The sequence below is a fragment of the Diabrotica undecimpunctata genome, chromosome 9 (assembly GCF_040954645.1).
Source record: "Diabrotica undecimpunctata isolate CICGRU chromosome 9, icDiaUnde3, whole genome shotgun sequence".
In the NCBI taxonomy this organism is placed as follows: Eukaryota; Metazoa; Arthropoda; class Insecta; order Coleoptera; family Chrysomelidae; genus Diabrotica; species Diabrotica undecimpunctata.
In genome coordinates, this window is record NC_092811.1 from 123,902,732 (window position 1) to 123,974,820 (window position 72,089).

Below are 72,089 nucleotides of genomic sequence, written 5' to 3' on the forward strand. Positions count from 1 at the left end.
TAAAATATTCTGCCTAACGTCGAATGTTAAACAAAGTAATGTGCACTTACTCGCTTTACATAGTTCTGTTGTGTCCGTCCAAAGCGGTAGTTAAATTCTGTTTAAAATTTTTGTAATAGAATGGATATCCTACTTTTATGTCAGGGTACATAGTTTTAAAAAGATCGTACATAATTTTTATGTTCAGGTTTGAACAAAGATATTCGACTTCTTGCGTAGAATAATGACTTTTTTTAAGGGAAAGCATTGAATGTGGTCCATTATTTAAGCAACAGTGTTGGCTGGAATGGTTTTCCTGTTATTCTGCTGCCCTCTCTTATCTTCAGGAGTTTTTCCCAAAAGTAGTAAATTTTGTAAGCGATTAATTTTGATTGATGTTACGTCATGGAAGCTTTCAAACGCGTTCTTGCAGATCATTATTTTACGTTCTCCCAAATGAACGTTATAAACAAATGAACTGGCTCTCTCTTTAAATTATATTTTCCTCACAGTATAGATAACAACTGTTGTTGTCTATACTGTGTTTTCCTCTTGTTCTCTAATTTTCTTGGTCTTCGATTTTTTTATAGGAATGGCCTCGATTAAACTCTGTAGGTAAATATCTTGTTCGTTTTTTTTGTATTGAAGGAATATATTTTCTTCAAAATCTCCTGACGCTGTTTTTCCATAATTTTATCCCAGCATTTCATCTTGGAGCTAAAATATAACCTAATTTAACATAACTTGCCTATCTATATTAGTTACAACTATTTACCTGCACGGTGTTCCTGTTTTATTGCCTTTGTAATTAGCATACTCTGCTCCAGAAAGTATTGCATTTTTAATTCTATTGACTTTGTACTCATCACTCATCATTTGTTACTAAAATACGAATGTAAAGCAACAATAATGCTTTAGCAACGACAGAGGACAAACAAACAAAAGTTAGGTTAGAGGTGATATGTATTCTGTCAAATTGGTAGATGAATGTTTATTTGTGAAACATATTAAATCGGCGACTTAATATCTTTCATAAATAAACTGAATGAAATACGATCTGTTAGACCTCTAAACAAGAAAATGAAACAATGAATGTATCTACATTGTTATAAAAATGTGAAAGGTGTAAGATGAAAGGCAATGACGCAGAAGTAATTCTAGAATTCAAGCTAGTGAAATGAAATTTTTTAGAAAAGTGAAAGGTATTACCAGATTTGATAGACAGATAAACGGAGAAGTTCAAAAGAACAAAATGGATACAACATATAAATAAAATGGATGAAAATTGATTGCAAATAGCGAAAAAAGTAGAACTGTATGATGTTTTTTTGAGAAAAGGAGTAAGATCAATGCCGGATCAATAAACTACCTAATTTTTGGAATGAAAAATAAGAGAAGATATTAAGTATTATACAATGCGAGTGCATAATGAGAAAATAGCTTATCATTTAGACGCCGAAATATAAAATTAGTCAACTTTAAAAATGTATATTTTTAAATAATTCATAAAAAGAGTAAAACGTCAATGGTCACGGGAAATAGTTTTATGTTTTCTTTACCTAGTAACTCTTTTACATTTTAGCAGAATTATTTCGCCCATGTCTTTCCCACTAGTTTATTCTTTTGAAAGAAAATTATTGCTCCATTTCCTTTAAAAATTATAAAAATCCCGATACCCCAACCCGATTGCATTTGCATTGATTTTTGACGATTCATTTCGAGATTCACATCGTTTCTTCATCAGGTGCGAGCCCAAGGAGTTCAAAACTTGGAATCCCCACGCAGTTAATCATGCTCATAATGAAAACCAGCTTGCGGTAGGTATCAACAACACCGCTATTCCACACATACTATAAATTGCCGGCTTCCAAACATTATCAACTCATTCAAAACGAGAATACGCGACAAAAATATCCTTGAGCATTTCAAGTGGTACCGCGAGGACATCTCACACAAGTTGCAGAATATTCACTAGAAATAATCTCTGAATTTAGTAATTCACACAGTATTTTCAAGATGTGTAATTTAAAAGTGATAATAGTTTTTGTTTTGGTGGCGGTTGGAGCAATATGCATTGGCGCAAATATGGATGAAGTTAGTGAACACATTAAAAGGGTTTCTCTAAGCAAATATCCTTGTCACGATCCTCAACCCAAAGTGATGTACCTGAGGGAAATTATTGGAGACGACCTGTGGGAGGAAAAGTACAAAATGGACATGAGAGATGTAAGTAAAATTAATATATTTGTTTAAAACCGCAAGGGAAAGGATATAGATTGAATATGGTATAAATTGTTCATTTTTTTCATAAGCAAAAGCATTAATATTTATTTAGTTTATTCTCGCTGTTTTCTAGTAATTTTTATTTTAATATTATTGATCACGTGTTTGTTCTTCCATATGACATTCACTTACTTTGCTTTTTTTTAATGTAATATTCATAAGTAAGCGATCACGTGCCACTTAATATTTACTATATGCATTTTAACTATTTAAAAGAGATCGTTAAGTTCATTTTTTTATATTCTTTGAATTCTTAATTGCGAAGTATCGAGTTGTGATTTTTTTTTGAATGTTTACATGTTTACCAAAATGAAATAGTTCTTGGTTTTTTCAGTATTTAAAAAAAATTAAAATAATCTAGTTTAATTGCAAAATAAAATAACACACAGATTTGTAAACTTATTCTAATATCTAATGGCATTAAACTTTCGGTATTTCGATGAATAGCCACATCCTCAATTTTTTTAAATTGCAAAGTTTGTCATGTGACATTTTCTTTGAAAGGTTGTCAGAATTTGATTTCAAAAAAATATTACAATAATAATTTTGCTTATTTATTAACCGATTAAATAGTAAAAATTTTTAATTTAATTTTAAATAGTAAAAACTATTACAATAATAAATTTTAATGAGAAAACTCAATTTTAGTGTTCAAAATGTTGTCCATTCATCAGTTGAGCCAATAGTATAACCTATTTTTGTTTCTTCTTCAACAATCCTAACATTTCTCTAGTTAAGTTGTTACATTCTTGTATAAATAACTCTCTGACGTAGATGATCAATGTTTTGTGGATTTGTCTATTATATCTTGAACTTAAGACAACCCAACATGAAAAAATCTAATGGGATAAGATCCAGTGATCTCGGTGGTCATTCTATGGGTCCACGTCGTTCAATACATCGTCCGGGAAAATCACAGGTATATCGCAATTTAAACTTTTATTACTAATATTGACTATTAGGCTCACAAGATAATTATCTTGTATATTTAACTTTTCCGAAAATTGTGTATGACCTTCAAGAAACAAACGAGGTTTTGTGTCAGCCAGTACCTGGCATTCTTACGGTGAACGTGGCCATTTAAATGAAGTGTATAGTGTAATATAGTTTTGAAACAAGATTTTGACAACCTTTTAAAAAAATTGTTACATGACCCCTTTGATATTTAAAAAAAAATGTAGATGTGACTGTCAGCTAATGTGGGTTCATAGAAATATCGAAACTTTGATTAATACCATTAAATATTAGAACAAGTTTAAAAATCGACGTGTCTGAGTGATTTTGTTTTATCTTTAAAATACCCGAGTTAACAGGGGAAACGACTTCATCCCCTCACTTTATATCTATATATACAGAGTATGTAAAGTGTAATTTCCTTGGTTTGAAGATCTTTGTCTTGATTGGTGACCACTACCTCCTCTCTGGCCTTTAAAAATCTTACCTCTGGTACTTCCTCTCATTTGACCACTTCTTCTGTATCCTTTATTAAATCCTCTCATGGGTGCTCTCTTATTTTATGTCTATGCATTTACTCTATAATCCTTTTGCATATGCCCTGACTTGTGACATCTGTAACAAACTACGGTTTTCATTAAAAAACTGCTGGTTTTTCATATTTTGTAGTACTGGATGGAGATCTATTCTTTTTTTGCCAATTCAATTGTTAACTCTTTTGGTTTTAAATTTACTATAATTGCAATAACTGTTTCGAAGAATGGTGGCATTGAGAGTAGTAAGTTACATACTAAATCTTCCTCCCTGATTTTCACTCCTGTTGTCTTCAATTGTCTTGTTACATCATCGAACTTACTAAAAAATTGCTCCGGATCATTGACCTCTTTTAATTTCATAGATATTAATTTCTTTGCAAAGCATGCCACATATTATAAGCTGTTGGTTTATCTTAAATAACCTCTAATTGATTGTCATCTATACGACTTTTGTGACTCTTCTGTATAATTATTGTCATTGAACTCCGTAGTAATCCATTGTTCAACTTCTTTTTCTTTCAAAATAACTTTAATTCTTTATTTCTTTGCAGAATAACTGGCCCCATTCAGAAGATCAATATTAAATGTATTCTTTGCTGCACTTGAAATATTTTATTTCTATAGTTTTCTGGGCCCATAACCTGTCGGATTGTAGAATAAAACTCTCAAACTCTTTGTTCCTTAGCTTTATTTTAAACTCAATATGAATACACACTACTTAGACTACATTTCTACCATGCTTCGGCACAATAACCTATACATCTTAACCTCTACTTCTAACAATCTGTCATTCTGATTCACTCAATGACACAGAACATCACAAAAATGATTACGGGAGTATTACACTTTACAGAGTAGACCAAAAGTGGGAAAACACTTAATTGTCTCTTAACTGGATGGACCGATTTATACCAAAACAGGGATCCATCTATCTTGCCTATGAAGATTAGAAATTTGATGTTTGTAGCGTTGCCACATTTACCATTTTTCTGATATCATTAGTCACTTTGGCTTTTTAAATACAATATACTCTGTATATTGTACCTTTATTGAAATTTCCACTTCAATACCAGTTCAACAGTGTACAATATTTTCGGTTTTGTGTATTCAGAAATATTTAAAAAAAATAAAACCAGGGCCTAGAATGCATCTATTACATTTCTCCATGTTTTTTTAGAAATTAATATGGATTCATCGATAATTCTTGGCCTTAGCTCTGCAACACTTACTGGATAAGTTTAATAAATTCTACTTTTCAAGTATCCTCATTAAAAATAATCTTTAGGATTCAAATCGGGCGAACAAGGAGGACATTTAATACTAAATGTCTAATGAAAAATGTCTGATCTAAATAACGCCGAACATGTACACCAAAATGATCTAGAGCGTCGTCCGTCTGGAGGTCCAAGGCTGAATCCATATTTTATTAAAACTGGACATAATTATCGCGTCTTAGATTTCCTTCTAGGATTCGAAATGTGGGTCTATAGAAGAGTTCTATGCGTGTCCTGGACCAAACACGGAACTAACCTATCAATTCTGGGAGAGCTTTGTATAAAAGACAGGGTATTCAAAAAACGAAACCAACAATACCTAGTTTATTTCGGCCACACAGCTAGAAGACCAGACCAGAAGAAGATGGGCAGACCAAATGAAGGCTCTGGTGAGAAAATCCCTACATAAAGCCGTTCGTGTGGCACAAGATCGCAGCCAATGGAGACAGCAAGCTAATAATGTTTAAAGTGTCACCACGTCACGAAAAGGGCTCAAGGAATGAGGAGGAGGAGATTTTCTTCTACAAAAACGGCCTAATTAACTCAGTAGCCACTTTGTGGTCTTTAAGTATGATTTTCACGTATCCAGTCTGAATTTACTTCACTCCATTACCTTTAAATTTGGCAATTTAGATTCACACATAGTGTAAATATTGCTTCGTCGGAAAAATATATTATGTTGTCGAAGTTCTCTTCATCGTCTAATACTCGTCTAGTTTCCTCAAAACACTTTACAATTTTTTGTAAAGTCCTTATGGATAGGGTAATGGTTTGGGAAAGTATTGTCGAACATGTTAACTACTTCACTTTAGGATTTTCTATTGTCGTAGCTCCTCATCAGTAAAGCAGTAATTCGCCCTTTTTCAATAAAAATCATCTTTATTATCTTCTTCTTCTTCTGGTTTCTATCCGTTTCGGATGTTGGAAATCATATTGGCAATCATGACCTTGCTCGCTGCGGCTCGAAACAGCTCCGTTGAGGTTTTCTTAAACCATGTTCTTAAATTCCGCAACCATGATATTCTCCTTCTACCGGATCCTCACTTACCTTTGACTTTACCTTGTAATATAGACTGCAGCAGGGAGTAACGGTGCTAATTTCTCAATCTTTATTATAGAGCTTTTAAAAATACATAAAACAAATATCAGTTTTTTATTTAATACAATTTATTTTACAAAACTTTTTAATAAACTTCAAGCTATTGTTAGTTTTGTGAATTATTGTTAAAATCATAGCATTCTATATTGACTGAATTTACTCAATTCGGACCATCTATGTTTTTATGGTAGAAAATTACAAGAGCTTTTTTTCTGAAGCCGTTTGTTGTTGTAGCCAGTCAAGAGTAAGTTTGTTAAATGTAGCCATTTCACTTCAAAAAAATATTTAAATACTTAACAACACTGCAGTGAATTTAACGTCGGGAGCTCGGTCTCTTCCGCTTGACGGTCAGGGAAAAAATGAAATTTGTACATTAATATAAATTTTTTTAATAATTAGATGGCTTTGGTAAAGACCAATAATTACTAAGACAATTTTTTTTAACTATAATAATTTATTTAAACTTAATTGAAAACTCACCCTTCTTCACGATTACAATGCTTAAAGTATTGGTAAAAAGTTAATCTGTGAGCAAATTTTTCTTTTTCTTATTTATTTTAACTTTTTTATTTTTTTTTTATTTTTTTTGCTTTTTTTTTTCTTTTCCTTTTTAGTTTTACAAAGAAATTTACAATTTCATTTTGCACCTCTTGGTCAAAGAACTCCAAGACCAACTCTTTGGTCTGTGTCGTTTTAATTGACAAGAACCACGTGTTCAAGTCGAGCAAGGAATCATTTTGCTTTTTAAGTATTAATACCATCCTAGTATTGGAATTTGGACATGACATGCCATGACATATAAAATTTGGTCAACGCGCAGAAAGCCTTTTCTTTTACCATATTTGCCTTTGTGTCTATTTTACGTATTTAATTTTTAAGTCATTTCTTAACTCTAATTTCATTTATTCATGATATCTTTGCTGTTTGATTCTCTTGTAAATGTCCCTATACCATGTTCCATCCCTTTTCTAGTATCAAAAAAGGTCATCATTTGATAATATCACCTGAGTTATTAAAAACGAATCTTCAAGTTTTTTGACTTCAATAACAAACAAACTTATCTCATGTTTAAGAAAATTATAATACTATTGTCAAAACAAATTTTATTGAAGATAAAACTGTCAAGATGCTCGAGATAAACAGATCAGTTATTTGCGTGTTATCGTAGAATTATAAAAATAAGATTATAAAATCGCAAATTGGTTTCTTAGAAATTTGAAATATTATAAAGCAAAACAATTGTATATTTTTCTGTAGGTACTAATATAGCCTAGAGTACATTTTATACGAATTGAACGATTTTGGAGATGAGGTTAGGTAGCGGCATCATGAATGGAATACAGTCGAATCCGCTTATTGGAATAGCCTTCGTGGCCAAAAAAAATATTCCTATAACCGGGATATTCTAATAACTGATCATTGGTGCCTAGTTGAAATAAGTTGACCGAATAACGTATGGTCCTAAAGTTTTGGGAAAAATTTCAAAAGCATATAACTCTGACCACAATAATCTTATATTTTTATTAAATTATTCAATAATTTAACTTAACTATCCTTATTATAAATCAAAATTCAAATGACAGACAAGCGACCATTATTTTCGATTTGCCTAATAATTCCCCTGACACGTTGCATCATCCTTTGGACGACCTCGGCGTCAATTTGTCTAATTTTTGTATATATGCGGCGTCTTAACTGTTCCTGATTTTGTACTTCCCATCCGTTATTATAGACTTTCCGACTTAATATTGCCCAGAACTCTTCAATTGGACGAGCCTGAGGTAGGTTGAGGGGATTGTCTGCTTTCGGTACAAAGGTAAAGTAAAGTTTTGACTTGTTGACGAAATGCACTCGCCTTAACGCGCGGCAACATCTCGGAATTCTCTCTAATGGATCCTCTGTGTATTTTGGAGCTTTCCTTCTTTTCCGGTAGATAATATTGTTACTGGATAGGGTCCTGTATACTGTAGTCTTTCCAACATGAAATCTTCTGGCCAGTTTTCGCTGTGAGACCCCAATTTTGTTCTTAGCTGCTTCAATCAGTCTTGCCTCTCTTATATGGTTCAAAATCCGCGGTCGGCCACTTTTACGCAAGTTAACACATGGTATCCCTTCTTCACATTCTCTGATTGTGCGATAAATTGTCAATTTGCTTATGTTTTGATCTCTATAAATATTAACAATATCTCGTTTCGACATTCGCCCAAACATATTATAAACACCTCGACGAATATCAATTTTATAAGACATTTTGCAGAGCACAAACCAAAATATTCTGCTTTGTTTATTAAATGTCAATAACTGATGACATTTCAATTCCATGGCCTTCTTTGTTAAATGCATTTTGCTTCTTAATCAGACCAGGTGAAATTTTTCCCAAAACTTTAGGACCATACGTTATACCTAATAATAGTACTTACATACTATGCAGGTATTCAATTACATTAACTTTTTCTTTTAAAGTAAGGTCCTTTCTCCTTGAATTTAACAATGCCATGATTCACTTGCAAATAAGTAGGTATCTGGGTGAATTTTAAATTAACTGTTTCTAAAAATGTAGATATTAACAGGAAACGAAGTGGGTGGGCAATAGAAATTTTTAGAGAATCTAAAAAGTGCTTTATGAACTGTGGATGTTTCAGAGAAGTATCGAATTGGTACTCATAACAGATAGCTGACAGACCCGAATAAAGCAGACATCATTTGAATTTTTAGGAAATTGTACATAAAAAGTTCTTCGTTTATCTGAAAAATATTCGATTAAGAAGTATTATTTCATTAAAATGTATTCCAATAAACGGATAAATTTATTAAGGAGCAAATGGAAACGTTTTGAGACCTCAAATTTCTATTCCTTAAACCAGGATATTTCTAAAACCGCTATTCTAATAAGCGGGTTCGACTGTATTAACAACATACCAACAGTCAGGTGAAAAAAGCTACATAGATTTTGCAAATAGTGGCGTAGTTTTTCGTACAATTATATTTCCATTTGATGATCTGATGATAATGAGTTTCACGTCCATAATTCACTATCGGTCGGATGATGGTCTTGAATATTCATATCTCAGTTATTTGATCTTCTCTGCGAGGAGTTGTATTCTATGATTAAGTATACTGGTACCTAAATATTTTATATCCACAACACAGCAATATGATTTCCCTATAGTTTTGACAAAGGAGTTTATCGTCCTTTTTATGGATTGTGCAGATGATACTCTTATTCCACTGTTCTGAAACTATTTTCTTGTGGCATTTTAAATTAATTTATATTTAAATGGGAATAAGCCACAATTAAAGGTTAAAATACGTTTATTGACGTTTCAATTTCCACTTCGGAAATCGTTCTCAAAATACAAACATTAGTAAATTAAATATTGTTGAGTTGCGTTCCTGGGACGACTTTACTTATAAGATAGTTCATTCGATTACATGAAATCAACTTTAACTTGAGAATATCCGTCAGAAAAGATCATAACATGTAATTCGTCTTTAAAAAGACAAATACATGCCATGATGACAGTAAAATTCTCCTGTTAGTGATTCCATAGTAAATTATGAGGGAAAAACCAGGAAAAAAACCTCATAATACTATCCCGACATGGTAAGTATTTGATCGTGCATTTAGTTTACCTTCAATAAACACCAAATTCCGATTTTATATGTTTGTTATTTAAAAAACATAAATGATGTATTCTCTACATGTTACTGACTTACCAATACTGCTATTTTCCTTTTAATAACTTCCTCTTTCAATATGGGTAACCAGATCCTACTACATTCTGCCGAGGAATTCGCGACACAATTGGTCTCATTTAGCATGATTAGAGCCGCTTCTTTGATTTTTCTCTTTTTACCATCCGTTTCTTTTAGGACTATATTTGAATCATTCCATTGAACCCTATGTTGATTATCCCATGCGTGTTTACAGATTTGAGATCTATCAAATTCTCTATTTTTAATATAGGATTGATGTTCACTTATTCTAACATTTAATGGTCTTGATGTTTCACCTAAATAAAACTGATCGCATTCACAAGGTATTTTATAAATGCAATTCTTTGTCCTTTCTTGTTCATTGTTAGGTTTGGTTTTGGACAAAATAGATCTCAACGTGTTTGTTGTTTTGAATGTTGTTGAAATGTTGAATTTATTTCCTATCCTTTTAAGCTTTTCCGATAATCCTTTTATGTATGGTATTGTTATTTTCCTCGTATTATTCCTTGCATATGCTGTAGGATCTCGTTCTAAGTTGTTTTGTTCTATTCGATCGATTGTTGAAAAAACTTATTTATAAACGATAAAGGATAATCATTTTTTAATAAAACAGATGTTAACAAATGTTTTTCCTCCAAGAACGAATTTTCGTGAGAACAAGTAATTTTGGCTCTATCGTATAAGGATTTAATAATTCCCTTTTTAATATTAATATTGTGATTTGATTAGAAGAATTTTTCACTAAGTAACAAAAAACAAAATTTAATTTTAAATTAAATTTTTTTAATTTACTAATGTTTGTATTTTAAGAACGATTTCCGAAGTGGAAATTGAAACGTCAATAAACGTATTTTAACCTTTAATTGTGGCTTATTCTTATTCCACTCTTTTGACATCTTCTTTTGTCACCATATTAGTCAATTTTATTAATCTTTGTAATGATAAGAAATAGCTAAAGACTAAATTAAACATTAATAGTTGACCATAGCGTATTAAAAAACACAGAACTAGAAGAAGAAAATTTTAATAGCTTTCTTTATTTCATTTTACAATACACTAACAAAATTATAATTTTCAATAATATATCAATTAGAAGGAAACTAATAAATGGGAGGAAAATACAAACTTAAAATTTCTGTAGAATTCCCATCAATTATATATAGATTGGGAAGTTTCTACAACTGGTTTTACTATATTAGCTGATATAAATGAAAACCACACAATGAGATTATCTATATTTAAACATCGATCTTGTTTTAATGTAAAATAGGTAATAAAATAAAAATCAGCAACTACTTGTATTGTTATTGAAAAGTAATATAAATTTAATGATAAAAACAATATAAAAACATATTGTAAACAAAGTCATTTTAATTTAAACATAAAACCCACATCAACAATAGGTTATTAATAATAACCTATTGTTGATATCACCTTGCAAATATCACATTGCGGACAATCAAGTAGGATATGTTTAAGGGTCAGTGTATCAGAGCAACTGGAGCAGATTGGTAGTGGTTCTTTTGTTATTATATCATCATCATCCTTTGGCTCTACACTCTATGTGAGTCTTGGCCGCGTTTACTATTTCCCTCCATTGTTGTCGGTCCTGAGCAGCTATTTCCCATTGCTGTATTCACATTTTGCGTAGATCACTGGCTACTGCGTCCATCCATCTCTTTCTTGGGCGGCTAAATGATCTTCTGCCATCGGGCCTTTCCCAGAACGTGGCGTTCAGGAGTCTTTCGTCACTCGATCTTAGTACGTGGCCCGCTCATCTTATTCGGTTTGCTTTAATGTAGCGTACTATGTTTTCATCTCCATTTACTGTCTGGAGTTCATCATTGTGTCTTCTTCTTCATTCTTCTGTTGTCTCTTCTCTGCAAGGCCCATAGATAGTCCGCAGTATCTTTCTTTCCAGTACCAGTAATTTTGTCGTTTCCCGCTGGTTCAGAGTCCATGTCTCGCTTCCATACGTTATTGTGGGACGAATTATTGTCTTGTACACTCTTATTTTTGCTGGTATTGAGAGTATTGTTGATTTAAGTACGGTTATTATTGAGTAATATGCCCTGTTTTGTGCAATGATCCTGACTGCCACGTCCTTTTCATATTTATTTTCCGATGTTATGATCGCTTCTAGGTACTTGAATTCTTTGACGACTTTAAAGTTGTATTAATTGATTGTTACGTTTTTTCTAACCCTTGATCTTGGGTTCTTCGTAACGACCATGTACCTGGTCTTGTCCTCGTTCACCTTCAGATCAACTTCCTTGGCTCCGTTGTCGAATAGGGTGAAAACTTCTTTTGCATCTCTGGTGGATTGTGCAATTGTGTCTACGTCATCCGAAAACGCCAATAGTATTTTTAATACTTGGGCGGCAAATCCGTTTGTCAGTTGTGGTTGAGCTTTCCTTACCGCATGTTCCAGTGCAAAATGTAATAGCAGGGGACTGTGCTCACCTGTGCTAATCGTACCAACTTTCCAGGTACTCCCATTTTTACCATGGTCTCCCACAATGCTTCTCTGCTAACAGAATCGTAAGCTTGTTTAAAGTCCACGAGGATTTGGTGTATCGCGGTTGAATTCCCAGTTTTTTTCCAACACCTGGCGTAGAACGACTATCTGGTCTAGGGTCGACCTTCCTGGTCTGAGTCCGCTTTGGTAGTCGCCTATTATTTCTATATACGAAATTCAAAAGATATACAGTCGTCGAAATAAGTCAGGCAACAAATTTGCATTGAGAGTAAAAATGCAGCGTAAAAATAAATGTATTCAAAGAAATTACAAAAGGGATTTGAAAAAGGGTTACTGTAAGTGTTTAAATTGATGCCGATCTTGATCAATGCCTTTACTGCAACGTTTCGCAACGGAGAGGCAGGTCCGGCGAAGCACGTTAAGCTGCCCACGATGATTTTCAAATTCTTCTTCAATTGCAGTTAGGAGGTAGGGAACGAGTGACCTACTCGATGACCACGTGCTATCATGACACCGACACAATTGTCTGAAGCACGAACATGCTTCGTTTTAATCTTTTTCGATTACAAGATGTAAAAGTTCTAATATAACCATCTTCAAATCAAAAGAAATATTTATTTGTAATTATTCTTGCATATCTTTCAATTTTGAAGCTGTTGTCGGAATTGTTTGTAAGTTTCGGCTGTGATATGATGCATTATCCATTAAAATGACAGCGTTTTTTGGTAATTTTTGCAAGATATTACTAAACCAATTTTCAAAACCAGATGCATTCAGTTCTTAGTGGTAATCTTCTACCTTTCTTCCATCAAAAAGTAAAAGTCCTTCATTACTAAAATCCTTCATTACTCTGATTTGGTATGTAAAACTATGAGACATTTTCCTTTCCCTGGTGGGTTTTTCAAAACAGTAGACCACCCTTCAATTAATGCCTGTCTAAGGTTTTTTTATTTCAACGTCTACCCACACTTTATCTTTGGGGTGACTGTCACTGCCAAATCTTAAAATTTGTCAGATAACTTATTCTGTTTAATCTCAAAAAATGGCGCCATATGCTAGCAAAAAACTAAAAGCAAAAATTTTAACGAAATTACGAGTAGAAGATGGATGGTCACTATCTGCCTTAGCGAACCATTTTAACGTAAGCAGAACAACAGTTTTTAATATTAATAAAAGATGGAGAGAACAAGAAACTCTGGAAAGAACGCAAGGTTCTGGAATACCAAAAATATCTACCGCTCATGAAGATCGTACGCTTTTGGAGAGATTAGAAGAGAATCATTTTAAAGATGCGAAAATTGCAAGAATTATGTCACAGTTTCCGGGAAGAAAGACAACAACTTGGCGCAGAATGAAAGCATCGCGTCTTAGGTACCGAACTGCAGTAAAAAACAAGCTCTTACACCACAACAGAAGCAATCAAGACTTATATTTGCTTTAAACCATCAGCTACAAAATCAAGATTTTTGGGACAGGGACATTTTGGTAATATTTATAGATGAGAAAATTTTTCAATCTTCTAAAAAGAGCAAAATTGGGGTGTATAGACAAGATACTAACAGACTTAAACCTCTATATGTTGATAGATATCGAGCAGCTGGTCATTTTAGCGTTAATTTATGGGGATGGATTTCATCTAGAGAAATGAGAATGGTATGGCGTATTGATGACAGGTTTGTTGGACAGACTTATCTGAATATTCTAAAAAACCACATGTTTCTAAATGTAGAACAGTTGTATCCAGAAAATAATTTTATCCTCCAACAAGATAATTGTTCTGTTCACACTGCAAATATAATAAACCAGTGGCTTCAGAATAACAACATCGAAACCTTAACATAGCCCAGCTATAGTCCAGATTTAAACCCAATCGAGAATGTGTGAGGGGTTATTATAAAACGTTTGTATCGTCGTAATTTTATACCTCAAAACGCTGAGGAGCTGTGGCAAGGTATACAACAGGTTTGGGAAGAGTTTTCTGAAGAACACAATTTCATATTTTCTTTCACGCAGATGGACCGAAGACTAAAAGCTGTTATTAATACTGATGAAGATATTACAAAATATTAATTTTATTTTGACATACCTAAATTTAGTATAGTTTTGGTCTTCCAGACCCTCTCTTTTTTTTGAAAGTTTCTTGTTCCCTCTATTTTTTATTAATAGAAAAACTTTGGTTCTGCTTATGTTAAAGTGTTTTCTGCCTCTGATAGTGTCCTGTTATCTTTTAATTTCGTTACAATTCTTGCTTTAATATATTCTTGAGTTAAGTCGTTTGTTTTATTCCTTAATAATAATATAAATAATAACATCAACCCTATTTTATGTAAAAACTATCATTTATATACTCTTTATCAAATGCAGGAATACAAACTAATATCAAAATTTAGACCTTAATTTATGAATTAACATATGTAATCAATTGGTTGTTGTTTGTTTGTTTATTTTATTATTTGTCTTTCATAATAATGTAATCTAATGTCAGACGATTATTGATACGATTAGGAGTTTCTTGGCTTTTGGTCCACTCTGTAGAAATATAAATGGCCAAAATCCTATACACTAATAATTCTTGTTATTAATTATTGTTAATTTTGTTACAGATACGTCCTTTCCACACAGTCCTTCACAGATGCGAAAGTTCCGGGTGTTGCCCGAAGTACAATCAAAGATGCAAGCCGAGTGCTACCGAAACTGTAACACTGAACTATTTGGTGATAACCAAACAAAAGTTCGTAGAGTTCCAAGCAGAAAATCATACTTCTTGTGCATGTGAAGTCATCAGCGATGAACTTATAAAATAAATAGTATTATAAGTGCATAAGTTAGCAGTTAAGTGTAATCGGTATCTCGCTTGTGATAATGACATATCTGTGATATTATTGTATATATAAATTATTTATTTTAATTTTTGTAACATTGCGTTTTTGTCAATAAAAGGGCAATCGACTGTAGTTTTTGTTTTTTTTTTTTACTTTAGTCACCAGGTTTTTTTGGCGGCTTTTTATCAATTTTAGTTTTATCATCATAATTAGCTCGACAATCTTTGTAGATCTTGACTTGCTCGCAGAGAAGTCGTCACTCCTGTCTACTAGGAATTTCCCTTTATCATCTGACCCTCAGAATCTCAAAGTCTTTTTCCACATCATCGATCCATCTTGTACGCGGCCGTCCTTTACTTTTTCTGTCCTCTGTGTTTGACAATGTCAATCTTTTTGTGTATTTATTAACTTTATTGCTTTTCGATTTTTTAGACTGAAACTGAAAGAAAACTTAGATGTTTTTGAGAGAAAAATCCTGAGCAGGATCTTTGTGCCTTATCACGACATTAATAGCAACCAATACCGAATGAGAACAAATGCTGAGGTCAAGCAGATGTATAGAGCGAGCGATATAGTCCAAGAGATTAAATCCCAACGTCTTAGATGGGCTGGCCATGTCCATAGACTCCCTAATAACCGCCTTGTCAAGTTAACATGGGAGGAAGCCCCCACAGGAAAAAGGCCCGTAGGACCTCCACAAATGCGAAGAGAGACAATATATGGTCAGATCTAAGAACAATGGGGCTGTCCACTGACCTAACTATTATGGACGACCGTTCAAGTTGGAATCAAGTTGTGCAGTCAGTCAAAACCCACCCAGGGTTGTAGTGCTGCAAGAAGAAGAAGAAGAAGATTTTTTAGACTTCGTATTGCATCTTCGACTTCCTGTACTGTTATTTCATCGTCTCCATCGTATTCCACTTCATATGTTGTTGTAATAGTGTTCGTAAATTGCGGTCTTGTTTCAGTCAGAACTTTTGAGTATTGTTCGATCCAAGATCTTTCTTCTCTTAAATCTATCCTACTCCCTTCTGTTCTGTTTGTTCTTAGGTTTTTTATCGTTTTCCATATTTCTCTTTATCTTGTTAACCCTAGAATATATTCGTTAAGCTCTTTGCATTTACTTTCCCAGGAAACATTTTTTGCTTTAGTTGCTAGATTTTTTACTTCTCTTTTTGATCTTGCGTATGTTCGTCTATTATCTGGGTTGTTTATTTGCAGCCACTTCGGATATGCTTATTTCTTGTTGTGTACTGCATTAGCGATGTCATTTTTCCACCACAATGAAGTATCTTTTTTGTTCCTTTGGATCGTGCCGAGTGCTTCATTGACTTTATTTAATATCTCATGGTAGGTATTCTGGGCCGAAGAGTAGATCAGGTTTGTTAATTTTTGGCTAAGCCGTAACTTCTATAAAAATGATGTTGAGTCGTTTTCTTCTTCTTTATTTACCATGTCTTTTCAGAACGTTGGTTACCATCATAGCTATATAAATTTTATTCACTGCCACCCCAAATAGCATGTTTGTATCAACACCATACCAATCTCGCAAGTTCTTCAACCATGAGGTTTTTTTCGTCCTGGACTGCGTTTGCCTGCTATTTTTCCTTGCATGATATTTTGTAGCAACCTATATTTAGGACCTCTCATTACATGTCCGAAATACTCCAGCTTTCTCTGCTTGATCCTTTTATGATCTCAGTAGTCTTGCTGAGACGTTCTACTATTGTGGAGTTTCGAATCGTCTCCACCCAGGAAACTTTTAAAATTCTTCTATAGCTCCACATTTCGAAAGCGTCAAGGCAATTTAGATCGATTTTATTCACAGTCCAAGACTCGACACTATAAAATAAGACCAAGAACACGTAGCAGCGAAGTAGGCGGATCCTCAATGCCAATTTTAGGTCTCTGTTACATAACACCTTGGACATCCTTCTAAAAGCAGCTCTAGCCTGCTCTATCCTAGATCTAATTTCGCCGTGACTTTCTGCGTTACAATTTAATTGCTGTCCAAGGTAAACGATTTTATCAACTTGCTCAGCTCAAGTTGGGTATTATTTACACATATAGACGGTTTTATATGCTGTTGTTTACTTATTACGAGTATTTTGGTTTTCCGTATGTTCAGATCCAGACCTGCCTCCCTACAACTCTCAACGACACTATCAAGTAGTGTTTGTAGATCTTCTTGACTAGAAGCTAGGAGTACTGTATTGTCCGCATATCGCAAATTATTGATGACTTCACCGTTCACAAATATTTCTATTTGTTTTTCAGAACGTGCTATTCTGAAAATTCTTTCGGAGTAAACGTTGAAAAGCAGGGGTGACAAGAGGCATTCCTGCCGTACTCCTCTTTTAATATTAAGAGCCTGTGATTTCACACCATCTACTAAAACTGATGTTGTTTGATTCCAATATAAATTTGCAATTATTCGAACATCTCTGCCGTCCAAGCCAATGTCTTTTAGAGCTTCGATCAATATAGAGTGCTTAACACGATCAAATGCCCTTTGGAAGTCAATAAAACAACAGTATATGTCTACAGATATATCTCGACATCTTTGTGCAAGTACTTTCATTCCAAACAGTGCCTCTTTTGTTCCAAACCCGTTACGGAAACCAAACTGTGTGTCATCAAGGTATTCCTCGCATTTATTGTAGATACGACCATTTATTACCTTCAGAAAAATTTTCAATAAGTGGTTTAACAACCTGATGGTTCTATAATCAGCACAGGTTTCTGCTGTTGTCTTTTTAGGTAGAGCTATAAACAGTGAATTAGACCAACCATTAGGTAGTTGTCCGCTGGTATAAATGGTATTAAAACGAAGTTATAGCCTCTAAAACATGGCTATCATTTATAAGCTTGTATATTTCAGTTGGAATTCCATCAGGACCAGTCGCTCTGCCATCTTTTGATGATTGTATGGTTTTTATAACCTTAGAGCGTGTTATTAGGGGTCCGTCGCAGTTAGTAATATCGGGAGGTCAACTACACCTATCGTCTTCGAATAGATTCGTGACGTAATTTTCCCATTCTTTAAGTTTGTCCTCTACTTCAAATATTACTTTACCATGTTCATCCTGTAGCAATGCAGTTTGTTTCTTATTGAAGATACCAGCCGCTTCTTTCACTTTTTTATACATGTTAAACGTGTCGTATCTGTTTTCAAGTTCTTCAATGTCATGACACTGTTTGGCTAGATGTTGACTCTTTGCTTCTTGTATTTTACTTCAAATTTCTTTTTGTATGCTGTTATAAAGTGTTTCGTTGTTTTTCGCTAGTCGCCGTTGTTCCATCAAATCCAATATGTCATCTGTCATCCAAGCCTGCTTTTTGAGCTTGAATCGTTTTGCAGTGCATCAATATTGTATTTGGGTGGATTATTTCCAGTGGTTTTGATTGTGCTGCTCTTTACAAAGTGAAGAGCAGCACAATTGTTCATGTGAAGTTATAGTTTTAATTTGGATTATCTGTTTGAGAGATTTAAGCAACCAACATATATTTGATTTTTTCCTCCTTTACACCAAGTCTTAGTTCACTTGCTGTGATCGTAAACTTTGCAAAACTTGCTGCCCAATATAAAGAGATCATCTAAGATTGCGAGAATTTGTGTCGATCTTTTAAAAAAAGTTGCGTTCAATCATAGATTTATTCGATTGAGTTCTTTTTAAGGCAATATTAAAGATGAGGCCCCAAGAAACACCATCACCAATATTATTCAGGGCGACTTTATTGCAAAAATCGGCAAGGAAAAAGTAGCTGATAGGTACACGTAATGACAGGGGTAACTGTCCTTGTACAATTTTACCAAAAACAAGAATATGTATTATCAAACACCTGGTTTAAACTACCTCCCAGGCTAATCTATTAATGGAAATCACGTCAATACAATAATCAAAAGATTTTAAGGAATCAAATTGATTTTGCTTTAATTAATCATAGATTTAAGTCAAGTAGGTATACAGAGTGTATAATGCCAGAAAACCCTCTTCAGGAAACATGTCGAATTATGAAACAAACGGAACAGTACCCTAGGTGGGTAGAGTTACTAACTTGGAATCCCACACCGGGAAACCGGTCCGCCTCAAGGATTTTGGGGGAGGCAAATATTCGACAAAAATAAATGTAGGAACTTATAACATCAGATCCATGAACAAAGACACTAAAATCCATGAACTAGGACTGCTATACTATAAAGGTAATGAAGAAAATACCGACAATGGAGTAGGATTTATAATAAATAAAAAAGTAGTTAAACACATACATTCTACCAAGGGTATATCAGATAGAGTAGCATACACGACGCTTAAATTAAAAAGAACGTCCTTAAAAATCATACAGGTGAACGCTTCAACAAGTACCTACAGCGATAAAGATATTGAACATTTCTACAAAGACATAACAACAGCTATGGAAGAAAAGAAATCAAAATTAACGCTAATAATCGGGGACTTCAATGCCAAAATATATAAAGAAGAAGAACCTATATAAAGAAGAAGACAAAGTAGGACACCATGGATACGACAAAAGAAATGATAGAGGACACACATTGATGAATTACTTTGAGGAGAAGCAACTACATATATGCAATGAATACATTCTTTAAGAAAAAACCCCAAAGAAAATGGACATGGATTAGTCCCAATGGTAAAACTAAAAACGAAATTGATTATATACTTTCAACGCAAAAATCCATGGTTAAAGATGTAACAGCCCTAAATCGCTTCTCAACTGGTAGGGATCATAGACTAGTCCGAGCCAAGCTGATCATTGACAGTAGATTTGAAACAAGAAAGAAAATGGAAAATAATCAGAAATTAGACATGGAAAAACTAAAACAAGAAAAAACAGTCACTCGAAAGTGACAGCAGAGCCAGAACCAGCTCTGACCCCTCAGAAGGCATTCTTTATCCACCAGGAAGACGATATGAGTAGTGTGGAAGATTATATGCGTCTTCAGGACAAGGTAAGATCAATTCTGTGAAAAGGGAAACATACGAAGGTGACAGACTTTTTTGGTAATGTAGGCTAAATATATTTTATAGTAGCATATTATTGTTTATTGTAGTCATTTTTTATACTGTATTGCTTATATTATTCTTTAATAAATCTATGTGATGTACAATACAGTGTTAGTTCATTTATATTCGTTTTGATAAATTGTTTAAATTAAATTCGGTTATTTAGTATTATTATATTATTATATTTTATATATTCAGTATTATTATTATTACAGTACCGAATTTTGTCGCTCTCTGTATAACGATTTTTCCTTTTAACGATGAAAATTCCCGGTCCCTTGCATATCGTTATAGAGAGAGAGAGAGAGGACTGTAGTTATTAAGTTAGTAAATAGATATTAGGAAATTAATTATACATATGACACCGCAATTGTTGCGCAAAAGAAGTTTTATTTTAAGTTACAGACAAGACTAACACTAAAACAATAAGTACCTACTACTAATCAAAATATTCAAAACAAGACCTGGAAAAACACAAGTGATCTCTATTCACCTTAGTAACAGAGAAGCATCTAGAAAATTGAACATTGTGGTAAAACACTTGAACGTTGTGCTTCTTCTAAATGTCAATAAATAATTGATGTATCCTAACAGTAACACCACAAAATGCGTTGCAGTGGGCGCCTTTGATTCCTCTTATTCCTTTTTTCATCTTTGGTATGGATGTTTATAAGTAACACAATTATTTTATTATAAGTGTAAAAAATAGATCACCAAACGGTAACATTAAATCCTGATATAAAGTATTTGTAGGACAATAGTTATTATAACCAACTTTTTATATTCTTGCTATACTATAGGAGGATGTGCGATATGTAATTATTTTTTAAAGTACCACTCAGAGATGGACTTAGTGGTCTAAAGAATGATTCATGAATTTACACAGAAATAGAAATTGCATCTATTAATCACATTCGGTTAAAAAAACAAGGTAATTTATATTAATTAATTCCGGACACGAGCATAGTCAAGATAAAAAAAATAAATTATGGGAAACCTAAAAATATGATTAATGATATAAGTATTATATATTTTACTACTATGTACGTTAGTATTATAATAAATCGATTATTATAATTATTGATTAATGAAATGCTTGACAGAGAAATACAGTTAGCCCTATAGTTTTTGAAGTTATACTTCTATACGCACGGTCGGCGTTGGAAATTTGCACGGGAGTGAATCTGTGAAACCCTTACATATGTAAGATAATGAGTAAGAGAGATACATAAGATATATTTTCTTTCTCTTCCTCTCTCGAGAATAAAAATGTCCCTTTTGTATATATCTTTAATATTATAAAATATATTATATTATATATAATATTATATAATATATAATATAATATATATATTAATATTATTATTTATGTGATATGTTTTGTATTATTTATTAAATGTTCATAATTATTTTAGGCTTTTGTATTTCAAAAAATAATCACTGTATGACAGACAACTGTCAATTTTAAAATCCTTTAGGGGGGGTTGGTCCTCCTAGTGTTAAGATGGTAATAAGTAAGAGAGATGATTCAGATATAGAATGTAATATAAATTTAGACAAAACATTTGTAGGAAATAATGATAATTCGGAGACCACTAATCAACATGAGAGTAAAAAAGACAAAAAACAGTATTCTTATCAGTATACCGACACTGGCCCATTTGAGGTCTATATGGAATCAAAAAACAATAACGTTGGAAATTATAGTTTTTTAAAGCTAGCAAAATATATACATGATAAGAAAATTGAGAATATACAAAAAATTCATAAAAAGGGTAAAAACCGAATTAGCGTTATTTTTAAGAAATGGGAATGTGCTAATAAATTTGTTTCAAATATAGAGATTAAAAATGATGGATATGAACTCTTTATTCCTGCTAATAAAGTAACTTGTAGGGGTGTAGTAAATAATGTTGATGCAAGTATTTCTGATGTTGAATTAATTAGTTTTTCGGGTACATCCTCAGTAAATATTAAAATTTTGGAGGTAAGACGTTTTAAAAGAAAATCAAAATATGATTCAGGCAAATACATAAATACAGAGACAGTTGCTTTTACCTTTTCAGGAAAACAAATTCCAAAAGAGGTTTCTATATATGGGATTCCCTTTAGGGTAAAGCCATATATGATTCCGGTGGTTCAATGCTATCATTGTTTTCGTTTTGGCCATACAAAAAATCAATGCAGAGGGGATAAAAAATGTAAAAATTGTGCTGATAAAGCACATGAAGGTGAATGTATGATGAAATGTCTCCATTGTAGTAGTAATTTTCATGTAAGTACTTTTAAAGAGTGTCCTGAATATGTCAGACAACAGAATATTAAAGCTGTTATGTCATTAGATAATCTCTCTTATTTTGAGGCAAGTGAAAGGTATCCATATGTCTCCAATAAAAAGTTATCAAAAGAAAATACATTTAGAGTAAGCCAGGACGAATTTCCACCTCTATCAAATCAGGTTAATATACCTGACAGAATTCCAATTAATGAGCGATGGATAGAAAATATTCGAAGTAACCCAGAACAGTGGTTTAGCAAAAAAACAGAAAATAGCGGGAACAAAAATAAAAGAAAAATTAACGAGTCAAATAAAACTTATGACAGAGAGCTTCACAATCAGAATTTAATATCTCCAAATGGCAGATTTGAAGAGGGAACCTTCTCTGTTAGTTCTAAAATTCCTATCCCTGGATGTTCACGTACAGAACAACTAGAGAGGGAAACGGAAAAAATATTGAATGAAATACTAAAAAAACTGAATTGGAGACATAAGGAAGACCTAATCACCTACTTGAACAAGCTAATTACACATGAAACTTCAACAAATAGAAAATTATTAGATCTAGATGGATCCCAAGAATCCATACATCCTACAATGGAACATAAAAAGTTTAAACAGTAATTATGATAGTTTAAAGATTTTTATACACGATTTTAACCCTAAAGTAATATTATTAAATGAAACATGGTTAAAAATAAATCATCATTTTTATTTAAGAGGGTATAAAATACATCGATTGGATAGATTAGATGGTTATGGTGGTATTGCTACTGCTGTTGATAATAGTTTGGATCATAAAGTAGTATATACTTATAACAATAATAATAGTAAAATTCAAATTTTAGCAGTTAAAATAATTGATTGGGACATAACAATAATTAATATTTATATTCATCCTGGGGCAAAAATAGATTTAAATGGATGGGTTGGGCGAATAGAAAAAATCAGAGGCAATAAAATTATAATGGGTGATCTGAATGCACATAATGCACTTTGGGGAAGTCAGGTAACTACTAATGCTAATGGAAGAATAATTGCTGACTCTCTAGAGGATTTGGATCTAGTTTGTTGCAATGATGGAAGATCCACACGGATTACACTCCCAGGTCAGAATGCTTCAGCAGTAGATCTAACACTAATCTCCTCGGAAATAGTGAACAGATGTCAATGGGATGTGTTAGAGGACTCGGGTGGTAGTGATCATTTCGCAACGATGTGTAAAATCCAGACACAAATTCAACATACATCTATCCAAAAAAGTTACAAAAGAAACATTAAAAATGCCAATTGGGAAAAATACTGTTCAAAAATAGAAGAACTAATGAAAAGTGGGTGTAAAGAATATAGCACCTTTACGCAAATTATGGAGAAGGTGAGTGATGAAGAAATACCCTTTTTGGAAACAAAAAAGCACACAGGAAAAAAGAAAAGTCCTCCATGGTGGGACACGGAATGCTCAAATTTAATTAAAATGAGGAAAGAAAAAATCAAAAAATACAAAGAAGATGCAAGTACAGATAATTATATAGAAATCAAAAAAATCTTTGCCTATAGTAAAAAAATATTTAAAAATAAAAAAAGAAATAGTTTTAGATGCTTTTGTAATGGACTAAACAGGGACACTCCCCTAGCAGAAATATGGCGAACTGTTAAACAGTTCTCCACATATCAAAATGCAATAATTCCTGCCAAACTTCCCAGCGAACACATAGCTTTGGATATATTAAATAAATTGGGAATTGATATAACAGATCCAGAATTTACTGTTATCCAATCCAATGACAATGTGGAGGACATTTCCAGAGAGGAAATAATAAGTGTCATTAAAAAAAAGGATAAGGCTACTGGCTTAGATCTAATAACATATAGTATGATTGGCAGACTTCCTCAGGTAGCATTAGAATCACTGTCAATAATATTTAATCAAATAATGAACAGAAAAGCTGGATTTCCACAAGAATGGAAAAACACTCTTGTTATTCCTTTCTTAAAACCCTATAAAGATCCATTATGTGCAGACAACTATAGAAATATTGCCCTAGAGTCATGTGTGGGCAAAATACTCCAAAATATAATTAAATTAAGAATTGAACAAATAATTGAAAAAAATTGTATATTAAATCCAAAACAGTTAGGATTTAGAAGAAATAAAGGGTGTAACGATAATTTAGCTTTAACAATAAATTATATTAGAACAGGATTTAGTAAAAATTTAAATACAATCGCAATTTTTTTGGATATTAGTAGGGCATATGATACTGTCAATACGTTTTTGCTATATAAATATCTAATAAAGTATGGTATTCCAACAACCTATACAAACCTAATTATGCAATTCTTGCTCAATAGAAATATTTATATTAAAGATAAATCAAACAATATACTAGGCCCAATCCAAGCATCAACTGGATTGCCACAAGGGTCTCCTCTCAGTCCAATATTGTTTAATTTGTACTCTAAGTCTTTACATGATTTAATCAAACCTGAAATGGAGTGCTTCCAATATGCAGATGATTTTGTAATTCTGGTACAAGGGTCAGATATATATAAATCAATTAATTGCTTAAACACTTACTTACAAAAATTACAGGAGTGGTTTGAAACACACAACTTTAAAATCTCAGCACATAAATCAAAAGCAATAATATTTAGAAAAAGAGCTCAAGGTTATAACTTCCCCCACCTTATGTACCAAAACCTGGAAATCCCATGGAAAAATGAAATAAAGTATCTGGGGTTCCATCTACAGTGTAACTTGAATATGACAATTCAAATAAATGATATGATAGCTAAAGCAAACAAAGGAATTAATGTTATGAGAGCAATTTGTGGTACAAAATGGGGATCTGACCCAAACATTCTTTTAAGCTTATACAAAGGGATAGTAAGATCTCATTTAGATTATGCAGCCAATCTTTTAAATCCTTGCAGTAAAAGTCTGATGATGAAGTTGGAACAAGTACAAAATGTGGCCTTAAGGATTATAACAGGTTGTCTACGTTCTACACCAATTTTAATATTACAAGCGGAATGTTCAGTATCCACACTAAAAGTTAGAAGGGAAATATTGGCTCATAAGTATATATTGAAACAAATGTCTGAAAAAAATAACATAGCAATAAGAAGTTTAAATAAGTTAAATGAAGCTATAAACGCAAATAACCAATTTTGGAAGAATAAAGCTATACCAGACTACTCATTAGCATATACGGACATACTCAAAAAATCAAAAAATATAATCCGATACAAAATTAATCCCATATATGAAGTAGAAAGAAAAATTCTTTTGTATCCTATTACAATTAATAGCCTAGAATATGAAAAATATGAAATTGAATCTAATGAAATGTTTTTAGCAAAATATGGTGGAATATATAGTAATCATACCTATGTATATACAGATGGATCTATCGACCCACAAACAAACCAATCTGGATTTGGAATTTATATACCACAGATTAATTACAAATTTTCATCAAGGCTCCATAATTACACACAAATCTGTACAACTGAAATGATAGCTATATATAAAGCTATCTCTGTGTGCATTGAGAAGGGGATCATGAAAGCAGTTATCTTTGCGGATTCAAAAAGTGCTTTATCCAAAATTTCCAGTCTCAAATGGGATCAAATGGATTACGTAACCATAATGACCAAAAAACTATTGGTAGAAGCTAATAATATGTGATTCTCGATAGGAATAGAATGGGTACCTGGACATCAGGGGATTAAAGGTAATGAGGTAGCTGATAGGCTGGCGAATATTGGGAGAGAATTAAGAGTACCATATAATATAAAAAATGTTAGTACAGATATCTTTTGCGTTACAAAAAAAGACATTTTAACACAGTTCTACAATGAATGGCATTCCCAAATTAAACATAAAGATCCAAACTATTGCAGATTGCAGTGTGATTTCCCCATAAAACCATGGTATGCCAAATGTGGGTATATGGGCAGAAATACCATAACAAATATTAATCGTTTACGTAGTGGACATTGCAAAACTCCTTGCTATCTCTACAAAATAGGTAAAACGGAAACACCGATATGTGAATGCGGAACCATTGGAACAGTGATCCATATCTTCTTTGAATGTCCCATAAACAAACACAAAAATATGGATCTGTATTTAGAACTAATAAAAGCAGGAATAGAGAGTCCAATATCTTTACATAGTATTCTATATAAACCCTCTGAGAAAGTTATAAAAATAATTATTAAATTCATCAAATTTTTTCAAATCGATCTATAAAAATTTTTTTTTTTTTTATACTTGTCAAAATAACAAAATAAATCTAGAAAATACTGGAAATATCCTAACATACAAAAATGTACGTCCTTAAAATCCTTAATCCTAACCGAAGGTAGCATTACCCATAAACCTAATGTGACAATGTTTGGAAGCTACCCCCAAACGAGAAAAGTCTAATCTAACCTTAAATGAAGAAGATAAACAAATGGAAAAGCTAATCTTTCAGTATCACCCAGTTGTCAATTAGCAGTAAACAGTAACCTTAAATGAAGAAGATAAACAAATAATGGAAAAGCTGATCTTTCAGTATCACCCAGTTGTCAATTAGCAGTAAACAGTAACCTTAAATGAAGAAAATAAATACATGGAGAAGCTCATCTTTCAGTATCACCCAGTTGTCAATTAGCAGTAAAAAGTAACCTTAAATGAAGAAGATAAACAAATGAAAAAGCTGATCTTTCAGTATCACCCAGTTGTCAATTAGCAGTAAAGTAAACAGAAGTAGAAATTTATCTCTGGTTGTGCATTGCCTAGAGCAAGACGAGCATAACCTTACATGTACTGGGTAAATGATTATATAATCGAAACCCAAAAACAAACGAAGAAGAAGAAGAAAAATCCTTTAGTATCATGTCTAATTGGCAAATCTTTTACGCGTTTGGTTCATACGCAGGTGTACGTGAGTTCGAATCCCAATATGAATTTCCTTTTTTATTTTTGAAATATTTAAAAACCTCACGTTAATGTTACTAAATATATGTAATATACGCAAAAATGCTAAATTTTAAAATAAAATGAAAAGTTACAACATAATCCGTGTTGTTGGTTTTTTATTTTTATCTTCGTAAAGTAAGTTATGTATATTGGCAGTTTTAAATACTTATGATAATTGCATTTTAATTTGTATTGTATTATTATATTGAATTATGTTGCAGTGTATTGTATTGTAATTTTTATATTAATAACAAAATAAACAATGAATTTTACTGCAAAGTATGTGTAAAAAAATTTTTTTGCATTCAACTTCTTTTATACATATATGAAAATAAAAATATATATTTTCATTAAAATATTGATACAATCCTTCATTTACTATACTCCTATTACAAGTCAAATGTTTATATACAGCAAACCATGCACCATATACCTATATACCTAATTCTGTTTCTCTTTCTGCTCTTTCTTACCTATAGCATTAAATATGTAATGATTGTGCAGATTGACTCCCATATAAATTTGTAACGGCGAACGCGTGTATAGAAGTATAACTTCTCTTGGCAGTCCCACTGGACTGCCACACCCGTTTTTTTTATTTAGAAAGAAAAAGTAATAACAGTAATTGAACAGTGTAACAATTAAATTTTGTATAAATAGTTTATTGCTTTTAGATGTTGGATAATCACTTTGGCAGCTCACTTTAAGAATAGTTTTCTCAAATTCTCCGGGAATAACGTATGGTTGCCTACCCTATATTCCAGTTCTGACACCTAAGCTAATAAACATTTTCAAAAATGTTAGTTACTTAAAAATTGCAACTAAGAATCTGAAAACGGTATCGAAGATGTACACAAAGACAAAAGATCCTTTCACAATACAGGAGTCATCGAATCTTGTTTATTCTATACCGTGTGCCAATTGTAAAAACGTGTATATCAGAGAATCATCTCGTAATTTTCACAGTAGAGTGATCTCACATCGCAGCGACATAAAAACCAAAAAAAAAATAAGCGCATGTGCGCTGACAGAACATGCATTAATGTTAAAACATGAATTTAATTTCGAGGATTCTTGTATTTTGGCAAAAGAAAAAAAAACATTCAAAACGTGTTTTCTTGGAAATGTGTTTCATAAAATCCAATACGTCTTGTATAAATAAAAACTCTGACATAGATAAACTAAGCAACATTTATTGTTATTTACTGACAAAACATCAAAAATAACATAAAGATTTACTTTTACATATACACACCATAATACACCTTCATGCAAAACAAGTTGCATACCATCAAGATAGGTTTAATATACTACTTCCATTAATAAAACATGAAGAACGCATCAGTTAAAACACACCATTAAACGATGTCACGAAGTTTTACTATCATTAACTAAATTTTAAATTTTAAAATGTATTTTGTTTCATTATTTTATATGTTATATTTTATATGTGTGTTATTAATGTTGAGTATCATAGCTTTATATAAATAATCTCAACGACTAGTAAGTTGCACTGACAATTTGTGATATATTGTAAATATTTACACATTCTTCTAATTACAGTGTCTTGAAAAGGGAATTAAACAATTCCGAAAGCTAGACCAAAAGTCAAAACAGTGTTTCTGTAACATCCCGGCCAAACTTTCTGACTGCAGCCCTAATAAACTGTGTTGTTTGTTTATATCGACAGTCACTAATATCCAGTATTTCTTGTATATATGTATATATATATATATATATATATATATATATATATATATATATATACTCTAGTGTAATATTAATTATTGACTCATCCAAAACATGCATGTTAATCATTTTACTAACTAGTATATGCGACAGGCATTACTCAGGTTCATAAATCCCATATGGGTTTTTTATTGACTGCATATCTTTTTGCCATCATTTGCAATAACGAGTTCCTTTGATTCCATATGTGTTCTAACCAATATTAGCATATTTTATATCGTTTATTTAAGATTCGTATACAAGTATTCGCCACTGTATTAAAATATAGAATTTAAAATCTATTGCGGTACTATATTTACATGTTTAAATCTACGTTACCGTTATTAACGTAAATGACGAGCATCATTATCAAATTTAATAGTTTGGTTACTTTACAAATATGGTTAAAGCAAATTCAAATTATTCATTTACGATAAATTCTTTTCGAAACTTCCGCCTTAATCATAATATTTACTAAACCACTAATTCACGATTACCGCACTACAACATAAGAGAATAATAACAAGTGCATTAATTAATTTATGTCCAAGTGCATTAAAACGAAAAACCTTTTATGCTTTTCTTGTGGAAAACCAGCGTGCTTACATTGTACAAAGAAAACTTGCGGACCTTGTGCTCAAAATGACTAGTTATTTTATTGTAATTTTTAGTTATTGTCAGTGTGTTGTATTTTATTTTTTGTTTATTCATATTATTAGTATCTGCTTTTCAACATTGTTTTACCATTTTTTTGGTTACCAATAACTACTCAAATTTTTTTGCAATTCAATTTATAAACGATTTTGTAATAACGACCACCATTTTTTTTAATATTATACATGCGTTCATAATTTTCTTGAAAAAAATAAAGGAAGCAGTGGAGCAGTGTTTTATTCTACAGGAGTGTGAAGGATCATTCCATAGTTGATGTAAAAAACAAATACATATTTGCATTCTAATATAAAAATGTACAATTTTAAAAATGGATCACTTTTATTTGTAAACCCTTTTGCAGATATCTATAGACAAATTCACGAGAGGATTTCAGTACAGTGCTTATCAGAAGCGACGTTGCCGCTTAGGCCGCTAGGCACGTTCATAGTCTGCAGGTGTGAAACAGGACCGCGTTGGCCCTCCTGTACGATAACATTAAATCATGCAATCCTATTAGAAGTAAATGTAACATTATTTACAACTTCAAGATTTTGTTTTGCAAATTACACAAAATTTAATAAAACTGTTTTCTTTGAAATCTTTTTTACTAAATTATATAGGGTGTAACAACAGAACGGAGTCTACTAGGGAAACTACTACAAAAAAAATTCGTAGCTCCGTAGTTGCTACAAATTTAAATTGATAATTTATATACCGACAGGATATATACCAACTTGGATCAATTATTACTATTAACAGTCTCAACAATTATTACAAAGAAAAGTGTGTATACACCAAAGAATAAAATTACGTTAATAAAAGAATAAAAATTTATGTAGCCTAAATGCTACCTAATGAATAAAGATAAGACTTACAATAACAGTGTCTGGTCTCTACTCCATTTCGGAAAAATCGTCCTCACTGGAACTGCCGGTGTTGGCTGTGATAATAACCGGTAGGATATCTTCTTGTAGGTTGTCAGCTATCCACATTTCTTTTTCAATTCTGATGACATGCTGTATATAATTTTGCCACTGTTCAGCAGAGACATTGGCAAACGCTTCATGGATGAGTTGTTGCACACGATCTTTTTTAAAGTCAGTGTTTCGGGCTGCAACGTAATGTTTAACTTGGCTCCAAACCATCTCTATTGGATTAAGCTCACAGTGATAGGGAGGCAATCGTAATACTTCTACGCCGTATTTCTCGACCAAAGTTTCGATGTTATACTTGTCGTATATATCTGCATAACTGTTTGCTACATCCAATAGTTCTGACTTTAAGTAATCTTCTTCATAAAATATATCCTTCTATCGTAACCATTCTTGAATTTGTTGTTTGTTCCAGGAGCTTCTTGGGAAATTTTGTTTGCATGAATGATATGGAGCATTATCCATTACTACCACATTTTTTTCTCCTTTTGGGAGGTTTGCGATTAGTTTATTTTCAAACCAGTCTTCGAAAGACTAGCCGTTCATTTCGGCATGGTAGTCGCCTGAATCTTTTTTTGCTAAAAATATACATTCTGAATTTGGTAGAAAACCTCTATCAGGTCCAACATGTAACAAGACAAATCTCGGACCTCTTTGTTTTGGATCATTTAGACCAGTAGTCAAGCCTTTTAAAAATGCATACTTATAACTGGTTATAGTTGAATCCATTTATACCTTATCTACTGTATGTCCGATATTTACCCAACTTTCATCCAAATAGAAAATATTGTATCCTTGATTTCGATAATTCTGTATTTTTCTAAGAAATTTATGCCTCCAATTTATTATGTCAGGACATTCCATCATTACTGCTTTTTTTTCTCTTTTTTCATAAATAAACCCCATCTCTCGCAATAGTCGATATAGAGTACTTTTGGAAAATTTAGGCAAATGTTTTTGTAAATTAACGGAATCTAGGATAGCTTTGATTGTGGAAGGTATGTTTTTTAAGAAAAATTCCATGTGAACAAGTCTTCTCAATTGGCTCCTGATATTCTCATCGTAGGTAAACTCCCGATTGGTTTTCTTCTTGGTCCGTTTACGTGGGTTTTTCAGAATTTTGGGTAAGTCTCCATTATGATCCAATCCTTCCTGACGAATTTTCCAGACTGTCCTATCGCTAACACCCAGCGCTGTACTTGTTGTAGAAACAATTTGTGTTGGAGTCAGATCGGAATTTGTTTTTGTTGTATATATCAATATATACAAAATAATTTGTCGCGCACATAAATCTAAGATTTGTCCTTGTTTAAAACTTTTCACCTCTAAATGCTCTATGTTTTTGACACAGTACATAAAAAAAGTTTAAAATTAAATTGCACTTATTTTTTGACAAGTTAACGTACCTTCTCGAATGCACACACAAAACAGTTAGACCGTTTCTACATTATCAGGAAAATTCTAAATGGGTATTTAATTACAATACCGAAATTTCTACACGGTTAAACCATTTCTACAAACGCCCATTAGTCAGTAAGCTATTCTACGAATTCTACGACTTTTACTTCGGAGGTCATTATCGAAATACAAAATATTAATCAATTACAAAAATTTTGTTGTTAGTAAAAAAATTCTTCTAATAATTAAATTTAATCTGACTCATTTATATCGGCAAATCAGACGTATTAAACATTTTAAAGTAGAAGACATCAAAATGATATTGCCAATATTTATGAGTTGCAAGGATTTTATTGAAAGATACTTCATTCAATTATATGAAATCAACTTTAACTTAAAAATATCAGTCACAAAAATCATAGCATGTGATTTAGTGTTTTAGGTTAAATCTTCGTATTTTGTGCTAAGGTATCTCCAGTTACTATATGGATAACTGTTAATGAAACACCCTGTATAAATAATACTAAAATATAAATGATGTATCCTCGATATATTTTTGACTTATCTACTAATCGTGGCATTTTCTTTCTATTCATTTCAATTCTATTCAAAAGGTCTCCAAACATCCATTTCCGTAAATATGACAACAAGAGATGTAAGAAATTTTCTATTCGTCAAATACAACAGTGCTCAACAATTGATAAGGATCGAAGTAATATTTTACTCCAGAAATTGCCGAAGTTTGTAAAAATTTAATATAATTAAAGTAATAGTAATACCCCGACTTTATTATCAATTTTAAACGAAATAAAATAAATTTTGTCATTATGGCCATTTTTTACTAGGGTTAGCAAAAAGTTGAATATTAAAGTCGTCTATTTTCATTTATTCTATTTAAGTCATCATACTAGGATCTCAACAAACTTTTAAAATATTTGAAATCATAATTATGATCCTTATCAATTGTTGAGCACTATATTACGACGACGTCCGAATATTTTCTGGAACAGTCATTAGGGCCAATCAGTGAATGTTAGTGCAAAATTGCAAGTGCTTCGTGTGTAAGGGAGTATTAAGTTCGAAGCCGGCTCTGCCACGTTGAGGCCGACGATGAACTAGCAACACTGCAGCGTTTTCTTCCATTTGATTAACATTGTCCGTAAGAGCCAACGCTGAAATCTACTGGTGAATCCGAGTTTAGTTGAGTTATACTAACATCAGGACCAATAGTACCAATACTATCAGCGACCTTTTTGTCCTCAAAGTCGTCATTCTCAAGTGGTCCGATACATTTGTGTTGTCTTAGCATGTGCTTAGTAGTATACTTTTTCTCACAATGAATACAAAAATGCGGTTTATCTCATGTGCACATTAAGAGCGGACTTCTGCGTAAATCCTTTGGAACATACTGAGCAAATGTAAGGTCGTTCTTTAGTGTGAACAATTTTATGATCCACTTGCTGCAGTAACTACAGTTGTAGGGTTTCTCGCCCGTATGTGTCCGCCTATGGTTGATTAGGTGGCTTTTACTGGAGACTACGACTCTGCAAATGTCATCGACTATACTATTGCCAGCATTTCCTTGGTGCATCCTCATATATGATGATCGTACGACTTGGTGGATAGAACTTTTTTACAAACGATGCAGGTAAACTGAGGTTTGGTATAATTACGGTTGTGTGTCTTAAAAATCTTATTGCAAACTAAACAATTGTATCGCAATCCTTCATGATCAAACCTAACGTGCTTCTCCAACTCACTCTTAGAGTTATAACCTTTTGGACACTGTTCACAGCTAAATTCACACTAATTCAAATGCACGTTATCTATGTGCAGCTTCAATCCGTTCTAGTTGAGACACACCTGATTACAATAAAAACATTAAATGTTTTACATTACATTACATTATATTACATTAATAATAATAGTCTCCCGTTTTATACCGCTGTCGCGGCTTTGGGAGTATAGCAGGGTAGTCTGCTATATCTAGGGCCTACGGTATACAAGGAAGGTAACATGGCCAGTGCTACGCTTCAACCGTCTATTATTACCCCTGGTTTTACCCAAGGTACTCATTTTTATTCAGGCTGAGTCGACCTGGGGCCTATAGACATTTTTAAAATGTCTAGATGTTCTTGCCGGCGGTGGGATTCGAACCCCGGACCACCGGCTTGCGAGTCAAGCATCCTACCGCTTGCGCTACGCAGGCCCTTATTACATTACATTACAAGTAAACTCCCGCAAATGTTTAAAATTCTTGTGGTATTTAGGATTGTACTTCTTGTGAAACACTTTAGAGCACAAATTATAGGCAAAAGTTTTTTCTTTATGTGTAATTCTGTGCTTTCGCATATTCGAGCCGGAGGAGTAAGTTCTTTGGCATATATCATAGGTTATTCCATCGTAATTGGCTTAGAACTGCAGCAAAAGTAAGTAGTCTATCAAAGACTTTTGGTCTATCAATCAATCAATCAATCAATCAGTTTGTAACGTTCTACGCTATCTTCTGATTTCCAGTCTCCATTTATCTCGGTCGTTCTAAAAGTTTTCTTCAACTCCCCTCTCCCTTAAGTCTTTATCGATTCCTTCTCTATAAACTTAATCTCAGTCTACCTTGCTTTTTTCTTCCATACGGTGTCCTGTTCAATATTTTCTTTGGTATTCTGTGTTCCACCATTTTTTGGACGTGTACATACCATCTAAGTTGATTTATTCTGATGTCCTTTGTTATACTGTGTTTAACATCCATAATTTCTCGTATTCTTTCGTTTCTAACTCTGTCTAATCTTGATTTTTCAGCCGCTCTTCTCCAGAAGTACAATTCTGTTGCTTCTAGTGCTTTAAGTTTTTTTCTTTCAGTGGCCATACCTCACTTCTATATGTAGCAATGGTTTTTATATTGCTGTTATAGATTTTGTATTTGTTTTCTTTGGAGATTGTTTTATCCCACAGTACACTGTTTAATTGCCTAATGGCTTGTCTTTCCTAGTTATTTCTATGTTTAATTTCTTCATCTAATTTGCCATCGTTAGTTATTTGCATGCCTAAATATTTGTATTTTTGACAGTGATTTATTTCTTGCTGTATTTCTTCCAAGATTAGATTTTGTTGAATACCCCCCATATACATGTTTTCAGTTTGCTTGATATTTACTTCTAGCCCCCATAGTTCGTATTCTTCGATAAGTTTACGGGTCACATATTCGAGGTCTTCATTATCTTGGGCCATCACCATCTGGTCGTCTGCAAAACTCAATGTGTACAATATTGCGTCGTTTAGAGGAATTCCCATGTTTCTGCATTTTCTTTTCCACGTCTTTATCGCTTGCTCCGAGTAGATCTTAAACAAAGTAAGAGACACTCAGCATCCTTATTTGAGTTCTTTGCCAGCTGACCAGTCAACCAGTAAAGGTTGACTGGTCACCTCCGTCATTGGATCCCCAAGCTGGTGTGGTCTTTAACCGTTACTCTGGTCAAGGGTCCCTTAGCAGGTACTAGTTTCCTGGATCAGGAAACACCTGCTTTTGGTCTAACCTACAACAAAAGAAAATGTAGCAAATATTAAGAAGAGATATGCTTGATTGAATCTGAAAAGCGTTCCATGTCATCAATGGTTCAAAATATTGACACCAAGATTCGTCGGCAGCAATTATTGACCAAAAAAATGCATTACCATTTTGACTGTATTCCGTGAGATGTGGCTATGATAATTCCATTCGCTAGCTTTTTTGGTCTTCTAACAAAAGGACCATCTTGCTTTATGGCATGGAAACGTGGACTTTGAAAAAAACATCTATCAACAAACTTAAAGCATTTGAAATGTGGTCATTGAGAAGAATGATGCGCATACCTTGGGTGGATAGAGTTCGAAACGATGACGTCCTTAAGAGAGCCGGCGTGGAAAGAGAACTCTTTGAATTAATTAAAAAACGCAAGATTGGTACCTTGGGCATATATTGAGAGGAGCAAAATATGAAATACCACAGTTAATCCTACAAGGGAAGATCGAAGGTAGGAGAGGAGCCGGCCGCAAACAATTATCCTGGTTAAGGAATATTAAAGAATAGACAGGAATACACAATACAGGCGAGCTGTGTCACGCCGCCAAGAACAGAATTCTAGTAATGAGATAGTCGCCTACGCACTTTGGTGTATGGCATGTTAAGAAGAAGAACAAAAGGACCAGAACTCAATGCATCGACTCACGGATTATCATTTGTTTTCTCTCTTCCACTCTTTAACTTTCGACACCATTCCTTGACAGTTGGAAATGCAAAACATGAGTCTCCTTGCCTTGCTTGCATTTGCGTATGAATTAATAGGAATTAAATGACCGCATGTCTGATATATTTGGACATATTGTTAAGAACAAACGTCATTTTTAAGCCACAATATTGAAAATTTCGGTCTAATACAAATTCGTGATAAAAAAAAACTTAGTAATTACAATTGTTTCCAGGACTAACTTGACCAAAGATGTGGGTTTCTACTGAACTAGCGCATGTAGGTATGTATAAATGTATATTAACTTCCTGTATTATCATAAGCATAATTTTCAAGCTAATCTTCTAATTAATATTTGTCATTATAATTAAGATATACAATTTATATTCTATTGCGGTATTCTACTCATATGCACAAGTTAGTTTGTGGTCTTAAATATTAATCAAAATAAAATGAAATTTCCTTATCAATAATAGTATTTAATAACCCACTCCATTTCCACTATAGTATAGCAACAGAGCACACCTAAACAACAACTTAAGCTTGAAGAACAAACCATGTCGCTAGGTCGTATAGTGAGAGTCGTAGCTTTCGTTGTTCTTTTATTTTGCGACGGCAAAGAATTTAAGGAATTACATGAGGAGCATGATGACCACGTCAACTACATTTCCAAATTTCCATGTGGTGAGCCGCAGCCGAGGGCCTTATACCTTCAAGAAATTTTAAGTAAAGCAGAGTGGATGAATAATAAAAAGCTTATACGGCAGGTTAGTGATTTTCATTTTATGTTAAATATTATGCTTCTATGGGAATAATAGACTAGGGAAATAAGATTTTTGTCGTGAAACTCGTCTTTCCAGGCAAACTTTTTTTAAATCAGTGTTCTGACAAACCAGGTTACTTTTTTTAAATAAGTGTTCGCCAAGAGCCATATTGTCCTATTAAATAAAATGAACAAAACACTTAAACAGTATAAAACAAAACAAAATAAAATTCTATAAAACAAAATAAAATTCTATAAAAACAAAATAAAAATAATTTTTGATGTATAAAAACATTGTACTATTCTATTTAAACACAAACACTATACACACTTACTATGTTCTTCTCATTTTTTTTTATTTTTAGTTTTTTTATGCTGATGTTCCTACTAAACTATTAGAAAATATTATTCGCTGTCTAAATCTGTTGTTCCCACATACGATGTTCTTCTTTAATTATGTGGCCTATACATTTAGCCCATTTCTTTGGAGTTACATGGAGGATTGCTTGAATCAAAAGTTCCTTAACTTCGTTTAATTTGAACGTTTTGTTATTGGGTGCTATTTCTCCTTTTACTTGCGCCCAGATAAGTTCAATGGGATTAAGTTCGCAATGATAAGGTGGTAGACGCAGAACTTTGACACCATAATCTTTTGCAGTTTCATCCACAGCATATTTAAGATATTCACTTTTCCTTAACAGTGTAATGTCAAGTAGCTGAATTTTGAGCATTGATTCTTCGTATGCAATCCCCTTTTCTGTAAGCCATTCTTGAATTCTCCCTTTCGACCATGCCGTCGTCGGTAATTGTTCTAGTCTGCGGCTATGATATGGCGCATTGTCCATAACAACCACAGACCCAGATTCCAATTTTGGTAAGATTCTCTTAAACCAGAGCTCAAATACTTCGGAAGTCATTTCTTCACGATACCTGTTTTTTTCGACTCAAATTGAAGCAAACCATCATCAAGGAACCCTGTATCACTTCCTATATGGATGATGATTAAACGCCATCCCTTTCCTGATGAAGCTTTTAATCCTATAGACCAGCCTTCTATAAATGCTTCACGTTTACTTTTGACATTTAAATATTGCCAAACTTTTCCAACTGTATGACCTTCGTTAATCCAGGTTTCATCCAAATAATATATTTTGCGTCCAGTGCTGCGAATTTTTCGTATTTCTTCTAAATATTTGCTTCTCCGCAGAGTAATTTCATTTTTTTTAATAGCATACTTTTTCTGTTGCGTTTTACATATCGAAAGTTCATTTCGCGCATAGTCCTGATTAAGACTCTACGAGATATCTTGGGTAAGGAGTCATCGTTTTCGAGCTCTTGAGAAATTTTTTCAGTGTTGGAATTTCACTCCGAAAATAAAATGAATGAATTTTTCGTCGTATACGTCTCGTCATCCAAAACAATGCTTTTCCTACCTCTTTACCTTTTTCTTGCTTTTTATTTTCCGATGTATTTTTATTTGTAAACTGCTACAAATGTCGACCACTTGGCTAACATTTAATGCCATTTTTCGGCCGACAATTTCTTCATAAACGTTTCGTATCATTACCTTCTCTTCGGACATTTTCCGTCTCTTTTGCGGCTTTTCATTTTTGGAATCCACATCAGAATTTTGCTGTCTTCTCTTGAAACAACTCGGTTTTTCGTCCATTGTATTTCAATAATCACAGAATATAACTAAAAATTCACTATAAACCAAAACTCCAATAAAACTCAAATCAAATAATTACAGAATATAAATAAAAATTCACTATGAACCAAAACTCCAATAAAACTCAAACCAAATAATCACAGAATATAACTAAAAATTTACTATAAAACGACAAACTATAACACTCTTCTATGAACCACTATGAACCATCGTTGATGTCTTGATCGGCATTTCTTCGGCGAAAAAATAATAAAAACTAGTTTTACGGCTATGTCTGGGTCGGAATTGTAAATCGGAGTTTCCTCACTAATTCCAACGTTGCCAAACGATTGAAAAATAATGTTTTAAAATATCGATTTTATTTTATAAATTTAAATATGTAACGAAACGGAACATATAAATACAATTTATTTCATTACAATTTTGTGCTTAATTTTTACTATTGAAAAAAAATCATGTTTTTTTGTATTTTTATGACGGTAATAATCGCTGCATGGAAGAATACAGATTTTGTATGACCATAATTACTACTTTTGAACAAGAATCGGCTACACTGTACGACAACTTCTGGTCAAGTCTACTATAGAGAAGCACAAATAAATATACTACTTTATATATTCTGTAAATTATTATGAGGAAACGCAAATTGCAATTGAGAAAACGGGTAGTTTTCGAGGGCCGTTGTATACATTTAAATTTGAGGATATTCGGCGTTTAAACTATGAAATCACTCTTCTAAATTCAGGATTTCTACTATAGTCGTCTTATAAAATATCACTTTCGGAACTTGTTACGTAAATTACCATATCATGGTATTGTACTTATCCATTTAATACAATTTTTCTTTTCCTGTTATATCTTTCACTTTCCAATATAAATTAAATATCTGTATTTTAAAGTTTTCTCTATACTGATGTGAATATATACTTGTTTCAGATAAGACCCTTGTACACTATTCTTCACAGATGCGAAGGAAGCGGAGGATGTACAAAATATGGAGAAAGATGCACAGTAAACGAAACAGAAAAAGTAAAGTTGGTGTACAGCTTGAAAAATTCTATCTATGTGAAGACTTTTGAAGTGAAAAATCACACATCTTGTAAATGCGACGATAATAATAATGATTCTCGCATTAAATAAGTTAGGGCTGCTTTAGATATATTAAGTAAATATATAAGTGTAATATCATACCCTTATTCATGTGACGAGATAGCAGTTTGAATTCGTCTAAAAAGAGTTTATTATCGTTAAAATTCTACAATATAAATTATTAACAATAATAACATAACTAACATAACTTAACAAATATACAAACCTAAAAAGAGAATCAAGAACAATGCTATTTCTTACGCCATTAAGTAATTTGACAATTGTACCATACAATTTACAATTTGTCAATGTCAATAAAACTTAAACAGTCATACAACCTTAAACTTTAAATAACTAAAAATAACTAAACCCTGCTGTTTCACTTAAAATAAACATAGGTTTGCTTTTACATCCCCCTACCAAAAAGTTATGATAAACCATCTAAGTATATGGTTTATCACAAGGCATCAATTTTGAAATATGGAAATAATTCATATCATTCTTTTTGTATCCAATATCTACTTCATATAATGTATTTGAAATTTGTTTTTTTATTTGAAATAGACCTACTCTTACTTCATCAAGTTTTTTTCTATTTAGTTTTGATTTATTTTCTACATATGCCCAATCTCCCTCTTTGAATTCATAGGATTTTCTATTTTTGTCATACAGTTTTTTATTATATTCATGATGTCATACCGAATTTTTATAGGCTATTTCTTTATCTTTTGATACATTTGTTGTCTCACACAGTTCCTCGGGAACAATCGGATCTGCTTTTCCAAAAAGCAAATATTCTGGGCTATCTCCGGTTACAGAATGATCTGTTTTATTGTATTCCTCTATACATTCTTCAGCTATTTTTGTCCATGCTCGAATTCTAGTTTCATTTTGTTTGCATCTTATTCTGTTAACTAATGTCTGATTAAGTCTTTCATTTAATCCATTCGAGAATGGACAGTCTACTGCTGTAAAAATTAATTGAATATTTAAATGTTTCATATGATTTCTAAATATTTTGGAATTAATTCCTGGATACTGATCTGTTAATAATGTTTTTATTGGGTGTTTATCTTGAATTTTGGCGATTAATATTATGAAATCATCTGTGGTCTGATTTTTAGAAGTAACTGCAAACGCATATCTGGTGAAGTGATCTACAAGTAAGTGGAGGTATTTTTTTGTCGAACGATTGCCACCAAATCCTCCTATTGTATCTAAGGACATTATCTGAAAAGGTTCTTTTGCTGGACCCAATTGTGACAAAAGACCATATTTTGGACCGATTCTTGTTTTATTTTTACAGCAGATCTCGCATTTTTGACAGATATTCTTTGCTAGTGAATCTATATTCTTAATGTAGTAAAAATTTCTAATTTTGTTTGTTATTCTACCAGCACAAATATGACCATAAAATTTGTGAACTTTTGTTATTAACTCTTTTCCAAAATATTTGGATAAAATTATTTTTTTTTTCATTCTTCCTTAATTTATAAAATATATCTTGGTTCAAAATTGTTCCTCTCATTGTATCTATAACTTGTCGATTATTATTTTGGTCTTGTTTATCTCAGTTAATGTGACTAGGTTTACTGTTCTTATGAATGTTTCTGCATTTTTCATATTTTCCAAAACTGGGATTCTAGAAAGGCAGTCTGCTTCTACATTTTCTATTCCAGGTTCATATTTAATGTCGAAGTCAAATTGTGAAAGAAAATGTGTCATATCTCCTAATTCTTCATCTGGTCTTGTACGAAGTTCTCTTCCGCCAAGAGGTTTATGATCAGTAATAACGAGAAATTTTCTTCCCATTAGCCAGTATTGCCAAAATTTTATTGCTTCTTTAATTGCCAGGCATTCTAAAAAAATAGCCTTTTTATTTTTTTGATATTTTGTTCAATTTTTTTGAAAAGTATGCTACGGGTTTCATTTCTCCATCTCTTTGTTTTTGTTTCAGAACCGCACCAATTCCTAGAACACTAGCATCTGTATATATAGTTGTAGGAGCATTTGGGTTAAAAATGGCTAGTATAGATTCAGAACAGAGGATATTCTTTGCCCTATCAAAAGCTGTTTGGCAGCTTAAAGACCAGTGGAATTTGATACCTTTTCTAAGTAAATTATGTAGTGGCTCTAATAACCTAGCTGAATCTTTTATATATTTGTGGTAAAAATTTACTTTTCTCGTGTCTGGTGCTGGAAAATCTCTGATCGATATTAAATTATCATGTAACGGACGAACTGAATTGTTTCCCACAATGTGTCCCAAATATTTAATCTCTTCTCTTGCAAAATTACATTTTAGAAGTTTGAGCCTAAATCCCTCTTCAATAATTGCATTCATAAGTCTTTCTATATGGTCTAAGTGTTCTTCAAATGATAATGAGAATATTAAAATGTCATCTATGTAGTTTATACAAAATGAATTTAAATTATGCTTCCTCATAATATTACTTAAAATTCTTTGAAATATTGCGGGAGATGTTTTAAGCCCAAAAGGTAAGCATTTCCATTGCCAATGACCACTTTGGGTAACGAAGGCTGTCTTGTATTTATCTTTTATCCGAACTGGAATACGCCAAAAAGCAGAATTTATATCTAAAGTAGTAAAGAACCTAGTATTCCTTATTTTGGTCAAAATCTCGTCAATTAAAGGAAAAGGTTGGGGTTCAGGAATAATTAATTTGTTTAACTCACGAAAGTCAATGCACAATCTTGTTTTAGATCCTTCATCTTTTTTAAAAGCCAATGTAACAGGTGCTGCAAAAGGTGAAGATGATTCTTCTATTAAATTTGCTTTTAATAATTGTCCTATTTGAAATTCTATCTCTTTTTGGTCTTCTATCGAGCATCTATAGGGCCTTTTTGCAACAAATTTATGTTCTAAAAGTTTAATTTGAGCTTCATTATTTTGAACCTGCCCAATGTCAAATTTATGTTTTGCAAAAATATTGTCATATTTATTTAGTAATATTTCTATTTTATTTTTCTGATATGGCAATAAATGTTCTAATTTTGCTTCAAAAAGTTCTGTGGGAATTTCCTCATTAAAGTTTATGGAGTATTCTGTAGTATTAATATTATAATTAAATATTTCGATTTTTTCTTCAATTTTTCCGTATAATCTTTGATAAATTTCTAAATCAAAATCTTGTTTCATTTGAAAATTTAAAATGGAATCTAATCCGAGTAGAATATCGTACTCAAAATATTCATCATTAATTACAAAAAGATTCCTATCATCTTGAATATCTAATCCTAACTTTCTTGCCACCTTCGAATTCAGAAGAGTAACATTTGAGCCTGGGTCATAAACTCCACATAATTCTTTATTATTTAGGAATACTTTTAATTTGATCAATGGCAGCAAATCTAGTTTTTTTGTTCAGTTACTGTTTCATTTAATGTCTCCTGTATAGCAATATTATTAATATATTTAATATCATTTGATTTGTTTTCTTTTGTTACCTTTTTATCTTTTTGCTTTAAACGGCATATTGCCTCTGGATGAAACCTCCCAGGGAATCCTTTTTTATCACAATATTGACAAGTAGTTTTCTGTTCTTCTGGTATTATAGTAGTTTTTTGATAAAAATTTGGTTTTGTCTCGAATTTATTCTTCTTTTTTATAACTAAACTTTCCAATTTTCGTAATTCACCTACCATTTTTTCCATTGTTGTAACGTCAGCTCTATTAATATTATCTTGTATATAAATTGGCAAATTTGTTACAACTAATCAATTAGTATATCAATGGGAAAATCATTCTTTATATTTAGCAATAAATTTTCTTTACGAAACGCATAATCAACAATACTACCACCTATATACCTAAAAGAATAAGTTTGCCTATGATTATGCCAACCTGTTTCACAAAAACTATCTAAAAAATTAATTTTCCATACCTCAAAACTGTTATCTAAGCCTAATGTTATTATTTTTGATTCAAACCATTCTTTTGCTATTCCATCAAGAAACAAACGTAGAATCAAAATCTTGTCTTCATCAGCAACCACCTCACATCGCAAACATTTTGATTCGAAGGTCTTGAGCCATGAATTCATTGGAATATTATTTCCATCAAAATTTCTAAGTAATATGAAATATTTTATATGGTAAGACAGAACTTTCTCCCCTGAGGATTGTTTATATTTTTCACAGTCTCTGTGCAAATCTGCAACTATCTTGCCCGCCTCTATATACTCTCTAGAGGTTTTCTTTCGACAATAGTGGCTTTCAACTCTTGGGATGCTATCTATGTATATGCTTGCACACATTCTCAATGTCTTCTTTAGCTATTAAGTTTTTTCTGTCAGGAATTTTGCATTCCCTTTTTCCCCTGCTAAAATCTCTGTATTTTTATCAACTTTGGAAAAGATTGTTCTCAAGCACCTGTTGGTTACGTCCTGAGTATTTTAAAAACAAATCTTGCAAACTCTGATTTTTTCTCCTTCAGAAGTGTAAAAAAACATGTGGTTAAACGACGTAGTTATTTTTGGGTTCTGCACTACCCTCCGGTACTTCGGATTTAAACTAGTGGTATTGTTGTGTATAAAGTACTCGTCAAATAACAGCTACCTCTGAGAATTGTCAAATTTTTTCGAATATTTTAAAACACATTTTTCCCGACATGCCGGTTGGATAAATTTCTGTAAGAAATGTATCCACGTGTTGCTACGCCACTGGTAGCAATTAACTTACACGTCTTAAATTCTACCTAGGTAAATTCAACAGCAAATTCTCATGAAAGCCGAAAATGTATTCAAAATATATTTTAACCCACAGATTAACTTTCTCCGAACGATTCCCAAAATTTCCCAGTTTAAAAGAATTCAAAAGGTGGGTTTTATGTACCTCTTTATAGAAATATCGAAGCTGCCCCCGTCCCCCGCAAATCCCTTGCAATAGTCAGGCATTGGATCAGCATTTTAAGTAGTCAGTATAAAATTGTATCCCAGCTGAGCTGGTCGCTTCTTGTTTAAATTTTTAACTCTCGAATTTTAGTTATTGTTACATAGCTTATAGTTAAAAGCTGAATGCTTATTCTTAATCAAGTATATTCATATTGAAGAAAACATCCTTAGTTGAAGTGATAATTATTAGTAATATTTTAATCTGTATCAGTGCTCGTGTAGTGTGTCGCTAGTATAAGGTGGACAATGATCGGCGGTTTCAATAAAAGAAGTTGCGCTAAAACTTTGGCTAGATATTAACTTAGTTGTAGTAACATTTAATTATTAAATTACGTATTGTTTAAACTGCTTGTGTTCTTATTTCCCACGCCAGTGGGTCGTCCTTAAAGTTGGAAGTAATTACATTACTTACTACGCTCTAAATGGTTGCAATATCGACATCCTAATTTGTTGAACAAATGTCCGTTTAATTTTACCACCGATTTTAGTTCTCTCTTTCTTACATGATTTTTTTCTGGGGGTCATACAATCCAAGCCAAGGTTCCTCTTTTTTTTGCGATGGCCTGAGCTGAGCCTTATCCCTATTTTTTCTTCTTATTCTTATTTTTTGGGGAGACCCTGGAGGGCCCTGGAGGGGAAATTGTTCAGCTGGAATCTTCAAATCATTAGGCTTAATTTCACCACCCTCTTCAGTTTCGTAATTTTTAGTAGAAAGTACTGGATAAATCTTACTACTTACGGAAATATCTAAAATATCATTAACAGTCTTTTCATTCTCGTGGCTTCCATCGTTTTCGGCATTGACCTTAGCTGCTGGCTTTAATTCTAGGTACGTCAACTTTTCAGTATACTGATGATTCCAACAAACATATTATTTGATTTTAAAATTTACAATTTCCTGTGCGTTTGGCTTTTGCAATGACAATAAACCAAATCACAAAGCCAACCGTTGGAAGTTTGCAGAATTAACTTACGAGTTTCCATGTTTCGCGCATGGACAATTATTCGCGCATCGGAAAACCCGAATCATTGTATAGAATCATTGTATGTACAGCGCAAAAAAAATAAAAATATTGTTTATCAGAAAATATTAAATTAATTAAACTTTTTTCGTACATAATATGTTTAAGTATTTTTTTTTATTTTTTCTGTTAATTTTTTAACAGGTTCGTAACAGGCCGTTCGTTCCTCGGTGCTAAAGGCGCGGATCCGCGCTTTAAATTAAGCGTGGATCCACGCTATATATTTTAAATATTTTATTAGCACGAGAGTTGTGCGTTTATTTACTACATCAGCATCTAAGAGTAGCATCAGGTAACGTCACAGTCGTTGTTTCCATTTATTCTGACACGTGTTTGACTATTGGAGCAAATAAGTAGAGAAGAAGTAATAGACCAGCCTCCAAGGCTGGTGGAGACGATGAAATTGAACCGGAAATGGTAAAATAGATGGGAGAAAAAGAAATAAACTGGCTATGGAAAATATATAAAGAGGCGTGGGAAAAACAAACAATCCCTAAAGACTGACAGAACAATATCATCGTGCCAATATACAAAAAAGAAGAACATGTAAACTGCGACAACTATAGAGCAATATGTCTGTCATCGGTATGCTTTAAAATATATACGAAAATAATAGAGCAGAGACTGAGACAAGAAGTAGAAATGGTATTGGGAAAAGAACAAACGGCATTTAGACCGGGAAGACAGACAAATGACAACATATATATCATTAGAAACCTAATAGAAAGAAGCATAGATATGGGGGAAAAACTAGTATTAGCATTCATAGACCTAAGAGCAGCATTTGACACGATAGAAAGACATATTATAGGGAAATGCTTGAGGAAAATAAACGTACCTAATGCATTGATAAAAATTATAGAAAGTACTTACAAAGAGGTAAAAGGAAGGGTACAAATAACAGGGGAAAGATCGGAAGCATTTAATTGGAAGAGAGGTATTAAACAAGGAGATAGTCTTAGCCCTTTGCTATTCATAATAGTAATGAACGAATTGATAAGAAACACTAGAGTCAGAACTAATCAACTACAGACAATAATAGGTTACCGCAGATTACAATCGGTAACAATAGAGTCCTTAATGTATGCAGACGACATAGTACTAATAGCAGATTCCGAGAATAAAATGCAGAAACTAATGGATATATGGGTAGAAAAAATAGAAGAACTTAAAATGGAGATAAACGAAGAAAAAAGTAAGATAATGATAATCAGCGGCAAAGGAGATTAGGAAGATAACCAAATAAAGATAAAATTTAAAAACTCAGAACTGGAAATAGTAACAACTTATGAATACCTGGGAAGTATAATAACTAATGACGGAAAAATAGACTGGAAAATAACAAATAGAGCAAAGAAATCAAACAAGTTATATTATGCCTTAGCCCCAATAATGGGAAAAAGAGAACTTGCACGAGAAACAAGAATAAAAATATATAACACAATAGTGATACCGACTATGCTCTATACAAGTGAAAACTGGACAATTCTGGAAAAACATAAGAGCAGGATAAACGCAATGGAGATGAGACATCTAAGAAGGATAGTTGGAAAGACAAAATGGGATAGATTAAGCAACGAGACTATTAGGAGAATGGCCAACCAGGAACCGATAATGAACAAAATAGCAAAGAGATAAATGAACTGGTATGGGCATCTGATGAGGATGCAATCCAATAGAATAACAAGAAAAATTTATGAAGCAAAAAACATCGGAAAAAGAAAAAGGGGCAGACCAAGAAAAAAATGGATACAGCAAGTAGTAGAGGCGGGAAAACTTAAACAAAAATCACTCGAGGAATTAAAAATAATGGCAGGAAACAGAAAAGAATGGAAGAGGTGGGTAAATGGAAATTAAAATAGCTAGCCCAAATCCGACACCCTGATAGGGTAAAAGGAAGGGGAGAAAGAAAGTGTTTGACTATTGCAATTATGGAGAACTCGGAGCCAGGTTGATCTCAGCCAAAACGTAAAAAAATATCCGAAAAAACCCTAAAAAGTTAACAGAAGAAGAACTTGAATACTTTTTAACACAATCAGATAGTGAAGATAAATATATTGCATCGAAAGACGAATATATTCCATCTACAGGCGATTAGGATGGGGATGAGTTGGGTAAGTTGGAAATAAGTGAGTTTAAAAATGGTGGTATGGTGGTCGCTTTATGGTTCACCATTGTAAAACTTTTCCATTAGACGACCAGCTGGTCGCTTTTTGGTTTGGGTTTGAATCCACGGATGTTTTATTAAATAGACTGTTGCTAGTATGTATTACGAATAGGGGACTTTAATTTTTATACGTAAATTTAATTTCTGTCCAATAACCGACCGGCTACTGGAGCAAAATGGTGGTCATAAATTGGTACAGTAATCAAATTATTTATAACATTCCCCATGCCACATTTATGGACAAATTAAAAGAAAAAACATCTTTGGATGCTAGGAAGGGTATTCCGACTATTCTAACTTCAGATGTCTGTAGGTCTATCTTTTTAGTAAACATGTATTTCTATATAGAATTTTCTGTGTTTACGACCTGCGCAGTCTTGCTTTTCCCACAGGGTGAAATATCATCTTTTAATTATATCTCAAAAGTAGAGATTTATGATTTAACTGTTTGTAACATAAAAAATATTGGAGTCTTATTGTTGCACATGGACAGAAACAGAAGGAAAGAGAGGAGCATTTGAAAATGCTTCATGCCTTTGGAAATATTTAGAAATTTTTAGTTTGATAGACTATTCGCTAAAAATTAAAAACCTTCGGATATAATTTTTATTCTGACAATTGTGCACGTCAACAGAAGAACCAATATGTACGTCGAATGTACTATCATGCTCTTAAGAAATTCGACTATACAGATTGAACGAATTTAAAACGGAACATACAATTTAATATATGCCTGTTTGAACTGCATTTGAAATAGTGGACCAATATAAAACTTGGACAAAAATAAATCCATACCCAGTGATAGACATTGTATAAAATATCGTTCAACTATCTGTCTCCTTTAAAGGAAAGAGCAGCTTGCCTAATAGTCGGAGAGATAGAGCCGAAATTTTAGAATGATCAGTAATATGACATTTCTCTATTGGAATATATTCATTGTAACTGGGTTAAGACTTTGCCTTACAGGCGGACGCCCCTCGTGGTACAGTGGGTGGCTATACAGGGATGAAGTTGTAAAAATTAACGATCGATAATATGGCTGAAAATTTGCCCAGAGTAAGATCTTGGTATAACTAGACGAAATCCCAAAGGGCGGACGCGAGAGTGGATACATAAGGGGTGGCGAACAGGGGTGAAGTTGCAATTTTTTGGGGAAAAATTAACGATAAGTAATATGTCCGCCATTTTCATGGCTCATTATTTAGCCCCTAAAAACTCTAAATCCAAAAGAGCGGACAGCTGGGTTGGTACAGAGAGCATAAAACGGGGTCAAATGTACCACTTGCCTGCGCATTTTAGGTCTCGGTAACAATTTTCAAACTGATTTTATTATGATATTTTTATACCGATTGATTTGAAAATGTGTATGCTCACTTCTGTTACTATTCTGAAAAGCGTCAAGTAGAGTTTTCCTCAAAATTTTACAAAAAAATTTCCGTAAATGAAAATTTTCGTAATTTTTTGAGGTAAAATCTAATTTGTAGAATCCTTTCGATTTTCTGTCAGTTATACCATGATTTTTTTCCAAAAATTTTCAAACGATTTTTCCGATAAGAAAAAAAAATTTAGAAAAACTTTCACTCTCATTGATGTCATCACATTCATCATCTTCGTCACTTTCACTTTCAATAATATCACATTCATTATCTGCTTCATTTTCAATCACTACTTCTCGAACTGATTCTGGCATCTGAGGTCCACTAAACCATTTAAATTTATATGTTTCATCTTAAAACTTCCAACCATGTTCTTCAACAATCAATTTTGTTGGTACTTTTTTATGAGCATTTGCATAAATATTTGAAATATAATGGGCTCGCAGTAGATGTTGGTGTAATTCATCTTGACATGGTGGTAAGCTTGAAGCATCGAAATTTTTTAGTTTTTTTTTTAAAAAGGCTCGTTTACATCATGCAACTTATACTGCCGGTTAAATAGTGAAAATCTGACATCGTTTACTTTTCTTTTTGGAATTGTTCTCGTCAGTCCTGTTCCATATAAGTGACATATGAAAGTTTCTAAGGTTTCAAAAACTTCATTACAATCGAAGTCAGTTTCACCAAGTTGGATAAAAGCATCTTGATACTTATTACATTTAGCGCATGCGTCTAGAATTACTGGTCTAAATGAAACGCGCACAATTATTATTTTAATATTTTAAAATAATAATGATGCAAAATTAATGTCCAAACAGAATTTGTAAAATTATAATTAACTAATGAAAAAAAAATTCAATCAATTTAAAAGTTAAAAAAAATATTGAAAATATCTACAAAGTAAATTTCAAAACTTAAAAAATTGATAATTCCACTATTAAATTGATTTTTATTAATAATTATTTGTAAAATGTTAAAGTAATTTTACAAATTGAATTTTACCCATTGATAAATAGAAATAATATATTTTGTATTTAATTATTAATGTAATAATAAATCAAATTTTTCTTATATCTGAACAACCATTATTTATGCAATATAAATTTAAAACCTTTTTATTGTAATAAAAAATAAGTAAAATTAGTATTTGTTATACAAAAAATATTTAATAGTTAACATTATAAAATTACTTTAATTTAATAAAATATCAAATATCAAACATTTATTCAATTAAAATTAATTCGTAAAATATTTATATTTAAGAAAAAAATGTGATTTATAAAGTACCTAAATATGACTTTAGTTTGAAAAAAAAAACATTATCATAATACCATTTTAAAACTACAAAATATTCTCTAAAAGATTCAGACGATGACGTAGAGTTTTATCAAATGTTTTAGAAAAGTTTTTCTAAATTTTTTTTTCTTATCGGAAAAATCTTTTAAAAATTTTTGGAAAAAAATCATGGTATAACTTACAGAAAATCGAAAGGATTCTACAAATTAGATTTAACCTTTAAAAATTACGAAAATTTTCATTTACGGAATTTTTTTTGGAAAATTTTGAGGAAAACTCTACTTGACGCTTCTCAGAATAGTAACAGAAGTGAGCATATAAATTTTCAAATCAATCGGTATAAAAATATCATAATAAAATCAGTTTGAAAATTGTTACCGAGACCTAAAATGCGCAGGCAAGTGGTACATTTGACCCCGTTTTATGGCTCTATGTACCAACCCAGCTGTCCGCCCTTTTGGATTTAGAGTTTTTAGGGGCTAAATAATGAGCCATGAAAATGGCGGACATATTACTTATCGTTAATTTTTCCCCAAAAAATTGCAACTTCACCCCTGTTCGCCACCCCTTATGTATCCATTCTCGCGTCCGCTCTTTGGGATTTCGTCTAGTTATACCAAGATCTTACTCTGGGCAAATTTTCAGCCATATTATCCATCGTTAATTTTTCCGAAAAAAATGACAACTTCATCCCTGTATAACCACCCCCTGTACCACGAGGGGGTCCGCCTGTAAGGCAAAGTCTTAACCCAGTTACAATGAATATATTCCAATAGAGAAATGTCATATTACTGATCAGTTCAAAATTTCGGATCTATCTCTTGGACTATAAGGAAGCGATAAGTGGTTTGACAGCATACTAACTGCTTGTGTAGTCTAGTTTTTTCAGTGATTCTAGGCAACCTATTTGGGTGGAGTTTTGACTTGTTCTTGAATGAGTTCAGAATCCAGCAGCCCGCTGAAGTATTTAATTTTTATAATATAATTATTTGACAACCTTTTGTTGGCCAACCACCTAGAGCGGAGTTGAGCCGAAATACATTGATTTCGTATGTTCCGTTTTAAATTCGTTCAATCTGTATATCGAGTATTACTCATAAATGTTTAGTAACGGGACATAGAATAAGGGTGATGCGGTCTATGCATATACCAAAAGGACAATTAAAAAGGCTCTAGAAGCTGGTCCTATTTATTTGCCTCATCCATACATACAAGGTTGTACGAGTAGCTACAAACATATGAGTAGCCAAATTATCTATGATAACAGTGAATAAAAATGAACCGCAGACAATTTATTTCAAAACTAACCATGGTTCTAAATGGGAAATGGAAAATTAGCAATTTTTAACTTCTACTGCTATCAATGAGGAGGTATCAGCTCTTTACAGTAAACAATTAAAGTCAAGGCAAAAAAGTGAAGGCCCTAATCAATTTAATAGACAGGGGTGTAATCCTTGAAATTTTTTATGAAAACTTGTGATTTGTTCATTTTTTTTAAGTAAGCTTAAGCAGTTTAATTTTTGTTCCTGAAAATGTTTTTGATTAAGTCTTAGTTTTGCTTAGTGTTAAAAAACTTAGGTTAGTTACTAGTGTTGGAACCAGAGTTTTAACCTTGTTTAAGCTTTACACTTCTTCAAGGAAGGGGTACTCATCTTTTTTTTTTGCAGTAGTGGTGGTGTGATAAAACGTGATGAATGATGTTTTTTGTGGAGTAGTGGACTACTAAGGAGCTGGGGATCAGAAGATGGCGTGTTTGTGTGGACGATGTGATAAGAAACGCACAATAGGAATTTGGGTGATCTTTGCCAAACATGTCGAAGGAGGTACTTCAGGGGTTACCAGCCATACAATGGGAACGGCTCTTAATCAGCATTTTTGGCGTGCAATTGTTAGCTGTGAAAATGCTTCATGCGATATTTGATGGGGGTGGTTTCTAAGATTTCAAAATACTCATCAGAAAGCTCATGTCCGGTGTTTTGTAGAAGTTTAGCTGGAGGGAACGGAACTTTTCTTTGTGGAAACCTGGTGAGTATTTGCCCTCGGCGATTGCAAGGAGTCTTTAATACTTGTTTGGCTCGGTTGTTCGAGCCTGCGATGGTACGAAGGACATACCTTCTGCTGAGGGATAGGATTCTGTCCCTAATTGGTGTTATGTTTGCCAATGTGTATATATGTGCTGATGGGTAGTGACTGCTCACCCTCATGCAGGGTGATGCATGAGGGTGATGCAGAAAAATTAAATTCCTCTAAGTTAGCCCAAATATCTCTGTGGGATAGTTTAAGCAGTTCAAAAAAAAAGGAGAAAGACGCATTTAAATTTGATTTATGCCAGATGATGATTGCATCCAACATTCCTCTATATAAAGTTAATAACCCTAGTTTTAAATGCTTTTTCTAAAAATATCTTAATAAATCCTTACCGAACGAGAGTACATTGAGAAAACATACTGTGGAAAAATGTTATGTGGAATGTATTTCAAAAATTAAGGGGGAGTTAGAGGGCAATTTTTTGTATATTATCGTGGATGAAACGACAGATGTATGCGGCAGGTATATAGCTAATTTAATGATTGGAATTTTGAACGAAAACTTTGCGAGAAAACCTTATTTAGTTGCCGGTGAAGAATTGGAAAAGACAAACAATTTAACAATAAGTCGATTTATACAAGATAGTTTAACAAACCTCTTTTTACCCAACGCTATACCAGTGAATAAAATAGTTTTAATGCTTTCAAATGCTGCGGCATATATGTTAAAAGCTACTGTTAATTTAAAGATTTTTTATTATAATTTAATTCATTGCACTTGTGTACGGGGTAAATAGAATTCCTGAAGAAATAAGAAATCTGTTTCCGTTGGTAAATAATTTTATAAATTTTATGAAAAAAGTTTTTGTAAAAGCTCCGTTGAGGGTGCAAATATATAAAGAAAGACTTCCCAGTGTCCCTTTGCCACCTAAACCAGTAATTACAAGGTGGGGAACCTGGCTCGAAGCAGTTTTTTTTACTTTGAACACTGCAATGAAATAGAATTAGTTATGTCAGAATTTGATGATGATATTTCCGAAGCCATTCGAGAAGAAAAAAAAATATTAAAAAATCCCAAATTGAAACAGGAACTCGTTTATATCAATGACAATTATAAATTAATAGTTACCACAATTACCTCATAAGAAAAACAAGAGATAAATTTATGTGAGTTAGTAAAATTAATAGATAATTTAAAGACGAAAATTAAATCGGCACCTGGAAGTAACGGTCAATTATTTAAAAAAAAAATGAAATATGTTTTCGACAAGAATGAAGGTTTTTCGTTTTTATCTAATGTTACTAAAGTTTTGAATGGAACATTTTCCGAGGAATTTCAAATTATGCCAGATTTATTATCCGCTAAATATGCTCCAATTACATCTGTCGATGTCGAACGTTCGTTTTCAATGTACAAATTCATTTTAAGTGATCGAAGACATAGTTTTAAGACCGAAAATATTGAAAAACATTTAGTTGTTGTAGTGTAAATATACCTGCCTTAAGTTAATATTACGTTAATTCACTTTGTACAATAAATAATAAGTTATATTCCTTTATTGCCTATATTTTGCCTAAATGTTAATATTCCTGCCTTTCTTAATAAAAATCTTTGCCTATATAGGCGCCTTTTTCTTCAATTTTTGTTGCCTATAAATCCGAGCTTTAGTTATCATAACGGTACATTTTTAATAAAATAAAGACGGAACTGCACATTTTTTACTAACTTTGAAATTATTTTATAATTTTTTCCCCCTACTGATAGATATTAAAAAAATATAATCAAATACAAAAAATTACTTCAATAGATTAAAAATTGATTGCAATAGGGAATTTTTGTCAAGACAGACTACAAGTTTTTTCTCTCAACCGCTATTACTCGAAACTACAAATTAGCATTTGCGTCGGTATCTTTATAAACCGTCGATATATAGATAAATTTATTCACCATTTACACTTTTTGCGTAGATTAAAAGCGTCAAAATAAAGATACATTTGTCAATAATTATATATTTGTAATTATAATAATTAAGATACACAATTTATAATCTATTGCGGTATTCTACTCCCATGCACAAGGTAGTTTGTCGTCTAACACATAAGTCGAGATTAAATGTATTTATGGTAATTTTCTCGGAATTTCCCTATTAATAACAATATTTAATAACCCACTCCAATTCCACTATAGTATAACAACAGAGCACACCTAAACAACAACTTAAACTTGAAGAACAAACCATGTCGCTAGGTCGTATAGTGATAGTCGTAACTTTCGTTGTTCTTTTCTTTTGCGACGGCAAAGAATTTAAGGAATTAAATGAGGAGCATGAAGACCACCTCAACTACATTTCCAAATTTCCATGTGGTGAGCCACAGCCGAGGGCCCTTTACCTCGAAGAAATTTTAAGTAAAGATGATTGGATGAAGTATAAAAAACAAATACCTAAGGTGAGTGATTTTCATTTTAGTTGTTATTTGCTATTGTTCGTTACTTTTTCTTTATCTTCTCTATTATGCATCATCAAGCCTTTTCATTCTTTTCTTAGATATATTCTACTTTGCTTATGGCGGTGAGTCACTCTCATTCTTCCCTTTTTACAGATTGTCGTGTAGCTTGACATTCGTTACAGTTTTTTTAATTTCTTTTCCATGTTTACATAGGGCCTTAGTTTTCCACTTTCAATATTCCAATGTCTCCATTAGCCTGCCCTTCTAATTTCTTAATTCCTCCTTTCAGACGTTCTCTTTCTAGCTTCCACTTGCCAACTTTTATAAACATGAAGTTAAGTTTTCTCGTTTTATTTGCCTATTCAATATCAGTCACTGTGTTTTTCTAAATCTTCTGTTTTACTGAACCATTCGCAGTGTCGCTTATATCACGGTTCATTTTTTCTTTTCGTAATTCATATTGGAACAACAATTTCTCGCAAATTTCTTCTCTCAAATATCTTGTGTTGTTTGCAAAGATTGACTGTTACTTCCGGGAATTAGGTTTTTTTCTCTTCTTTAGGGTTTCAATAATTTAGGTACCCAGAAAGTTTTTTAGGTAATATATACTTATACAAAGAAAACATAACTTCTTTCCTGATAATTCGATATTTTTTTGTAGTTAATAATAATTACGTACATAATAATAGGATTTACTTACTATTGAAAAGGTAAATACTTCTGAAATAAAATGCTTTATTTTAAAAAATTAAAAAAACTTATTCTAATATTAGTAAAATATACAAGGCGAAAAGCTCATGTTCCTTCGGAAAAATATTTTTTTGCATAATAACTTTCATCAGATATTCCAAAATAAGGTTCAATAGATCGCTCAAGTCTTGTTGTTGTTTGTTTGTGTTTATATTACTGCGGACAATAAATCCATTTGCCACTCTTACAATTTTTACTCATTTTTTCATTAGTCATTGTTCCGTATACAATCTTATCCTAAATCTATTACTAGTATTGATCTCTAATATATAGATTTTGGTTTATTAATTTTTTTCTAGTTTTTTTTTTTTGTATTAGGTGAGTTTTTAGTTATTTATATATAAAATAGGTGATGAGGTCCTCAGAGTTCCACTGCAAACTCTTCTGCAGCTATATACTTAATTCAGTAGCTACTTTACTATGGACTGTCCAAGTTCCTCATTTTTTCTATTTTTTTTTTATTTTTATTTATTTTTTATTTTTTTTATTTATTATATTATATTTCTCATATATTTCTTTTTAATTTATTTTTTTGTTTTTCCATTATTTTTTTATATTTTTATTTTATATTCTAACAAACTACAAAGAAATACTTACTCTATATTTACAATTACAATTTGAGTTTAATATCTAAAATATGTTTATACAATAATCTATATAATAACACATTGTTTTCTAATGTTAATAAATAATTTAAATTAATGGGATGGTAGACATCAGTCAAAGAATACAACGAATTTAAAAAATTATTAACCTTATTAGATATAAAAGAACAGTCAAAAATTTTATGTTATAGGTTACCCATCTGACCACAAGTACATTGTGGACTATCAGCTATACTAAAATCACAATCAAGATGCACTAGAAATAAACAAACCAAGACACTTTAGTATTACGAGGAACACTCCCGAATCATGATTTACAATGTATAAACTTTGAATATCATGATTTGGGATTTATACAATGTATATACATTGTAAATCAATATTTCAGAGTGCTCCTTATAATATTTAACCTGTCTTGGTTTGTTTATTTCTAGTGCATCTTGATTGTGATTTTAGTATAGATTCATTTTAAACATATATGATGGTGTAAGACAGTGGTTAAATCTCATTCTGCATAGATATAGTTCTTGTCATATCCTTTGTCGACTCCATTTTAGAAAACCAAGATTTATTCAGATTATTTAATGGTTTTCCAACGAATGCAGGGAAATAGAACAATACGAACGAAAATACGACAGTTACAATATGCACAAAAAAATGCACCCAACAGCATAAAAGATGGCGATGGAAATCTTATCTCGGAGCCATTAACGATCTTAGAAACATGGAAATCATACATAGAAAAATTATTTACATCTGACAGGACTGATGATCAACTATATGGAGAAGGAGAAACAGGACCTTCAATCCTTAAATCGGAGATAGAAGATGCCATTGAGCACTAAAAAACAATAAGTCAGCAGGTCCGGACAATGTACCCTGCGAAATATTAAAGATCATAATGTAAATCAGACAAACAGTTCCTTGATAATCTAGTTGTACTTTTTAACAACATATATAATAGCAGTAAAATCCCGGAGAACTGGCTGCAGTCAACATTTATTACAATCCCGAAGAAACCAAATGCACAGATCTGTGATGACTACCGGCTTATAAGCTTGATCAATCATGTCACTAAAGCGTTCACTAAGATCATTCATAGAAGAATATAATATGACAAATGTGAGTCAAATATTGATAGATCGCAGTTTGGCTTTCGGAAAGCACTTGGAACTAGAGAAGCAATTTTCGCTCTCCAGGTGCTTATACAGCGGTGTAGAGACGTTGATAAGGACGTGTATTTGTGCTTTGTGGATTTTAGAAAAGCATTTGACAATGTCAATCATGAACAATTGATAGATATTCTGCGAAAGACAGGTATTGACGACAAGGACATTCGAATTGTGGCAAACATATACTGGGGTCAAATAGCAAGAGCAAACATTGGCAACGATTTCACTAAAAGTGTGCAGATCAAACGAGGTGTCCGTCAGGGTTGTATATTATCCCCACTCCTATTCAATATTTATTCCGAAGAAATATTTAACAAATGTATGGAAAATGCAAATGAGGGCATAAAAATAAACAGCGAGTTAACGAACAATATAAGATATGCCGACGACACGGTGATCCTTGCCAGTACCATAGACGAATTACAGCAGGTAATGGAAAGAGTTTATTCAGTTAGTGAGGAATACGGCCTGAGCCTCAACTTCAAGAAGACAAAGTGGATGCTGATAAGCAGGAAGCAACAGCCTGCTCGACAGTTACGGATAAGTAACATACTAATTGACCATGTAGAATCTTATGTGTACCTTGGCACCAACGTAAATGCAAAATGGGAACAGGCCACAGAAATTAAGGCGAGAATAGAACGAGCTAGAGCAGCATTTAGCAATATGAAAAAGCTCCTCATAAGCAGGGATTTGTCTCTTCCCCTAAAACTACGTCTAGTTAAATGCTACATTTTTCCGATCTTACTGTATGGTGTGGAGGCCTGGAAGCTGACGGAGACGCTCACGAGAAAACTAGAAGCATTCGAAATGAAGGTGTACCGACGCATTCTTCGTATATCCTGGACCGAACATGTCACCAACATAGAGGTAATCCAAAGAATCGGAAAGGAGAAAGAAATCGTGAATACAATTAAACAAAGAAAGCTTGAATATTTAGGCCACATATTGAGACACGATAAGTACCGTCTACTGCAATTGATTGTCCAGGGAAAAATAGACAGTAAGTGAGGGCCAGGCAGGAGAAGACACTCGTGGCTCCAAAATCTGAGGAAGTGGTTCGGGCTCACATCAGTCGAACTGTTCAGAAGCGCCGCAAACAAGATCAGAATTGCCATGTTAATAGCCAACGTTCGCAACGGACAGGGCACTTGAAGAAGAAGAAGATTTATACGTAATATGGTTTCTGATTGCTCTGTAATGGTTTCCTGTATTTTATATTCTGAATAATATACTTTCGTTCCATTCTTTCTTAAGCTCTTTGAATATGTCTGATTCTATACCTCTAGACGTACAAAGATAATGAGTTAATACTCCTTGTATCACCGCGTTTTTTGCCAATTCATCTACTATTTCATTTCCAGTTATTCCACAGTGGCTTTTAATCCATGCCAACTTAACAGTTTTGTCTTGTTGCTGAAGTTCTTTAATTTTATTTATTATATATAATTAAATGTAATTTACTTTTGATTTAGGATTTATGGTACTAATTTTACTTAAAGAACTTTTGCTGTCACTATAAATTATAAACTTTGAATGATTTATGTTTTTATTTATTTTAGTGCTTCCACTATCACTATTAATTCATCTCTGTATGTGCTCATGATGGAATTGAGCTTAAAAATTTTACTATTTTCATTATTGTTATCCCAGTATGCACATGTTACACCTTAGATACTTTTGGATGAATCTGTATATAGCATATAACAATCTTTGAACAATTGTGAACTGTCAGATATAAGCATTAATTTTCTTAAAGATAAAGGCAAATTGCTGTAGTCCCTTAAGAAGTATACCTGAACTTGTTCCATAGTATTAAAGTCAATATTGTAATTTGGGTTCATGTCATATTTATATAGTTGTTTATCATATATTGTCATTTTTGAATAGAAATCTACTATGTTTAGAGTTTTTTTTTATCCAATATTTTTCTGTTAAATCTGCTAAGAACAGCTGGTGTTTTTTGGATATTAAACTTGACTTTTTCTGGTACAATCTAACTAAAAGACTGATGCCAAGTTTTTTTCGTCTTTGGCATTTCACAGCATTCGACTTCTAGGTTACTAATGGGTGTACTTCTTAGGGCTCCTTACACAATCTGAGGCATTTATTAACGATTTTGTCTATTTTGTTTAAATGGCACTGTGATGCGTCACTGTATAATATTGATCCATAGTCGATAATAGCTCTTATATTATTTTTAAATAATAACAAAGAACTATTTAGATCTGCTCTCCATCATAAGTGTGACACGAATCGAAGAAGATTTATTCTCTTTTCTGTTTTTTTTTTAACTACGTTCTTTCTAGAGAAGCTGTGTATCAAGAGTAATACCCAAATATTTAACATAACCACTGTGTAGGAGACATTGTTTATTAAGATGTAGTTGGGTATTTCTTTTTGTTTTCTTGTAAAAATACATAATTTAGTTTTGGAATCAGAGATATTCAGCCCATGTAATTCACTCCATGTTTTAATATGTTTGCCTCCTTCTTTAATGGATTTGACTGCATTTTCTATTTTAATGTGTTCTTGATAAATGACTATATCATCTGCAAATTGTAAAATTCTTGTGGAGTTTAAATTTTTTACTAGATCAGCAGTATAAATTAAATATAACAACCGGCTTAATATTCATCCTTGAGGTAAAACATCTATCGCTAGCCTTGGACCAATTGTGTTACCATTTACCGATATATAAATTTTTCTGCAGTCATATAGTTTTATTATTTTTTGACAGAAATATTTAGGAAGCCCTATTTGTGTCATTTTGTTATATAGTATACTTAAGTTAACGTTGTCGTATGCTGATTCAACATCTAATAAAAGAGCTGTTACTGAAGAATTTAATATAAACGCTAAATGTCTGACGTAAATCTGTTACTAAGTAGCTCACTGCTTCCACACTAAAATGATTTTTTCGAAATCCAAATTGTGTTAGTAATATTTTATTAGAAACTGAAATAATAGGAAAAATTGGAGAAGACCAAGCAGGGTTCACAGTAGGAAAATCATGCCTAGATCATACGTACACATTAGAACAACTGATAGAGAAGAAAATGGCAAAAGGTAGACCGGTCCATCTGGCCTTTGTTGATCTAAAGAAAGCATATGACTCAATACCTAGAGTCAAATTATGGGAAGCAATGAATGATCTCGGAATCCGACAAACACTAATAAAAGCAGTTAAAGCACTATACAAAGAAAACAAAGTAGCTATTAAATGTGGAAATAAAGCCTACAATCCATTTAAGACGACAAAAGGACTTCTACAAGGCTGTGCTACGTCCCCTACTCTGTTTAAAATATTCTTGGAAAAGACACTCAAACCATGGAGGAGAAAGTGCGAAGGAATGGGCATACCAGTAAGAGACGAATACCTATACACCTTAAGTTTTGCCGACGATCAAGTAGTCATCGCACAAGATGAAGAAGATCTCAGCTTTATGCTCAGAAAACTAGAAGAAGAATATAAAAACAACGGAATGGAAATAAACTTAGAGAAAACCGAATACCTAACAACAGAAAACAAGGATATGAGAAACCTAGAGATAGACGAGGGAAGACAAATAAATGGAACAGATAAATTCAAGTATTTAGGAACCATAATATCGAACCAGGGAACAACAGAAGAAGATATAAACAACAGACTGAGACAAACAAGAAACTGTATAAGACAACTAAACTCAGTGTTGTGGGATAAGAACATTACGATAAAGACAAAAAAGAGAATATATAACACCCTGACAAGAAGTATCCTGACATATGGGTCCGAAAACTGGACAATAAACAAGAGAAATAGAGGTAGAATAAGAGCAGTAGAAATGGAGTTCCTGAGGAGAAGCTGTAGACTTACAAAAAGAGACAGAATTGAAAACGCAGAGATTAAGCGGAGAATGGGAGTGCAATCAGACATAATCGACTATATAGAGGAGAAGAGACTATCCTGGTACGGCCACGTCAGAAGATCGGACAGAGGACGCTGGATAAACAAAATCACAGAATGGAGCCCGATTGGAAGAAGAAAGAGAGGAAGACCCCGAAGGTCATTCAGAGATGAAATCGACGAGGCTATGGAGAAAAGAACCCTGCGAGATGGAGACTGGAATGACAGGGAAAATTGGAGAAAACGGTTGAGTGAAGGAAGACAGTGAAAACTGTGGAAATCCTTAGTAGTAGTAGTATATTTTATTATTTTTTTCTAACCATCTTTCGATCCCAAGTTTTATTATGCTTTAAAGTGTTTTTTTATGCAGGAGCTTAATGAAATACCTCTATAAAATTCTGTCGAATCAGAATTTCGATTTGCTTTAAGTAAGGGAATCACCAGGTACTCTTTCCAACTATCTGGAATATCTTCTGATTGCCATATTTGAAGAAAATTTTAATAGTATTTCTTTTCCTTTTTTGATGTAAATTTGCCAACATAATATAATGTGTATTATCTATTCCCGGAGAAGTGTTTTTCTTGTTCTTAAGACTTATTTCTAATTCGTATAAACTAAATGGCAATAAAAGTGGATGATTAGAGTTTTTCCTTTCCATTACATTACTCAAAAACTCCTCAACCCATTCTGCTTCGGTCACTGGATTTATTTGTGGTTTAAAGATGTTTTGTAAACGTTTGACTTGATTCCACATATTTTTTATTGGTATATTTTTGTTTAAAGTTTCCCATGTGAATCAACTAAAAGTTTGTGGAATGAAGAAACTGGTCGTAGTATATTTCGAGCAACAATGTCCCTTGAAGTGTTTACAAAAATTTCGCAAGTGATACGTTTTGATAACAAGACTACTAGACAGGATAGGAGACGATTAGATAAACTTGCTGCAATACGTGAAATTTGGGGAAAATGGGTGGAAAATCTACCAAAATTTTTTAACCCTGATGAAAATGTTACTATCGACGAGTAATTAGTAGCCTTTAGAGGTCGCTGTCCCTTCAAACAGTACATTCTAAGCAAACCAGCGAAATATGGCATAAAAATTTGGGCTTTATGTGACACCAAAAGTTCTTATGCTCTAAAATTGCAGATCTATACAGGAAAAGAAGCAGGTGCCGCGCCAGAACGAAATCAGGGAATGCGTGTGGTGTGCGACTTGACTAATGATTTGAAAGGCCACAATATTACTTGCGATAACTTTTTTACATCGTACAATTTAGGACAACTTCTTCTAAAAAGAAAAAATACAATGCTGGGAACTATAAGAAAAAATAAACCAGAGCTTCCAGCACAAATTGCGAATAAAGAAGTTCATGGTTCGTATTTTTACTTTACGCAAAATACCACTGTAGTTAACTATATTCCTAAAAAGAATAAAAATGTTGTTCTTATGAGTACTTTGCATCATGAAAAGGCTATTAGTGACAGAAATGGCAAAAAGCCCCAAATTATTTTAGATTATAATTCCAGTAAGGGAGCAGTGGATACTCTAGATCAGCTTGTTGGTACATATACATGTAAGAGAAAGACAAATCTCTGGCCCATGATTGTTTTTTATGATATGCTGGACATTTCTGCCTACAACGCGTTCGTTTTATGGACATCAATAAATCCTCAATGGAACACCAATAAACTTACAAAACGGCGAATTTTTCCTAAGGAATTGGGAAAAACACTGGTGAAACCACTTATTCTTTCCAGGAAAAATTTACCAAGAACCAAAGACTCGAAAGAAGATTTACAAGAACTGGTAAAAAGGACACGAGCAGAAGTGAGTAGAGAAGATGGAAATTCTAGTTCGTGTGAACCGTCTATGAACAATCCAACTCCACCTGCTAAACGATCACGCTGTAAATTTTGTTCTAAAAACGATAATAAGACTAATATTTTATGTTGTATATGTCATAAACATATTTGTAAAACCCATTCTTTTTATTACTGTCCCAGTTGTAAACTGAATTAAATTTTGTAGATATTTGTTATTAGGCTTTTCTGGTTAATGAAAGAAAAAAATACCTTTTGTTTTTGTTAATAAGGTTTAATTTACATTAACATCATTTTTGTTTAATTAACCATAATTTTTTGTTAGTAAAGTTTTGTTTAGCAGTATTAGCTTATTTTATTTCGATTAAGGAGCGTAAGCCATAGTTGGGTCATATTGACCCGAACAGTACATTTGTGTAGTTGAATCGAACGGGACAGCAGGGTTAAAAGTACGAGGTTACAGTCCTCAATAGCTTCTAACAGACTTTTTTCTATAGTGTCTACTGTACTACAACCCCAAACATATTGGTGGGTATTCAAATGACCACCAATTATAAAAGGTCTCTCATACTATTATAAAACTTTTCCATTAATTTACCGTAATTTAACCGTCTTTAACCATGTTTCTAATATTAGTCCTATATCTATTTTGTTGTCATACAAAATTTTTTCTAAATAACCCTTATTTGTTTTAATTGACCGCGCATTCTATTAAAGAAATGATATGTTAGCCATCACGATTTAATAATAATTGTGAAATATTGTTGTTTGGTACTTCCAACGTTTTTTCATCTAAATTGTAATTAATCTGATTTAAAGTTGTTGAAACAAAGTTTACTATAATTTTTCCTATATTACTTTGATTATTGTTTTGTATCTGTGTTTTATTATAATAAATAGCGTTGTTAAAATTATAACAAGACTGACTTTGTACTTTTGGTGTTTGCAAGATTTTTGTGCGCTTCCATTATTTCATTGTCTACGTTACTAGAATCAATACCACTTGATCGTTTCCGTTTATAGATTGTATATTTATTGGAAGTACTTTCTTGTTATTTACTTACTGTTGAATAATATTTTCTATATTTATTATTAGCTTCGTAATATGTTATCTTTTCGGTATTCATAATCCTGTTTTTTTCTTTCCGTACAATTTGCTCCCTTGTCAGTAGGGCTATGTTTTCCTTTGCACAATACACAAAATTAATTGTTCGGATTCGAATAATTTAATTTATTATGTTCTTCACTGCATCTTTCACACCTATCTTTTACCTTACATTGAGCACGAATACGCCCAAATCTCAAGCACATTCTAGGTGTGTAATTTTCAACCTCGTATATCATTTTTTCTATAATTACGTTTGTAGGTATAGACTGATCTTTAAAAGTTACTATTACAGTTCCTTTTTTTACGTAGATAGTAGATCCATTTTCTTGCAACACTTGCCGCATTATTCTTTTTACACGTAAGACTTCAAACCTCATTCCAAACCTAGGTAGAATTAATTATGTCAATTAGTCTTTCCTTTGAGTAAAAAACGTTGGAATATATGCCTCGTACTGTTTGCTTGTTAAATTTTCAGATTCAATTCAATAGGTCTCTTGTAGTTTTTCTGTAAACTTAATTGTTTTCGAGTAATAAATAATTTAAAACTAAGAAAAACGCAAAATTACGATTTCAAAGCTTAAAAGCACAAGTAAAAAACAATATTTTTGAATTCACCAAGGAGCTAAATTCAAGTACAAGCCTTTTCTATCATTTTCTGATAAGTATTTTGGGCCTATTGCATTAAAAATATTGTTTTTTAATCATTATTAAAGCGCTTATAACAGGACGAGCACTCAGGCTGCGGCGTGTATAAGTGAAACAAGATCTAGGGCACATATTTTTGCTATTTTAAATTCTCCTTGTACAAATGAGCGCCCGCCTTGCCATATGCGCTTCATTATTAATTAAAAATAATGGTTTAGTAATAGTTATTTATGTACTAAAGGTGTTATTAAGATGATTGCGCCCGGAGAGCAACATAATCCAGTCAAAGGACCTCTGGTCCGAGGGATGGATGTTGCTCGATGGGTATAATCATCCGGTAACACCAGTGGTACATACAAGATTTAACTTTTCATTTCACATAATAAAAAAAATTTAAATTGACGTTTTTACTTTTTACTTACCTGGTGGTACCGAATGATTACGTTCATCGAGAAAAATTTTCGAGCTTTTCGCCTTGAATAAAATTAATTTATCGCTCCATCAATTCCAAAATAATGTAACATCGTTATATATTTATGTGTTTTAAAAATCAATCTACACTTTTTATATTATGTTCAAAGTTGTATTTTTGGAGCTCAACAAACCCTCAAAATTTCACAGCGATCCATCAATTGTATAAAAAATATTCAGTGTGTTAAACCAAAGTTTAACTTTTCTTTGTAGTAACATTAGTCAGAAAATTAAAAAGTTACGATAATCTTATTATATATGGTAATCTTATATAAATTTATTCACCATTTCAACTTTTTGCGTAGAGTAAAAGCGTCAAAATAAAGATACATTTGTCATTAATTAAGTATTTGTAATTATAACAATTAAAATAAATAATTTATAATCTATTGCGGTATTCTACTCCCATGCACAAGGTAGTTTGTCGTCTTACACACAAATCGAGATTAAATGTATTTATGGTAATTTTCTCGGAATTTCCCTATTAATAACAATATTTAATAACCCACTCCAATTCCACTATAGTATAACAACAGAGCACACCTAAACAACAACTTAAACTTGAAGAACAAACCATGTCGCTTGGTTGTAAAGTGATAGTCGTAACTTTCGTTGTTCTTTTCTTTTGCGACGGCAAAGAATTTAAGGAATTAAATGAGGAGCATGACGACCACGTCAACTACACTTCCCAATTTCCATGTGGTGAGCCGCAGCCGAGGGCCCTTTACCTCGAAGAAATTTTAAGTAAAGATGATTTGATGAAGTATAAAAAACAAATACCGAAGGTTAGTGATTTTCATTTTAGTTGTTATTTGCTATTGTTCGTTACTTTTTCTTTATCTTCTCTATTATGCATCATCAAGCCTTTTCATTCTTTTTTTAGATATATTTTTCTTTGCTTATGGTGGTGAGTCACTCTCATTCTTCCTTTTTTACAGATTGTCGTGTAGCTTGACATTCGTTACAGTTTTTTTATTTCTTTTCCATGTTTACATAGTGCCTCAGTTTTCCACTTTCAATATTCCAATGCCTGCATTAGCCTGCCCTTCTAATTTCTTAATTCTTTCTTTCAGACGTTCTCTTTCTAGCTTCCACCTGCCAACTTTTATAAACATGAAGTTAAGTTTTCTCGTTTTATTTGCCTATTCAATATCAGTCACTGTGTTTTTCTGAACCTTCTGTTTTACTGAACCATTCGCAGTTTCGCTTATATCACGGATGATTTTTCTTTTCGTAGTTCATATTGGAACAACAATTTTTCGCAAATTTCTTCTCTCGACTATCTTGTGTTAATTGCATATATGACTGTTACTTCCGGGAATTAGGTTTTTCTTTGGGGTTTCAATAATTTAGGTACCTAGAAAGTTTTTTAGGTAATATATACTTATACAAAGAAAACATAACTTCTTTCCTGATAATTCGATATTTTTTTGTAGCTAATAATAATTACGTACATAATAATAGAATTTACTTACTATTGAAAAGGTAAATACTTCTGAAATAAAATGCTTTATTTTAAAAAATTAAAAAAACTTATTCTAATAGTAGTAAAATATACAAGGCGAAAAGCTCGGGTTCCTTCGGAAAAATATTTTTTTGCATAATAACATTCATCAGATACCCCAAAATAAGGTTCAATAGTTCAGTAATTATATTACTACGGACAATAAATCCATTCGTCACTCTTACAATTTTTACTCATTTTTTCATTAGTCATTGTTTCGTATACAATCTTATCCTAAATCTATTGCTACTATTGATCTCTAATATATTTTTTTTTGGTAATTTTTTTCTGGTTTTTTTTGTGTATTAGGTGCGTTTTTAGTTATTTATATATAAAATAGGTGATGAGGTCATCAGAGTTCCACAGCAAACCCTTCTGCAGCTATCTACTTAATTCAATAGCTACTTTACTATGGACTGTAAAAGTTCCTCATTTTTTCTGTTTTTTATTTTTATTATTTTTTTATTTATTATATTATATTTTTCATATTTTTTATTTGTTTATTTTTATTTATTTGTTTTTTTGTTTTTCTATTATTTTTTTATATTTTTATTTTATATTCTAACAAACTACAAAGAAATACTTACTCTATATTTACAATTATAATTTGAATTTAATATCTAAAATATGTTTATACAATAATCTATATAATAACTCTTTGTTTTTTTATGTTAATAAACAATTTAAATTAATTTGATAGTGGACATCAGTCAAAGAATACAGCGAATTAAAAAAATTATTTACCTTATTATAGTCCATTTCCATCATATTGATAGCACATTATGTATGCAAATCCCTAAACTGTTGATACGGGTGACTCAATGAAAAATAGATATTTGTCAACAAGTTTTCAGAAGTATATAGGAAACCAATTTTAAATTGAGTATGACCACCAGGTATAAAGGTTGAAGCAGAATAGAATACAATAGTTTTGAGGGTTACTAATCCCTAAATAAAGTTGCCAGTGTCGGAGTGATGGAGATTAACAGGTACTAATGAATTTGCAAGAAATGTAAGATGTTTATTTTATTGGTTATATATAAAATAATTTGTGGCCGTAACAGGGGCCGATTTGTAAAAAAATGAATATTATTTTAATCAAATTCCATTTCAGATTCACTGCTTTTTTCAGAATCTAAGGAATCTTCAACTCCAATGTTAATTATTACCGGTTCCAGCATTGCATCAGTCATATTATCCAAATTCCACATTTTATTTTCTTCCTTGTGAACATGACTAACAGCATTTTTCCAATTTTCTGGAGTTACTTTTGATAAGGAATGTTCTAATAATTGTTGTAAGTCTTCTAATTTAAAAGTTTTGTTGTTGCGTCCGACTTCACCCTTTACTTGAGACCATATATTTTCTATCGAATTCAGATCACAGTGGTATGGGGGTAAACGTAAAATAATTACATCACGGTTTAATGCCATTTCATCAATTATATATTTTATGCTGCTTTATGTTGCCTTACAATAGGTAATAATTCCTTTTTTGTCGAATTCTCCTTGTACTCAATTGCGTGTTTATCCAACCATTCGATTATCTCTCCTTTTTTCCATGCCGTTGTTGGCAATTTTTCTGCTAGTCTTGAATGGTAACTAGCATTATCCATGACTATAACAGAATTTTTTGGAATTAAATTTTGAGTTATTAAGTTTTGAGGCAAAACTTAATAATATACCATTGACAAAACCGTATTCGTTTCCAATATGGGTTATTATGAGTCTGCGTCCTTTTCCAACGGGAATATTGTTTATTCCAGTAGATACACCTTCGATGAATGCCTGACAGGAACTTTTCACATTTGTATCAACCCATAGATATGGTACAGTATGACCTTCATTTAGCCAAGTCTCGTCCAAATAAAAAATTGTTTTTTCTTCTTCTCGGTACTTTTTAATAGTTCTTAGATAATCTCGTCTCCAACATACAATGTAATCTTTTTCAATTAAAACGGATTTTCTTCTATTCTTTTGCCAACGAAATTCCATCTCTCTCAATAGTCCCCATAATTTCTTGTTGCTTATGATTGGTAACTCTTCGTTTTCTCTAATTAATGTTCATTAATGTGATTTTTTCCAATGTTGGAAATTCTTTGTTAAAAAAAAAATGAGTGGACGCTGCGTCTTATCATGTTTCTATGTATTTCTTCAATTTCCAAGGGTTTACTTCCTCCACTCTTCTTGGGAGATGAAACAGTTCCTCCTTTTCTTTCTTTTAGGAATCTATAAATTATTGCTTCTTCAACCCCTGTCATATTTGTACACATGTTAACGATTTCACGAACATTACTTAAAGGGCATTGAAGTACAAGTGCATCGTGTACATTTAATATTATATTTTTCTCTCTTAGACTGAAGGCACCTTTAAAACTACACTTAATCGGGATAAAACCTGTTGTTGACGTTATTTTTAAATGCAAATAACAAAATATTTAACAAGTATTTAGTAAATAACAAGTAGGTAGGTAAGAAATGAACAATGTACATCTACAAACTAAATGGAAGATGCAAACAATTTCTAATTTATATTATTGGCATAAGCTGTAATGTGGCATAAAAACTACTTAAACTATCATTAGTGAAGCCTTATCAGTAATTCCAGGTAATCGTTCAAAGAAGGTATTCTTTTTGTGTCGGGAGATAACTTGTATAGAAAACAATAATCACCTTTAAATTACTGTTTACATTAATTTATTTCGTGAAACATTGAATTCTCTCGTTAATCACCCGTGTATAATTAACAATAATCGTGTGTCATATATACCGACGTTTTTTACGCACAAAAAAGGTATAGTGAGATTAGTGGACACTTATTTTACAGAAGATTTTTTAAAAGATAATGAATTGTTGACGGCATCTTAAAATATTAATTTTTTTTATTTATTTCAAAACAAGTATAGGGTGACGCCTATGGTTTTTGACCTGTTGAGGATTTGCATACATAATGTGCTATCAATATAATGGAAATGGACTATAGATATAAGAAAGAGTCAAAAATTTTATGTTGTAGTTTACCCATCTGACCACAAGTGCATTGTGGATTATCAGCTAGATTCATTTTAAACAGATATGTATAAACACAGTATAAACACATATCTGTGTTTATGCGTCCATGTAAAATTCACTTTACTTAAGAGCCGACATTTTCCTACTATACTGGTTAACTTCCAGGTCAGGATTTGTAACGAGTCCGTCACTTCAATAATCCTTTAAACATTTATAATAAAATTTTTAAATCCATACTCCATTAATATTCCTTAAATTTGAATTCCTAAGTTGGTATTAAACAGCAACCCCAGCGGCCGTTTTAGGCAGACCTTCTTATCCGACTAACAAGTAAGAATTAGCGTGCATTCTAATCTCAACTCTGGACAAAGGAAGTTTGTTGAACTAAAATAAGCAGGCGGCAAGAGCTGTGCTAAATTTGTTTTAAGAAAAGTATTTTTTTTTTGGGAAGAAGATGAGAAAGTTTTAGTTTGTTTTTAGTGTATACCATTTGAGTTATAGCCACTCTTAGCCGGTAAGTGGATTCAATTATCAATAAAAAGTATAAAAACCATCAGATAATTTCGATTCCTATATTGTCATGTTTCCTTTAATAGTCGATATATCTATCTGTAATTTTTCACATCATTTCACTAAGAAATAATTTCACGTCTAAATCGAAATTTATAAGATAAAATCATATGTCCAATTTCTATTTTACTTTCCGGCCTTAAACAAACATATAATTATATATCTATTAAGACCATCTATAAAAAGATTCTGTGTTATACCGTTCTTTTATATTATAAAATAGATCCATAGCATGCGTTTTCGTTTATAAAATTATCTATTTAATCAATCCATTTTACTTAAAATATTGTCAAACCATGCGAAGGTCACACTGTTTACAAAATCATTAAAGCTTTTTGTTCCCAGTAACTTTTTTTATCGTATCTTTCAAGGTTAATAAACCTTGTGTTTTTCCCTACTTTTTATTAAGAGGAAGGAGGAACGCTAACACAAATGTTATTTTAGCCTACTTCAGACGTTCAGTCCAGAATCAAGAATTCATCATTTTTATTTTTGTTGGGGATTATATTAGAAAAGAAATTGAATTATTCTCTACTGGGTTGGCACCTTTGCCGTCACCCTGAGCTGTTCCCGGATAACTTCAGGGAACCAGTTGGAAAGACCACCTTAGAGTGTGGAACACAGCTAATTTGTATTAAGTCTTGTTATCAATTTTAATAATCTTTATATCCAATTTTTTTTTGTTTAACTTTAAATCTAACTACTTAGACTAATAATAAGGACCCGTCATTTTTTTAAAATAATTTTTAATAACGTTTAAGGACTAATTGTCAATTATTACAGGTTGAGTTTTTAAATACTCCCTTTCAACTATGTTGTACGGTTTTTGTTGTTGTGTGTACACATTTAATCAGAGAGATATTTATTGGTATTTTATTATTATATATTTAAACCTTTGGACATCTATCCCGTCAGGATAGTGTCCTTATTACTTTATTAGAACATTTAGTTGAAAGCCGAAGTACAGAGTTACATCTCTAGTAGACCAGTAAATTACCTTTTTAGGTCATATCATTAAAATTTTCTTATATTTTATTATTTGTAAATTCAGATCATCAAGGATCAGTTGTGTATAACCAAGAAATTTATTTTTTTTTGTGTATAAGTAACTAGGTTGATTGTACATAATTGGTGATGGGTAGCTATAAAAAAAATTAGACTGTATATATTTGGATAGGGATTAAATTTTTGGTGAAAACTAAATATTTCAATTAATACCTGTTTCCCTTTTTATTTCAGCAAACAGCTTTACAAGATACTTCGGAAAGTATATGTTAATACTTTCCTGGCGCCCACTCACACTTTGTAGCAACTTCTATAATCACTTTTATTTACATTAGTTATCTATCTATCTATCTATACAGCCCTTGTCCGGCAGCCCACGTCTCTCTATTGTAGGCAGTTTGTATCCACTTCGGGC

General features: G+C 32.3%; 2 protein-coding genes across 3 annotated transcripts in view; both read left to right on the plus strand.

Moving 5' to 3' along the window:
• The first annotated feature begins 1,833 nt into the window (after positions 1–1,833).
• LOC140449976 (uncharacterized) lies at positions 1,834–15,275 on the plus strand. The gene is made up of 2 exons (XM_072543393.1): positions 1,834–2,205; positions 14,925–15,275. The coding sequence occupies exons 1-2, from the start codon at positions 1,996–1,998 to the stop codon at positions 15,123–15,125; spliced, it is 411 nt and encodes a 136-aa protein (XP_072399494.1). The 5' UTR covers positions 1,834–1,995; the 3' UTR covers positions 15,126–15,275.
• A 39,540-nt stretch (positions 15,276–54,815) lies between these two features.
• LOC140449977 (uncharacterized) overlaps positions 54,816–72,089 on the plus strand; it is a 22,989-nt gene continuing 5,715 nt past the window's right edge. Inside the window, exon 1 of one of the 2 annotated variants that reach the window (XM_072543395.1) lies at positions 54,816–55,125. In XM_072543395.1, coding sequence (XP_072399496.1) covers positions 54,916–55,125 — 210 coding nt within the window. In that variant the 5' untranslated portion in view covers positions 54,816–54,915. Of the gene's footprint in view, positions 55,126–66,078; positions 66,370–72,089 lie in introns of those variants that run through there. The other variant, XM_072543394.1, reaches the window with a different exon arrangement.

What these genes read in the sequence shown, in the direction of transcription:
- LOC140449976 (XM_072543393.1), top strand. Translation starts at nt 1,996, where the DNA reads ATGTGTAATTTAAAAGTGATAATAGTTTTTGTTTTGGTGGCGGTTGGA. An exon ending in ACAAAATGGACATGAGAGAT is followed by an intron (nt 2,206 to 14,924) that starts GTAAGTAAAATT and finishes ATTTTGTTACAG; the next exon opens with ATACGTCCTTTCCACACAGT.